The sequence below is a fragment of the Magallana gigas genome, chromosome 7 (genome assembly GCF_963853765.1).
Source record: "Magallana gigas chromosome 7, xbMagGiga1.1, whole genome shotgun sequence".
Lineage (NCBI taxonomy): Eukaryota > Metazoa > Mollusca > Bivalvia > Ostreida > Ostreidae > Magallana > Magallana gigas.
In genome coordinates this window covers 3765141-3829657 of record NC_088859.1, presented here as the reverse complement: position 1 = coordinate 3829657, position 64517 = coordinate 3765141, and the positions used below count along the sequence as shown (strand labels likewise).

At 35.8% G+C, this 64517-nt stretch overlaps 8 protein-coding genes across 14 annotated transcripts in view; 5 read left to right on the top strand and 3 right to left on the bottom strand.

The window, feature by feature from the left end:
* Nucleotides 1-4395: 4395 nt before the first annotated feature.
* LOC105335253 (protein SMIM7 homolog) lies at nucleotides 4396-5751 on the top strand. The gene is made up of 5 exons (XM_011439061.4): nucleotides 4396-4512; nucleotides 4683-4724; nucleotides 4853-4902; nucleotides 5413-5503; nucleotides 5611-5751. The coding sequence occupies exons 1-5, from the start codon at nucleotides 4487-4489 to the stop codon at nucleotides 5624-5626; spliced, it is 225 nt and encodes a 74-aa protein (XP_011437363.2). The 5' UTR covers nucleotides 4396-4486; the 3' UTR covers nucleotides 5627-5751.
* Nucleotides 5752-5784: 33 nt separating this feature from the next.
* LOC105335254 (choline transporter-like protein 1) lies at nucleotides 5785-14651 on the bottom strand. Of its 2 annotated transcripts, none has more exons than XM_066067761.1 (20): nucleotides 14506-14651; nucleotides 13637-13744; nucleotides 10862-11004; nucleotides 10429-10665; nucleotides 9852-9963; nucleotides 9683-9746; nucleotides 9494-9602; nucleotides 8850-8970; nucleotides 8683-8730; nucleotides 8372-8443; nucleotides 8205-8271; nucleotides 8045-8106; nucleotides 7824-7930; nucleotides 7681-7734; nucleotides 7502-7588; nucleotides 7310-7425; nucleotides 6906-7072; nucleotides 6243-6335; nucleotides 6071-6163; nucleotides 5785-5929 (listed from the first exon to the last, which is right to left on the bottom strand). In XM_066067761.1, the coding sequence occupies exons 1-20, from the start codon at nucleotides 14545-14547 to the stop codon at nucleotides 5843-5845; spliced, it is 1989 nt and encodes a 662-aa protein (XP_065923833.1). In that variant the 5' UTR covers nucleotides 14548-14651; the 3' UTR covers nucleotides 5785-5842. The 2 variants fall into 2 exon arrangements, with proteins under 2 accessions (XP_065923833.1, XP_065923831.1); XM_066067759.1 differs by having other exon boundaries at nucleotides 14491-14644.
* Nucleotides 14652-14733: 82 nt separating this feature from the next.
* On the top strand, nucleotides 14734-25214 carry LOC105335255 (post-GPI attachment to proteins factor 6). Of its 3 annotated transcripts, XM_066067758.1 has the most exons (13): nucleotides 14734-14860; nucleotides 15546-15714; nucleotides 16016-16223; nucleotides 16515-16654; nucleotides 16920-17191; nucleotides 17329-17714; nucleotides 18037-18242; nucleotides 18533-18675; nucleotides 19022-19200; nucleotides 19918-20184; nucleotides 20571-20790; nucleotides 21517-21545; nucleotides 24661-25214. In XM_066067758.1, exons 1-12 carry the CDS (start codon nucleotides 14761-14763, stop codon nucleotides 21540-21542), a joined length of 2316 nt encoding a protein of 771 aa, XP_065923830.1. In that variant the 5' UTR covers nucleotides 14734-14760; the 3' UTR covers nucleotides 21543-21545; nucleotides 24661-25214. The 3 variants fall into 3 exon arrangements, with proteins under 3 accessions (XP_065923830.1, XP_011437366.4, XP_065923829.1); XM_011439064.4 differs by lacking the exon at nucleotides 21517-21545; XM_066067757.1 differs by lacking the exons at nucleotides 21517-21545; nucleotides 24661-25214 and adding an exon at nucleotides 22276-24327.
* A 1128-nt stretch (nucleotides 25215-26342) lies between these two features.
* Nucleotides 26343-32665, bottom strand: LOC105342281 (cingulin). Its single transcript, XM_034455567.2, has 11 exons — nucleotides 32518-32665; nucleotides 32311-32362; nucleotides 31912-32075; nucleotides 30492-30573; nucleotides 29864-30032; nucleotides 29626-29693; nucleotides 29367-29431; nucleotides 28942-29024; nucleotides 28100-28260; nucleotides 27829-27963; nucleotides 26343-26525 (listed from the first exon to the last, which is right to left on the bottom strand). The coding sequence occupies exons 1-11, from the start codon at nucleotides 32581-32583 to the stop codon at nucleotides 26467-26469; spliced, it is 1104 nt and encodes a 367-aa protein (XP_034311458.2). The 5' UTR covers nucleotides 32584-32665; the 3' UTR covers nucleotides 26343-26466.
* A 2837-nt stretch (nucleotides 32666-35502) lies between these two features.
* On the top strand, nucleotides 35503-40156 carry LOC105335252 (uncharacterized). Of its 2 annotated transcripts, none has more exons than XM_011439059.4 (2): nucleotides 35503-35827; nucleotides 37859-40156. In XM_011439059.4, exon 2 carries the CDS (start codon nucleotides 37862-37864, stop codon nucleotides 39194-39196), a length of 1335 nt encoding a protein of 444 aa, XP_011437361.3. In that variant the 5' UTR covers nucleotides 35503-35827; nucleotides 37859-37861; the 3' UTR covers nucleotides 39197-40156. The 2 variants fall into 2 exon arrangements, with proteins under 2 accessions (XP_011437361.3, XP_065922204.1); XM_066066132.1 differs by lacking the exon at nucleotides 35503-35827 and adding an exon at nucleotides 36483-36638.
* Nucleotides 40157-44331: 4175 nt separating this feature from the next.
* Nucleotides 44332-48918, top strand: LOC105335251 (serine/threonine-protein kinase STK11). Its single transcript, XM_011439057.4, has 9 exons — nucleotides 44332-44787; nucleotides 45745-45828; nucleotides 46001-46090; nucleotides 46272-46404; nucleotides 46555-46691; nucleotides 46798-46925; nucleotides 47354-47411; nucleotides 47520-47740; nucleotides 48175-48918. The coding sequence occupies exons 1-9, from the start codon at nucleotides 44462-44464 to the stop codon at nucleotides 48261-48263; spliced, it is 1266 nt and encodes a 421-aa protein (XP_011437359.1). The 5' UTR covers nucleotides 44332-44461; the 3' UTR covers nucleotides 48264-48918.
* A 456-nt stretch (nucleotides 48919-49374) lies between these two features.
* On the bottom strand, nucleotides 49375-53200 carry LOC105335249 (asparagine synthetase domain-containing protein 1). Its single transcript, XM_011439056.4, has 13 exons — nucleotides 53050-53200; nucleotides 52697-52900; nucleotides 52362-52484; nucleotides 51933-52052; nucleotides 51220-51839; nucleotides 51061-51132; nucleotides 50887-50986; nucleotides 50724-50758; nucleotides 50476-50620; nucleotides 50331-50398; nucleotides 50151-50234; nucleotides 49947-50037; nucleotides 49375-49753 (listed from the first exon to the last, which is right to left on the bottom strand). The coding sequence occupies exons 1-13, from the start codon at nucleotides 53089-53091 to the stop codon at nucleotides 49565-49567; spliced, it is 1893 nt and encodes a 630-aa protein (XP_011437358.3). The 5' UTR covers nucleotides 53092-53200; the 3' UTR covers nucleotides 49375-49564.
* A 4629-nt stretch (nucleotides 53201-57829) lies between these two features.
* The window catches only part of LOC105335248 (serine/threonine-protein phosphatase 6 regulatory ankyrin repeat subunit B), a 21509-nt gene continuing 14821 nt past the window's right edge, over nucleotides 57830-64517 (top strand). The window contains exons 1-2 of one of the 3 annotated variants that reach the window (XM_066067066.1): nucleotides 57830-58756; nucleotides 61166-61267. In XM_066067066.1, coding sequence (XP_065923138.1) covers nucleotides 58463-58756; nucleotides 61166-61267 — 396 coding nt within the window. In that variant the 5' untranslated portion in view covers nucleotides 57830-58462. Of the gene's footprint in view, nucleotides 58757-61165; nucleotides 61268-61467; nucleotides 61519-61766; nucleotides 61780-64517 lie in introns of those variants that run through there. The other 2 variants (XM_066067068.1, XM_066067069.1) reach the window with 2 other exon arrangements.

The following is a 64517-nucleotide window of genomic DNA, read 5'->3' as shown; positions in this document are numbered from 1 at the left end:
CATAATTAATTACAATTTTTCATATTTTAATTGGAAAAACTGTCGTATGCTTTCATTTAACTTGCACTATTTGAAGCACGCGGAGGGATAAACCGAAAGTAATCTTTTGAACGTCATAACAGAAAGTTGTCAAACATCATTTTTTAAGCTAATATAATGCGAGAAAAATAATCATTCATTATATACTCGTGTGGGATAGTGAAATTCCACCTCGGGGCCAAGATTCACGGTCTAGGACTCGGCAAAGCCTCGTCCTAGACAGTGAATCTTGTCCCCTCGGTGGAATTTCACTATCCCACACTCGTAATAATGAATGATTCTATTAGTCACCGTCTGCTGAAATGTCTCCATTACCCGTGTTGTTTAATTAATTATGCCACTAATGATCGTAGCCCAAAAGGACAGTTTTTTACTTTTACTTTAATGTTCCGGGCAGTGTCTCAAGTTAACATACGTGTGAAATTGGATATGAGAAGAAATTTATAATAAGAAATTTAAGAACTTAAGACATTTCATTTGTAAGTATGCTCTGTAAAGCGGCTCTAAACTACATAGAATAATAGATCGGTATAAACATATGCTCTGTGCAGGATAATGCACCTGGTTGTAATACTGAATGCACCCACTTTAAAACAGGTTCTTCACCATTTTCAAATCCAAGGTGTGTGTTTTATCTTTTTCATTCAATTTATCATTACTCATGACATCGACCCCTTTTCCTTTAGAACATAGATAGTAAGTTGAAACAAGTGCGGAATATTGATCATAACACCAGCCATTCTTCCATGTGATGATGGACGTGACAACGCTCCGACACACGCAGTTCAGATTCCTGACCATCGCCGGTCTTAGTAGATTAAACTGTTGGCATGTTAAATTTACATGCACGTGCATTTTTTCTTTATGTAGTCGTATAGCTGTCCTTAACATGTATATCGAAACGTGTATTTGTGGGCAAACTTAATTCATGAAACAAAAAGCCATTTATTCTATGCTTCCAATCTGCGCTCAACAAAATATATAACGACTAATGACTTGGCTATATCATATTAATACAGATGAAGCAAGTTAAGAGAAATGGTTTAATATCCATTATAAATTTCATGTTCATACTAAGGAATCTTCCATTAGACGTCTCCAACGTAAAATCTTTTGTATTGAAACAACCCAGAAATGTCAATACCATAAACAAATTATAGACATAGATGAAATTAGTGAGAATATTTCATTTATCAATATACCATAAAACAAGACCAAAAAAAAATATACCATAAAAAATTTTATAGATAAAATCAGCGAGAAAATTTTTTCGTAAAATATTTTTATTCCTTTTAATGTACTTGCTTTTATGTTAAATTAACTGCATCATTTTGTGCTTTAAACTCAATTTTGCATGTAATAGGTGCATTTTATTTTTTCTCATTTATTTTATAGTCAATAAGAAATATATTCAAAGAAAAAATGAGAGTTTCACTTTCTCCATAATTATATTGCTTCTCAACTGCAAAACTGAGACGCCACTTTAGAACAGTTCTTTGATACATTAAATGGTCATTGTTGAAGCCTTATCTCGCTCTGACATCTTCGATTGAAGTTTGAACAATCAATACACAAACACAATCAATATATATATTGCCTCCATTTAAAACTTCTCCCGGCGAGAGTGCGATTTAAAAAGCTATTTAAAGAGACCATCGGGTTTGGTATTCCGTAAAGCAGATTTTAAGAACCTAACTACACACATGCTGTACAAACAATAGAACATGATGGAAGGTAACGAGATAACGCAGAATGTGGACCCAAAGAAGGCCCTGTGTAAAGACTGTGCCCAGACCTTCCCGACCATGTCTTGTTACAATGAGGGCAAGAACTTCCTGTGTCCCGTGTGTTCCGGCTTCCTGGTCGTGGGACGCCGTTTGGAGTCACCCACTAACGATGGAAGGGTTTCCCCAGACAGTAAGATAACCCGATCACGGACCTTTGTGCCTAGATCAAACAGTCCTTTCAGACTTCAGAGAGGGGCAACAATGATTCCGAAGCCGATAAGCAAACCTAAAAGAACAAATCTGACTAAAAACTTCCAACGCGCCAAAACGTTTGCAGAAGGTACTAACATCCAGTCACGTGACACAGAGAGCGGTTTCTTGCCTGATGCTAAGACTTCAAACGTCAAGTTAAAATCTCACTTTAGATGTCGGGAATTCGGTGGCTGTATCAATTCTATTTGGCCCGTTTCTCCTCTCCATTCCTGGATCGTCATAAAGAACTCTGAAGTGGCTTTGTACGACAGAAAGGGGGGTCTACAACACAAGGTGACAGGGATACACCAAAACATCACCGACCTGGCGTTAGACTCGGAAAGGAACATGTACTTAGTGTGCTTTAAAGAAAGACTGGTTCTAAAAGTGACACTGAAAACCGGCGTGAAAATCTCGGTCTTTGCTCAAATGACGATGACCCACCCTACCGAGATAAGTACCTCCCCACGTGACCATGTGATCGTGGCCGGGGTGGGGGTCACCTCTGTTCGGTATGTACCGGGTATAGGTAGGGAGTACGGCGTGTTCATCTACGATACTCACGGGAAAATGCTCAGGAAAATTTTACGGACGAAGCAGGAGTTCCAGTACCCTCTGTACGTCGGCGTGAACAAGCATGAAGAGATAGCCGTCGGTGACTACCTACTGAAAAAAGTCGTTCTGATGTCCATAGAGGGGCGGGAGATCTCCTCCTTTGATGGATCCACCACTTTCTCGCGCCCCTTTATACCGAAAGGGTTGTGTTTTGACCAGTTGGGCAATGTGGTTGTAGCGAACTGGGATGGGAATGTGTGTATCTTGTTGAGGGATGAGGGTTTCTCCTCAGTGGGTCTGCGGTTCGACAAGCAGTTCTCCCCCTTGTCCCTAGCGGTGGATGAGGGAAATGAACTGTGGATCGGTCACAGAAAGGGTGGAAATGTGGAGGTTTATGAAGTGGATTATTCAAAACTGCGGGAAGAAAACGGGGAAAACCTAAAAGAGGGAAAAGACAAGGGTAATGCTAGTTGTGAAGAGTGCGATGTAGACAAGAAAGAGTCGCGGGTTAGTCCAACTATGACGATATACAAGAGTCCGAATGTGTTTGACATCCCGGTAAACACTCATAGAGAGGACGTGACAGTAAACAAAGACCAGGGGACTGGTGTATCAGACCAAGGAGATTACCAACAAACTGGTACTTAGCTAGTGTAACTCTCCTGCATAGATGGGCAGTACCGACATTGCTACCTCAAAATATCAAATACTTATTTAACGCTAGTCCCACGTTTCGCTGCCCTCCAAAAACACATCGGTTAGGGGCCCTTAGAGCTGCCAATTAGCAGATCAAACCAATTTATTGCTCTTTATTTTCTTTCCAAAACGTTTTTGTTCCATTACTAACACGCTATATTTGGTCCAAAGCGTTGAATCGTTGTGTAATATGTACACATATATATTTATCATACGTACATGTGTATGATGTACATTGTATATAAAAATCAGTTATTTCAATGTTTTCTCTCGTAATGAAAATTCTAGATGTACCCCCTCCCCTCTATCAATCAACGCAGGTTAAACATTATAGCTCTGATGTGTTTACAAGGAATTGCAATTGGAAAAATGAAAAGGTTTTTGTTATCATTTATAGTATTTTGGTGGCACTGTTTTCAGTCATTAAAGTTAACATGTACGTGTACGTCAGAGATGAAGAATACCCCATACAAGAAATGTTGAACAAAATCAATGTTTTCAACAAGTTTCACATCTTTTTGTTTGAGTATAGATAATTTTTTTAATAAACAAAAACAATAATCCATATGTAGCAGGTTTTAGCAACAATTTATGAAATTTAGTTACGCAAAAATGATTTATTCAAATTGATTTGACATTTTCTCTGTCATTTAGGGAGCAGCATTTGGTGAATGACGATGCGTCATGCGATACAAAAAAACCTCAAAGAAAGGCAACGTTGACGCATTTATATTTTAACCCAAAAATCTGTCTTTTGGTGATTCATACGGCTATGAAACTGGAAGTAGCAGATATTGCTTACAAAATATTGATAATTAACCTTTCTTTATCAATTCTTATATAATTTCATACCGCATAAATCACCAGAGAAAACAATTTACTGTTTATATTTACATCTCTTTTAAACCGTTTAAATTATTATTCAAACTGTAACTGTATTCAAGCCGTGAAGAAATTTAGATGATAAGATCTGATGAATCCGTCAAAAAGATGTTCATGAAAATAAGCTTCTAAAACGAATTGGTACTTTTTAAACATTTTAGATATAAAAGTTAAACAAAGTTGAAAAGACTCGTGACTGTGTTCAGTATCAATTTATCTGCATTACGGCATTTCAACACGAACATTTTTGCAAGTCGAAACAAGGGAAGAACGAGTGTTAACGAAATCGAATCATTTATCCTCGAGTTACTGGGAATGGAAATGACAACGTAAACATGATTTCAGACTTGATTTTATTTGGGTAAGTTTTCAGGCTATTAAGCTTTTATATTTGAAAAAAATATATATCAAATAAAACTTATGTTACGACGCTGTTTTGACTATAACTTTCAATAAGTATTGTTTACATTTAATGAATTGTAAATGGATGGTACACGCCAACTAAACACCAAAATCATTTTCTCTGTTTAGAACCTTGTTGGTGAATGCTGGTGCTATCTTGAACTTTAAACTGTAAGTACCTTTCAGTCCCTTTTTAACAATACAGTGCTATGTCCAGTCACTCTTTAAAATTGAGAAATGGTTGTTCTTTTGAGGACTTTCAACAGACTATATGAATTATAACCTTTTTTTTTTGCCAGGGTCAAAGCAAAGAATGACCAGTTCGAAGTGAATGCTGAACCAACCTTAGGTAGTTTATAAATTCTTTCATAAATTGTTGACTGGGGAAATGTGTGTCAATTGAATTGTACCTATAGTTCTCAACATTCGAGAACTTATGAATATCTCTATAGTTTACTAACAGTATTAAATTTAGGTGTCTGTGTTATTTTGTAAACACTCACTGGTACATACTGTGTACAGGCAAATATTCGCTCCCATTTTATTTTCCCCCCTTTGCCCTCGCTCTCATCTGGCCAAAATATAAGCTGAGCGAATTTCAAGGTATCAAATTATTTTTTTTTAAACAAAACCGTATCTTGGTGAATTCAAGACGGGGCAAAACTGTAGAAGGGCAAAAATTACTCGGAGCAAAAATAACCCTGTGTACAGTGTAAAGGTCATAGAGATGACATCTCATCTATTTCAAGATAATGCAACATGTAAATGAAATTCTAATTCAATTCTTGATTTGAAGTTTGTTCTTGATAAGTTTGACTATGATTTACAAGCAGTGTAAGTGTGAAGTTGTTGTTTTCAGGGGAGAAGGTTCGAGAGTTTTTACAGAGTCTGCGCTACTTCAGAATCTTCATAGGATTATGGAATATTTTCGTTATGTTTCTCATGCTAGTGTAAGTGCCCAGTTTTGCAACACTAGAGCATTTGATCTGAGATAAAATTATTATTTCTAGAAACAGTATTAAACTTTTAACTTGTTCTGTTTTTTCTTTCATTTCAGTTTCTTCGGTCACTGATTCACGCTGATGCTGCCTTATCCTCACCCTCATTGTAAACAGACCATTTATCCAACATTTCTGTTCATTATGTGAAGTTACTTTCATCACTTGTATAAAATATTTATTATAAAAGAATTGTTATATAAGACAAAAATGTTTGTTATTCCTGATTTATGTCCCTTGATTCCCTACGTTTACCCAAGAACTTCACTGTCTCAGTCCATTTTAAGATGGCTACACAGTTGCGAGATCTGTTTCCTCTTTTTTCTTTTTCTTTTGCTTGTCCATGTTCATTATTTTGCTTGTTTTCTGCATATAGTTCTATAAGGAAATTATGTATTAACATTTTATAACAGAATTGAAGTTTAAATGACTAGTGAAATTGTAAAGTCCCTATACTCAAAGGACTTATCCAAATTAATTTCAGTGTTTGCCACTGTAAGATCGGTGTTGTGATCTTACCAGTAGGTCTGTGCTCATATAGTAGGGCTTGTTGATTCCGTCATTTTCCTTACAATCCTCACAGAAACACAAGAAGATGGTATCAATTGTAATCTGGAGAGAAAGGGAAAAAGCAGGGAATATGGATCCAGTAAAATCTGTTGGTGAAATATCTTCATGAAATGTGACCTACCTCATACACTAGGAGGAAACAGTGGGAGATGGCATAGGCAAAGGCACAGCTGACAGTCAGAGGCACAAACACGAAATTTACATCCTCATGTCCCTTTGAATTGTTAAAGACTAATACCAGTAATCTCGTTGGGACGTTATTTTATTAAAACACAATGTTTATGATGTGACCAAAGTCATAGTCAAATGGCATCAGTTCAGGGTCATGTCTTAATTAAGACGTGAGCAAGGTGTGCGCCAAGTAAAGCTGTGTATAAGATGATATGACCTTAACAACATCAGCTGACATTGGCCCACAGTTATGACCCCCCCCCCCCATGACCTTAACAACATCAGCTGACATTGGCCCACAGTTATGACCCCCCCCCCCCCCCCCCCCGGTCAAGTTCAACTGTTGTGCGAAGTATGAGCTTCAGATGTTTGTTCTTTACAGAAGTTATGTGGATAGACACAGAAGTTGAACAGAAAACTAGAATAAAGGATAGAAAACCAGACATGACGATTTACTTGATATATGCCTCTAAAACTTCTTAAGTCATGTTTATTTTTTTATCACTTTTCGAAGGTAATTGTAGTTTATTTATTTGCACTTTTATTCTGTAATTAAAATTGACGTCGCACCTGCTAACACCCTGTACCTAGGCTGTGAACCGTTCAGACTGACCTGGAAGAATTCGTTGCCAACCACGAGGACGACAGCCATGGTGCTGAGTTTCCCGAGGAACAGGACAAAGTCTCCGATAGAGTTAATGGCCGCCACTCTTAAGGCGTTCTCCAGAATCAGCAGGAAGGCCTTCTTGGCCCCCGTACAGAATGAGTGACCGAAGATAGCTTTAGACATATCAAGAAAAATTGTACTTTTTTTGTGTAAATTGAAAGTATCAACATCTTGAGAGCGAAAATTCCGAACACATATTGCAAATTATCCCAAATAGTAAAGATAAACATTATGACATTTTCTTCTTTGATAAAATCTTTAAAGATAAACAAGAAGGGCGCCACGAAATGTTTATTCTCTGAAACAGTGTTTCTTTTGTTTTAAGTCAAGATTGGTTTTAATATACTTACCAATTTCAATGTACGCATTTCTGTTCAAATACGCGAGAAACTTCTCAAAACACCAGAGACAGCATTGTAACACCTTGAGAACGAAGTCCACCACGGGGCCACTCTTACCCCGCAACCTGGAAGTAAGGGCAGTGACGTGTCACAGCATCTACACTATGGTGGGGGAGAAACAGTTCAAAGGTGTAAGCTTACCTTGACTGGATGTAGGCCAGAATTAGTCTGGCCAGGCGCACTACTGCTATGATGAAGGACCCAAACGCTATTGACCCCATGTGGTATCTGCAACGAATAATTCTACCCCTTGTACTGCCCTGAAGTCGCTATGGATGTCTTTGTCAATGTTTTCAATGCGGAAGAAGCTATGTACCCACCTTATGATTCTCCAGATAGCCGTAGCGATAGGACACCCCATGGACGACTTGTCTCTGAAACAGATATTTCGAAACTAGAATATTGACATTCAATATTATTGAATTTGTTTATAAAGGGGATGAGATGATGGAGTCAGGCCTACCTTTTGAAATACCAGGTGGCTATGGCACTGGCTATGACAAAGTCTTGACACGCAACGATGAAAGCAGAAATCCACAAAAATCCAAAGATATGATACCACCGTACATACTACAAAAATCAAAACACAAGCTGAGCGCTAGATTAAACAAATCACTTCAAATATTCTAATTAATATAAGAAAATTGCATTAACGAATCACATGATTGGTCACGTGTGAATCACCTCCCATGATTTCTCCATCTCGTAGGAGACTGTCTGCGTCTGGTTGTTCACATTGGGCTGTCCTGTAAGACAGTTAAGAATTACTTCACATATGATCAACCATTATTTGAATGTCCATTAACTTGGGAGAAGCATCGTTTGTGCGACATCTCACACCTACCAGATGTCTCTATGTAGACCGCTATCAGCACCAGTCCTCCCACCGTTCCTACCAGTATCAACAGCGTCTAGTGAAAGGAACGGAGGAACATGAGACTGTGGCTTACAAACCGAATCAGTTCACAATCACATGAATGCTTTTGGCGGGAGTCCGCGACATATACTCACCCAGACAGGCTGTAGCAGCAGACACGGTACACACTTCAGGGCTTTCCCGGCTTCTTTGAAAAGTTGTACCACCTATATTGTATATTACAAGTTTCACACAGAGATTTCCTCTGTTTATGAATATGATTAAGTTGGGAGATAGTTCGATAGGAAGCCACTCCGCAAATTGGTATAGATAGTTTTAAATTCTCTGAATTATTAAACTTAAATGTAACATACATGTAAATGGCAATAAATAGTTAATAAGATGACTTGCACGACACAAATCCAGGCAACCCTTTACTACTCTTGTATAAAACACTTCCACTTACGAGCTGAATTCTCTTTCTCATGATGAGTAACACAAGAAGCAGCACTAACTGGAAAACAAAGAAGACGGCGTCATAATGTAGCTGTGGATCGGTGAGATGACAGACTTCCCTGTTATGCTAGAATGAATTTGTGGACACATGTTTTGTGACTTTAGATGGACAGTTACCGTGATGGCGCTGGTGACGGCGGCGTAGATCAACCAGGTCTGGGTTCTCTCCCTTTCTGCCTCTGTCTGCTCGTTCGCTGGGAGTCCTTTGTACCGCGCGTCAAACCGGTACCAACAGTACCTACAGGTAACAGAATATACCGTCCAATGTAGATTAGGTATCAACAAACCTAAGTATACAGAATAATAACCAACTACAGAGTGGATACTAACGGTAACTCAACAGAGCAATCACCAACTGCACAAAGCGGTACCAACTTTACCCCAACAAAGTAACCAAACACAAAACGGCCCAAACAGCACAACAAAATAACCAAACACAAAACGGCCCAAACAGCACAAAGTGGTACCAACTGTACCCCAACAAAATAACCAAACACAAAACGGCCCAAACAGCACAACAAAATAACCAAACACAAAACGGCCCAAACAGCACAAAGCGGTACCAACTGTACCCCAACAAAATAACCAAACACAAAATGGCCCAAACAGCACAAAGCGGTACCAACTGTACCCCAACAAAATAACCAAACACAAAACGGCCCAGTACCTCAAGAAGAACACCAAAGTATGGAGTGGCACTAACCGTACTCCAACAGAATAATAACCAAACAGCGAGTCAATGAGCTGACCCAGAGTCTCACCAGCTGTATCCGGAGGCTCCGATAGAGAATGCGATGACGGCGAAGATGAGCATCCAGATGATGACGGCGGCAAGGAGCCACATCAGCACCACCACCACCACCGAGGTCCCTACGGTCAGGCAATGCTATCAAGTCAGACAAGTCAAGGTCAACAATGGAGTCCGAATGTTTATAAAAGTTCCAACTTACCGAAGGCGATGGCGGCGAGGTATAGAATCTCCACCCACGTATTCTTCAGATCAGAGATGACTTTCTACAAGTTCAAGAGTACCGTTTCATCGTGGACGGAATGGATTCCAATGGCCCTATGTAAGTTTTAGAGAGATTAAACCCGTAACTGTTATAGTAGTGGTGTTACCTGGGTGAAGCTTCCCCCGGAGATACCGCTGAGGAGTGAGGTGAAGGACCCGGACATACCTTTGACCATCATCACCACTGAGTCGGGGATACAGCGCCAGAACACACTGGTGCTACAAGACACAAAAGATATAAAGAAATCCAAACGAGTCCCACCCTGTCGGGGATACAGCGCTAGGACACGGTGGTGCCACAAAACACAAAGGAAAATCTTGCATGTGTCCTATTGGTTAATTTGTGGTGATATCTTTTGTCAGATAAGTTAAAATGATTTTTTATCTTAAAGCTATTGGTTATTTCATTTGACTTGATATTTCGTGCTAGAATAACGTTGGTTTATCTTGTTTGATCGACAGTTTGAGTCCTAATAGTTATTTTAGTTTTATCCCTTTACCATATTTTGTAACATTGATTTGGATATCTTTTGAATCCACGAAATGACATACAAACTTCTGAGGCGAGTTCAATAGAGCAAGCGATCGCGAGCGCTCGCCAAACTTCCCTATACCCGCAACACAAATTTTGGCGAGCGATCGCGAGCGCTCGATCTGTTGAACACGCCTCTGGTTTACACATACTGCGGTTTGACGGGTTTAAGGCAGATGTCGTCATCACTGACGTAAGCTGACGTGTCATATCTACACAGACTGGTGTTGGTGCGAGCCATGTATGCGTCTACCTCCGCTGACGAAGACAGCGTCTCGTTTGGACAATGAGACAAGCAGACGACGATGTCAGGGTTACTAGAGAAGGAAGGGATGATGTGGGTTTTCAGTAACTCTGTATAGTAACCTGGATCTAGATGTAACGTTCTTCTGAAAAATTAAATTACGTTCATTTATGCATACTTAAGTCTACTGTATCACACTTCCTCAAGTATTTTGGCGTTTCCTTTGACGTAGAGACGATTTGACCAAGTCTAGATGTCTCGTGATGATGTTTGACCTTACCACAAAGTATTTACAAGATAAAAAGACGAGATTTTTGGTACATATATTGAAAATTTCTTACTTTTTCCCCGACATGTCCCGTCCTGAGAGGGGAACCCCCGGTATGGGCGTGTTCTTTCTGTCGCAGACGTTACCCCAGCTGTCCACACCGTACACCAGACGATACGGGTCACCCTGGGAAACCCCGCGGTACGCCACGTAAACCTGCCAAAGAATGAAGATTAACAGTAATTACAAGACATCTATCAATATTCTAGGTATGAAACTCTTGGAAATGTATTTCATGATCATTCCTAAAGACTCATTAATATTCCCGGAGGCTCAATTTTTGTGAATTTCGTGGGTACCTATTACCAGCGAATAAATATCCCCAACGAATTATGAAACGCAGTCTTCAAACAGAATATCCACGAACGTACATGACCTTTTAGAACCATTTTAATAAGACCTTGGACATTCGGTAGGACGTAATTATCTATTTCTTGCGTCAAAACAAGTTAAAAATGACGCTGGTTTCAAGTGAAATATACCAGATCGCATGGTTTTAGCTTAAAAGCCAGACAAATGTGTTGATTTCAAAGAGCTATGGCTGAGTGGCCAACAATGAAATAGACAGGCCTACGTCACTTTGCTGTTTGACAAAACTACCCAAAGTCCAACTTCTTGTTAAAATGGTTCTGAAAATTGACAATCCACGAATTTAAATGAAACTTCGTTCGGTCAATGTTCAATGTATAAAATGTTCTTTTTAATGTGATTTTCTTGTTTAGGTCGGAAGACGAGATCCTATCCGTTCGCGGTGTAGAAGAGAAATAAGACTCTCTGATCTCACTTCTACGGCGTGGCCGGATCGCCATTTTCTTTTACAAAAATGTTACATGTACAAACTTCATTACGAGAAAAAAATGTCGGTGACATTAGTGGACTTATTTCAAATAAACATTAGGTATGATTACAAAATGTTTATCTATCTTTTACGACATGAAATTTCACTTGGGAGTTTTCCAGTACTGAAATGATTTGAATACTGCTGAACCACCAGCAATTGTCTCTAATATAATTATTTATTTCGATGTGACCAAGACGCTTTCTTCTACATGTAATAACATGTGTTACTGGTAAATACACGGTGGGATAGTTTTAACATATATTTTGCGTCGAAAGGAACTTGCAAACAAGCTAGACCCCTTTCTTTGAAGCTATCGTTCTATTCTATAAATACCGTCTGAACTATCTGCGTTTTAAAGAGGTTCGTTCCTCTGTTTTTGGGTAGCCATTTTAGGCCACCTCTATTTTGGAAACAATGCATCATTTATTGATTCTACTCATAAATTCATGTTCTATAATGCCAATTAAACTATTTTAAATAAAATAGTAAAGGAAAAATTGCATATTTACAGAGTTTAGTATGGGACTATATTTTGTGGCGGAAGGTTTTTAAGAAGAAAATGAACATTTTTCATAACTCGGTTGATTTTGAGTACCATCACTTTAGCTTTCTTATTTTCAGTACAAACAAAATTTCCAGATAGTTTGTGCATTAGGATATCTTCATTTCGTTTTGAAAAACATATTTTTACAATTTTTTAATATTTCTATCGACACATATTGGCAAATTTAACTTATATTTCATAAAAGTTAAGGAAAAATGAATCCCAATTTTTGGCTAAAATTAGTTTATTTCATGCCATATCTCAATTTTTACATTATAGACCCATACTTTTGGCTTTATTTTCTGAAATTTGAAGATTTTTCTGACAAGTTTATCATAATTTGAGAAAAAGTTTGAGACTTTTAAACAATTTTATTTCATGTTGAATCGGTAATGGATAAAAACAGCGTTTTATCAGTGAAAAAAGGTCAAAATATCAATTAGGCAAAGAAATTGTAACATATTTCTTTATGATAATTTTAATTTCATTTATTTTAAATAGTTTAAATTTGATGCCATAGTTCATTTCGGTAATAAAATATTGAGAGAAAAGCAATTTATGCGCAATCTGCACATTGAGTGCAGAAAGGTCATATTAAATACACCCTAGCGCCAAATGAAGCATATAGGCCTAGACCTCAAAATTTTGTTTTAAATTTTGGTTAGGCTGTGTGTGTAGATTTTTAAAAAATACTTTAGAAAAAAAAACTTTAAGACTTTTTATCGCAGGATCCAACGTCCTTAACAGCATATTTTTTTGGTTTGATTTGCAGAGGAATTCCAATAACATATGCCTTATACAGAAAACAAGTCCTTTGGTTCAAATGTAGGTTTAATCATAAGAATACACCAATTTAAAGAAAAATCTCAATGTCATGTACATTATATCCGAGTTAACACACAGGGGCTAAGTCCGTTAAGACCACAAGATAGATTTTATTTGTGGATAAAGAAAAGACTCGCAAACAAAACGGGCTTAGACCCTGCGCCTTCACACAGCGGATTCGAGATGCTCATCATTCCCTGTTCTGACCACAAGCTAATTGTATCCATAGTTAAAATCTTAGAACCGTTTTAACAAGAGCTTGGACTTTTGTGTAGTTGTGTCAAACAGCAATGTGACGTAGGCCTGTCTATTTCATTGCTAGCCACTCAGCCATGGCTGTTTGAAATCAACAACAAATTTCTGGCTTTTTAGCTAAGACTACGCAATCGAGGCATATTTCGCTTGAAACCATGTCATTTTTAATTTGTTTTGACGCAAGAAAAAAGGAAGCTACGCGCAACTGAAAGTCCAAGGTCTTGTTAAAATGGTTCTAAGTTATTGATACGAAGGGACTCACAGTCATGCAAACCGGTTCCCAAGCTCAAGGGGCCTCTAATAACGTGACTGTGATAGCTTACCATTCCCCCCAGGTAGAGGATGAAGATAATGAGGAACAGCACGTCCCGGCATTGTCTGTCGGCGATAGGACCGTCCTGTAGCTCCGGCCAGTCCTCGTCCTCCTCTGTCTACAACATTATCACATCAACTGTAATTACTGTAGTCACTCCAGCACAGTGCGTGACTGTGGACTTACACATTTGGTGGGGTTTGTGACGTCAGAACTGATTCAAACAACCTTAATGATTTTTTACTCGGCACGGACACCCCAGATCGGGAAAAATGAAGGTACGTAAACCCAAACCCTATCCCACCCCTAAAAACATTCACTCAATATATTTTTGACAAGCCAGAAAAATATAACAAAATCATATTCCGTTTTTTTATTTTTTCTAATACGAAATTTGCACACTTCAATAAATTAAACATAAACTGCAATATGACAACAAGGGTAGGTGGGGTTTTTTTATATTTTAAACATACGCCTACTGTAGTTACTTCGTATATAACGTTATACCTCTTCATTTTCAAACTGAATAATGGAATGTTTTTTATTCTTTGATATTTGTATTATGATCACTGGAGCTTGAGTCGTGAAATATTCACTACTTTTTATACTTAGCGCATTATTTGAATACTTAGTATAATGACTGTTGATCTAATAGGTACGAAATATATTACTATCGTTTTAAATCATCATTTGTTCTATTCTAGCCTTACTCAAATGTGGCTACCTTTTATAATCGCTGACACAGGTCAAGATCTTGAAGGGCATCGAAAACAAAAACTGAGAAAACTGTATGCATGTCTATCGGTAAACTATTTTTTTTAGGTAAAGTTTATTGTAGCCACATGTTTTACGTATATATCTTACTTTAAGGGGTTTCACCTTTGTTGTTTTTGTTTTTCCACAACAGCTTGAGCAACCCATCTTTCGTTTCGTCGTAACGTCACATAATTAAAGTGACGTCATCGCATTAGAAATTGATTTCAAAAATGCTATCATATTCATTGTTAGTTATATACCGTTTAATCGTATGTTATTTGCAGGGTTTTTTGGGGGTATAAAAGGTTTAATTGTAAGAGCCGAGTCTATAATTCTTAAAATCAAACACTATACAAAGGATTATTATTATCGGGTTCGATGTGCTTCGGTAGCTTTTTGTTTACTTCCTGTTTTGCTATGAAAGGGAATTATGTTCTGATTGTGATTTTTCTTTTGTTTACCGTCGTATCATCTGAACGTAAGGTTATTTGTATGTTGTCTTGCTTTCTTTTACTGTTTTCATCGGTGGTACTATGAACAGTCGGCGAAATACTGAATAGGAAAAAAATCAAGTTCACTGAACATACTGTACCAATTACCATTCTATGAATTATAATATTTCGAAACATCTTAGATTCTCTTTCATATTCTTTACTAAATTGTACTGAATTAAGTGTTAATTTAATGTGTACTTATTTATTGTTCGGCCATAGCGATTAAATATATAGTTTCATTATAATATTGATTATTCCCTTACAAAAATGTCCTTTCGATTTTGCTTATTCTGGGAAATTTTTTCAAAGAGAAAATATAACTTTTTTGAAATAGAGCAATGAAAAAAACCTGTAAACAGATGCAATAACACAGGGAATTCATATCCAAGTCTTTGATCTATTGTTTTCATTATTGATTTTAATAAATTCCTAATTTATTACATTATCTCGACTCTCATAAGTATAATAAATATTCAGTACTTCTAGTTTTCATTGAGTGTGGAAATAATATTTTGAACATTCAAAGTGTAAATTCATTCTTTCTCCAACTGTGTAGGAAAAGCAGCTCATACAAATTTTTAATTGTTTATGAATCCCTAAGTACAGTGCTACACGTTAAACTACCTTAAGATGAAATATTTGATGGTTTATTTCTGTTGTTGATTACAGTGTACTCTAGTACTGTATCATGGACAGTGACAGTTCAGATGACCGACTACAAAGGCTACCAATCAGCGGGCCTTACGTCGGTCTACATTCCAGCCAATGCAGCTAGTGCTCTACTGGACATCAAAAGCTCCACCTCCGATCTCAACTGTCCTCATAAAACAGTCAATGTGTAAGTCTGAATTAATTCATCAACCAGACAAAGAGGCAAAATAATATAAAGATAGTGCAACAAGAACTCACTATGTCTGAGTATGTAATATGGTGTAATATAAAGAGCTCTTTACTATAATTCATGATGGAAGGGTCCCTGCTATGATTATGAACATGTGACTACTGCCTACTGGTACTGTCTAGTACATGTATATGTTATTACATCCTGCAGCACCCAACATCTTGTTGTTACACATCATGACATGTTGCTCATGCATCATACCGGTGTATAATTATTGATGGTACAATGACTGTTTTAGATATGTGCGACCGGGGGGATATCCTGTGGGAACGCCCTACAATGAGTCGTTTCCTGGAGACTTCCACCTCAGAAGGAATTTTGAACACCATGTTGTTTCAGTGACAAATAACCAGTCATCACTTTTAGTGCTGCAAGCTCCCCAGTCTGGACCATGGTTTATTGCTTCATTTTTGCCAAAGAAATCCAGTGAAAAAATCACACAGAAGGTAAATTTAAGAAAAAAAGATAATTAATCTTTTAAATTTATGGCTCCTTTTGAAGGTGTCAAAAAATATTTTAAGAACAAAGAGGTAAACATCATTTATTAATATTATTATACTGATGTTAAATCTGAACAGCATTGTAATCAACGCTCAAGAAATTGATCGAGATTTTATTCTTACGGGATGTTTATATATCTGTTCAAAAATTGTTAGAGGCACTTAAAGGAAATAAACTTTCATGAGAATATATTTCATTCCAAGAATATTTTCTTATGTGTTGTGTTTGTATGGTAGGGAGTGGATAAGAAGAAATGCGGGTACGCGCTAGGAGTCCGTGTCATCACCGCCGTCCAGGAAGACGTACAGGAAGTCCACACCAGGGGGCAGTCCAATATCAGGCTGGACGCGAGCGAGGGACTAAATAAAACCGTAAGGTGAGGAAACACAGTTTGTGAAGTCATGGCTGCTCAACTAGTCACAGTACAAAAAAATAACTTAGTACACATAATTGTAACAAACCACAAACATTTAGTGAACTTGCTATCTCATAGGATGGTGTCAATATATATATATGTACTTGTACATGTACATGTAATTCATGATTTCAGACTTTGATGCAATAACTTATTTTTCTGTTATCAATGTAGGGTTGAATTTAAAAAAACATAAAATGAAGCAGTCACAAACTGATTATTACAGATTCTGGCTTCCGGATAATACCTATGCTTATACAGCAGTGCTCAGTAACTGCTCTGTGGAGATGGACAACAAGACAAAAAATGTTTGCTCTGTACTGGTGGACGCATCAACTGGTACCCTACCCTCAGTAGACAACTTGACCACAAGCTGTTCAAATGACAGTGTGTGTGAGGCTGTGATTCCCTCCCCATTAATCACCAGCTGGAACTACCTTAGGTTTAGATACAAGGGAAATGGATCCATCACCTTCAAACTAAGCTTTGTTCCCAAATGTAAGTGGTCCACCTGCTTATTCAATTTAAATAGTTGTAAAGTTAAAAATCCTATTTTTTAAATGAGATCAACCTTCAATAGCATGTTTCCCATTACGCTCACTAATAATGATAGGCCAATCATGGTATTTTGACAGTTTGTCTACATAATAACATCTTCCAAATTGTGAGTCCCTCTGACCAGACTAAAAGACAGAGTCCGACAGACAGGATACAGGATACAGTGGAGCTGGCCGACAACAGTAGTCTTACCGCTAACACCAGTGCCACACCAGCTGTTGTAAACTCGAGTCTGACTCATGATAACGTCTGTATTCTGATCTCAAGCCTGGGGCGCTTCCAGGTCTCCAAAGATCTCTTCAAAGCTTACTTCTTCTTTCCAAACATCTTCATGAATCCAATACCAGCAAATGAAATCCTTGTGTCCGATGAATCTGTATTGATCACAGATCTTCACCTGGACTCTGACAAAGACATAGGTGGAACATTAAAGCTTACTCTCACAAATTTACTCCTCAAAAATGTAAGTATTGTACAGAAGATACTTAGTAATGAGCTTGAATGTTCTACTCATTTTTTTAACTAGTTTAAATGATTATTAGCCATACACCTGTAAATGGTTATTAGCCATACACCTGTAAATGGTTATTAGCCATACCCCTGTAAATGGTTATTAGCCATACACCTGTAAATGGTTATTAGCCATACACCTGTAAATGGTTATTAGCCATACACCTGTAAATGGTTATTAGCCATACTCTGTAGTCTGTAACTTCCAAACTGTTACTACATTATCCCTACCAAGACGCCAGAGCATGAGGTCACAGTTTACTTATCTTCTTCAGAATCCCTCCCAGGATTCATTGGTGTGGGCATGTCTCGTCAAGGGCTACCTCCCTCACCAGGAGACCATCAGAGAGTGTTCCCAGGGCCTCCCAGTGACCATCTTCTCCAATTCCACTGGCCCGGTCACCCGCTACATCCCCTACCCCGAGGCAGGGACTTGGTACCTGGCCCTCCACAGTCAGTGTTGGAACAGGACCTCCAATCAGTATGTATCTGTTAAATGTATGTCAATGTGAACATTTTCTTACCAGTAAAAACTGTTAAGGGAAAATAGTCTTAAATAAAATAGTTGTTACCATAGGAGTTTATGCTTCTACATGTTTAAATATGACTGGAGTCTCCTCTGAAACTAACACTTATTTATAAATCAAAATATATGTTGTAAGCATCACAGAGTAATCATGGATTGATAACAGTAGTTTTTATAACAAGTGTCTCTGTGATATTGGAATGCTTGTGTACTGGACGTTGATTCAGTTATGTCACCTTATTTAGGGTGGAGCCCTGTACCTTGTTGCCGGGGGTGAGTCTGGCCCTCAGCCTCACCGGCTGTGTGGACGGTCAGTGCGGGACGTTTGGTGCCTGTGAGGAGTACATTAGTGGGTCCCACATCTTTAGTACCTGTCAGTGTTACGCAGGTAAGTGGAGTTAGGGACACTTGCTTCATCTTATATATCACAGCTAGTGTACAGAAGTCACTGAGATGATTTAAACCAAGAGAACTTTATAACACTGCAAAATCAGATTAGTAGTATCATTACAAAAATACTTTGATATTATTCCTGATATTTAGTATCAAAACCCAAATTTTACTTCTTCTTATATGATACTATTAATGTTGAGGAGTGGGTATTATGAGGGAGGTGAAAAATTTGCATAGTACAAGATGAACTATTTTCAAAGATTTAAGTTGTAAAATGTTCAAGTAAGTGTATTAACTTTGATTATTTCATCAACATGATCAGCCTTGGTCTCTCTTTGTAGGCTGGGCTGGGTACGGATGCACCGATGGTAGTAATGCGGAGAGTAATGGGACCATTTTGATGGGGACACTCCTTCTGTCTCTCAGTAACTTGTTTTTTATACCCAGCATCTTCCTCGCTTTCTATCGTCGCTACTTCCTAGAGGGCCTGGTCTATTTTTTTACCATGTTTTTCTCAACAGTAAGTTACCAATGGAGAAATTATTATAGACATTGGTGTATCATAGTGTCATGCTGAATATAAAAAGGAATGCCATGGGTTTTTTTTACGAAAAATCATTTACTAAAGACTAATCTGATAAGACGGCTGGATGGTGGCGGCCATCTTTAGACTGAATTAATATCCTTGAGAAGAAGGGCTCAGTACAAAGAGCCAACTTTTCAAATATATGGATTTTTATCTTCTAAATGATAGTTTATAGCTTTAAAAAAGTCATATCTAAAAAGTTTTAGAAAATCTTATTATAGTAAAACTTGTTTAGTACGAACTCGGATATAGCGAAGTTTTATTAAGTCTCCAGTAAAATTCTTATCAAATCTTTACAAATTAAAAATTTCGCACTAACATTTAACATAATAGTTTGAATGAATTTATTTTCATATAAATTTTTCAATTTACAATCTGATTATTAAAGGTATCAAAGTAATGTTTTTTTTTATTTTAAGCCTCAATTAGCAAAAATTATAGTCTTGTGAAAGAAAATATGTATAATATAGTGAATTTGCTATAGTTATTATTACGAATCCGTTATACTGATATAGCAAAGTAATTCCATTAGTCCCTAGGACTTCGCTCTAACCGAGTTTTAGTGCAGTAATTTTACAAATTTGTTGACCACCCAACCTCCTTAAATTTGGTTACTGCCAAAAGTTATGCCAACATTTAACCTTTTTCCAGTTTTACCATGCCTGTGACTCCAGCAAAGGTCTCTACCAGTACTGTATGATGAAGTATGAAGTTCTCAGCTTCTGTGATTTCCTGGGCTCGTACCTTTCTTTCTGGGTCACGACCCTTGCCATGGCTCGTCTCCCAGAGAAGGCCCACGGTTTTCTGGTGACCCTGGGGATGCTGGGGCTTGCGGTGGGGATGATGTATGACAAACACTCCCTCTATGCGTTCCTGATTCCTATATGTCTGGGGATCATCATAATGATGGCTTCCTGGGTAAGTAATACTTGCACAACCTGTAGCTCCTTGGTAAAAGAGTCGTAGATAGTGTCTACTTTGACAAAGAATAATGTATGCTTCAAGCAAAATAAAAAATGTATTGCACTTTTGTGATGCTAACAAGTAGGTTTTTGTGAAAATTTAACTGCCTTTGTGTAAGGATAAAAATTATTCATGATATATTGTTTAAGTAGGAGAACAGTAGCAATGAATTTTGATTCTCAGATTATTAAGTGTATTACTGTTTATAGGTGGGTTTTTTTTTTTTTAATTTAACAGTAATGATTAATTTTGATTGGTAGATTATTAACTGTTTTATGTGGTTATTTTTTATAATATATAAGCCTTATCAGGAAACACTGATGATGAATGTTGATTCGCAGATTATGAAGTGTGTAAGGCGGCGACAATTGTACCCCTCCAAGCGCCGCTACCTCTTCTTCCTGTTGCCGGGTGTTATATGTGCGGCGATTGGTGTAGTCATCTTTGCCTTCCTGGAGACCGAGGAGAACTACCAGTATATACACAGTGTGTGGCACGCCCTGGTGGCGCTCTCCATCGTCTTCCTGCTCCCGCCGCGACAGAGAGCAGACAAAACAGAAGGTAGCAAACCTTTGATCAATCACTATGACCTGGAGCTGCTGTCTAGTTAGCTCCCTCTGTTTGTACATCTCAGGGACCTTTTGCTCAGTGCTTCTTATAATGGCCTGTGGCCAAGTAGATTAATAGAGGAAAGATGAAGGGTGAGTGAATGAGAGGAGGCTTCCGGGGAAAATACTCACAGCAATAACACACATGTAGTGCTTCCTGTGATAATGCGACTAATGTGGTCAAGTTTTTAATGAGGGAAGGTGGTCATGGCCATTTTAAAGTATTTTTCTACCTCCTAATGTAAAAGAGTAATTTAATAGAATGCAAGCAATTTTAACTGAACCAAGATGTCAGTTTTTGTAAGAGAATACATAGACTAGTGATCTCCCTAAACTTTTCTAATCTTTAAAAATATTCTACTTCAAATTCATTACCTTGCCTAAAGCACTACATTTACCATGGGTAGTAGACTTTCCTATTGTGTATCACAATTCAGGCACCAGATAAACTTACACATTTATAGAGAATTTATTCATTTTAATAATTAGACGTTGAACCAAAAATGTTGTCAAAATTGCACAGATTCTATCTAGTCAAAGTTAAAATGTTGTTTTCCTTGGTTTTGCTTAGAATTATTTTTACCATAAAGAAACATAAATTTTATCACTGAAATTTCTTAAGATGTGTAGATTTCATTCATTTTTAGTGTTTTTTTTTAATGACTAACATTTCTTTTAGGGGAGGCCTTGCTTAATATTGCATGAATTGTATGTACCTGATTGCAGTTTCAATTTCTGCTTGTGTAGTCCTATTAATCATAGTAAAACATATCAGTTGCTTAGTAATGCTACGTTTTCTTGTTTAGACATATTTTAAGCATGGTTGTATATATGTGTAGACATATATGAAGCATGACCATATATAGATAATTATATTTACCTAGCCAGCCATGTGTGAGTGCAGCAATTCAAGACCAGGTCTGGTTCTCTGTGTGGTTTTCAAAGATATACAATAGAAAGTATGTTAACCTGTAAAGCAAAGAATCCTTTCATCCACCATAGTACAGCTCTGTGATACCATTTTTAAACATTACCGTATATCTGGTAATTTTGCGATGATCTAATTTTCGCTTTTTTTTTACAACCTCTTGAAATCGCAAAATATTGAAAATGCAGAAATTATATCCTGTATTATTTTTTATAAGACACTTTAAAAATTGCAAAAAAGGACTGATGCAAATTAAAAATGCTGCATATTTTCCCAATTTTTGTAAATTTTGTGACACGTGAAAAAAACCCAGACATACGGTATCTATTAAGCACGTGTACATTACATGCTAAAAAGGGAGTTGTTACATGTATGTTACATTTACAAAACATGTCTAGCTATGTCAGTTAAACCTAAATTCCAAGAGGAAATCTCCCTCAAAAATAGTAACAGAACTGTTAAGATTCTCACTTCTTTACTGAGGTGTTATCTTCTTGTTTCACTTCTTAGATCAGGATACCATATCAACACTAACATCGGAGAGGGAAATGACTTGTAGTGTGGGGAATGATATTCAGTAGTGTCTGGCCCCATCCCTGGTGTGACCTTGCAGTAACATCACTAACATGGCATTATGTACCACTTCAACTAACCTGTCTTGTTGCTTTGTTTCACCCCGAGGATGTAGAGCATGCTAATAGAAGTCTTTCACAGTCTTTTTTTGACAACGTAGTAAAGTATTTAAATCATATCATTATTTGACTACTTTACATTCAGCATGGTTTGTTAATGTATCACTACTTCTGTTATTTAAACAAGGTTGATGTTTTTAACAGCTTAGTTTACTTAATCATGAAATATCAAATGCACCTTTTGTATCAGTGTTGTTAAAAAGCAGAACAGAAAATGGAATGGAAACAAAAAATCTGATAACAAGTGATATGACTTGACAGGGATTAAGAATCAAATAATGATGGGTATTTTATTATGAAATTTTCTCTGAGCTTGAATACATCACAGTAAATGTACATGCAATAATATAAACATGTATACAGACATGCGCCCTTACTCTGATTGCTAAATATCACATATCCAAACTTTTGAAAAAGTATAATCTCTGTAGCCACAAATGGCAAAGTTCTTTCACTTTGTTTTAAAAATCACTTTGCATCAGTGATCTTTGACAGCTGTGAACAAATTAAATAAAGTAGGGTACCAGTTTATAACTTTGGTTTTATTTGTTTTGTCAATTATGTAATGGTATTTTGACTTGCCATTCCATTTTCTGTTCTGTATTTTTGATAGTAACAACTAGGTACAGTTTCAGTCATATTTTGCCCTGTTTTAAAGGGATTTTTACAAATGTCACAAGCAATGGAAATATAGTATTTATTTACACAAGAATACCTAAAAAATAAATATCTATAAATAGTTACCTGATTAGACATTCAGAAGAGTATGTGACGTCATAGAAAATGCATTCCCTGTAATTTTTCTTTAACTTAGCAACCATGTCTTTTTTGTAGTAGTTTTTGAATTGAAAATTATGTTCTCAGCTGACACCCATGATGAAATTCAAATTATATCTTTATCATAAAATATAATTATTTTGTTGAGGGTGACAGCTGCAGACCCATTTTCCTCTCCAAAAAAAGTATGGGGAAAGTAACATTTTTCATCATTGTTTACTACAGAAATATGACATATTGTTGAAGTCAACTTTCCCTTTACAAACAGAATAAAAGTGCATAACTTGGTACTATGTACACACGTGTTCAGTGTGGTGTATGTGTATCAGTACTTTTACTGAGATTTCAACATCTTTTGAATTTCGAAAAAAAAAGAACTGTACCGTCTTCTTTGAAACTTTTGCACTAAAACTTGTTTGTTTAATATCATTTGTAGTAAGTTAATTATATGTTTTATATCTTTTAATTTTAATGGGGATATTTTGTTTTATCTTTGAAATATTTTTAGTACAAATCATAACTTTTTTTTGTAGTACAGTTGCGGTTGAATATATATATTTATGAACATATACAAAGGTGCATTTTTGAAGAATAATTGTATCAGTTTTTATGGCATTAAACGGACGTTGCTTTACCCTTTTATATGCTTTGTTTGAAGTGTGTTCCATGGTTGGCGTTTTATGCAGTATCTAGCTAGTTTTTGTCTGTCTAGTTTATATCACAGGCACCTGAATTGTTATCAACTAGTCACCAAATAAAACTGAAAATAGAAAAACACCAAACCCAATTTACATGTATATAGAAACATTTTTTTACATAATTATATGTATGCCATATATTGTCTTTTTAATATAAAGGGAAGGGATTTTCTGCTGATAGGCTATACTTAATGCAACTTACTTCAGGTGCTTGTAATGAGAGAGAGAGCGAGAGCGAGCGAGAGAGAATCGATAATGAAATCCAATGTTGATCACTGTACAAGCAGAAGGATAAGATTTACAACTACTATGATGATTCTTCTCACAAATATTATTAATTGTGCAATATTTAAGTTAGCCAATTTTAAAAACTGCAATAAAAGAATTAACATGGATTTTTGTTGAGTGTTAATTTTTAATGAAGAGTTGAATGCTGGAAATGCAAATGAAATTTTAGAATGTTTATGCATGTAGCCTCTTTTTTGAAGGTGGGGGGCTGACTACCAAAATCTTGACAAGCAAATAAAAAAAAGCCATTCCGTATTCTTGTGGTGGTGGGATGGGGATGAGTGCATAGCACCTAAAAGTTCTATTACAATAAAATATTGAGTTTCATTAAAAATGATTTTTAATTTACTAAGGTTTAAGCCTCCTCCTGGTGCTATGTGCCTGTTATTATAATAGATAAAATGTAGTAACAAAATTGAGGTTACTCTTATTCACGACAGGTTTTTGTACGCTCTACAAACCATTGGTGTCCTGTGCCTCTGATATCCATCTCCTGGAAAACAATTCCGAGGACAGTGACTCCGAGACGAGGGATTAATGAAGTGCTTGGTGGGCTCTGTTCCTAGGCACTGCAGCGTTGATTCACATGATAATAAAAATTAATAACCGTGGACAATTCTCATTATTGTGTCTCTAGCGGAACATTTTTAGCTGGAGTGTATGACCCATGTTAAAGATTCACAGCAGGAATTCATTGGTTGTTATTCAGACCCACATCATTCTCAGAGAATCTCAAATGTTTTCACAGCTCAGTTCGTATTTTATGCCATATCTTGTTTTTTCTTAAATTCAAATTAAAGCAGTATGGTTGTATGGAATCAAGTATCATTGCTTTGTTACTGCTTTGAACATTTTACTATTATTTTGTTTCAGTATTTTATTATGCGATGATAATTTTCATCTACCAGTTTATATGTGTATAAGTATTAAGATTTTATTGCTTTGCTTTCTTTGATGAATTTTAAATAAGTAATAAAATTTATCGTAAATCATACTAGTATGGATTTCAACTCTTTAATGATTTTCAGGGGTACTGAAGTACCGTAATCAGGAAAACACCTAGACAAGTGTATCCCAATTTGCAATATATACACATTTCACTGTAAGCTCAATTTCTGTCATTCCCTTTTAAATATGAAAAATTTCTTTAGAAAATAACATATCAATTTTTATTACCGGTACATATACTGGTACTGAATTTCCTTATTACCGGTATACATGTCAAAATTTACTGCAAGTTGAATTTGATCTGAAGAGTCATTGACTTAGCAGGCTTAATGAAGCCTAATCTAAGCACAGTCATCTATTCTCAAACTTTTGTACATTTGTGTAGATTATTTGTAAATAATTGAAGTTTTAAATAGTATGTAACTGGCCCTTGCGAGTTTGACTGGTGTCAACTCATTCATTGAACCAAGTTTCAAAATTCCACCATCCCAAGGGATTAAAATTACAGAAAATACAACATCAACAGACAGAAGCATGACTTCAGTTACATATAGGTGCAGAAAGTTATACATTGTAATACATAAATTATGTATCTGCATCAATTGTTGCAGGTCTGTAGCTCCCGGTCTGAAAAAGTTTGGATGGACGACCTGGGAGCTACAGTTCTGTTGGTATTAAAAAGTTGAAATTCATGGTGCACATTCATTGTGCTAGTTTGGGACTGATTAATCTTATTTCCCTACACATTCTGTACAACTATTTGATTCCGAAATATTCCTCTTTAGAAATACGAATAATCAGTCCCAAAGTACCGCAATTGTTTGTGCGCTGTAAATTGCAACTTTTTAACATGAAACTGCAGCTCCCAAGTCGTCCATACAAATTTACAAACCTGCAGCTACTGGACCAAAAGCTCCCCTCCTGTTCATTTTCCATACAATTTTCTCATATACTAATGTGGGAGTGAAAATTAATGGACTGATCAGCCTTTTGTGGTCAAACCCTTTCTGACCATTATGAACAAACAAAATAACTTTACTGATACATATACATGTACCGGTATACAAGTATTTATTGAATGATATTCAAGATTGAGGCACTACTAATAGTTGATATGTATTGCTGTAGCTGATATAAAGTAGCCCTCTCCCGATTTTTTTTTTTATTTGGGGGGGGAGGGGGGGATTAATCCTTAGTTATTAAAATTTGGAGAGGGGTACATTATTGCAGCTAGTATTGCTGGGGAAGGAATTCACAAGGCAAGAAAATGTCTACAAGTACAGTAAGCGGTGAAAGGGTCAGATTTCCAAAGGGTCATCATCACTTAGGTCAAGGTCAGACAAGTTCAGATCTTCATCTAAAAACAAGAACAACATGTATATGAATGAATGTGTAATATTTGACAGCTAATTAAGAATTATTCAATTTTACATGATTAATGGCTTAAATAATGCAAACAGGTGATGATAATATTATCAAATTATCAAATATAAATTCAGCAGACTGAGAATTAAAAATGACCATTAGTTTTGTGTACAATCCTCCTTGAGTTCTTTATGGATTTAATGGTAATAAAGTATTCATGGCATGCTACACATACATTATCCTTACCCGTACTACAGAATAATGCATTCTCTATTTGTAGTAAAATTTGCTAAACAACACTCTCTACCATTGATGACTTTAAATCAGTAACAAATAATGAAAGGAATATACCCTTCCTTGAATTTGTCTCAAATAAAACAGAATGCAACAACAAAATAGAACTAAAATGGCAAACAAAATCAACAAAAATGAAGCTTGCAAACCAATGAATGTCGGACACATTCCAGAACTTACCATCACTCATCTGTCATTGAACAAAAAATAATGGAGTCAACTTCCAATGTACAGAATTGTAAAACAGGCTCTTAAAAACAGAAATATTAAATCAATGGCAGTTGGCCATCTCTTCAAGGTGTCTAACCTAGTGCTGCTGATTTCAAACTTAAATCTATGGATCTCTTTATCTCCAACAACCATTGCTTCCTACCAGTAGCACATAGTAATATTGCTATACGGAATATCTGGATCCACAATCATGTCTAAATATGGATATACTACCTATTACTATTACTTGAGATACCCTTGCAAGAGATTTTCTCTTCAATCTTGTCTGAATACATACATAGATCTACCACCCCTATCAGTGTTTGAGAAACAAGTATCTTGATCCACAATACAATGTGCTTATATACTGTAAACCAACTTTTATTTGTGGGGACTTATTTTCGCAAATAACTGTCGATAAACTGGTTTGTGACACCTAACGTTGTCAACACGACGAGCCTTATCCAGAACCATGCTGTTTTAACAACCATACGACAAAAACTGGTGCGTGGCGTGAAATATTTGTGACGACGAGGCTCTCGCTAACCTCGCCAAACATTTTCGCACGCAAATAAAAGTTGGTGTACGGTATCTTCTACATAAATTGTCTTGCTTACGATATCTTGATCCATATCCTGTCTGAATACAGATCACACAATGGCTAAAGATCTCTAAACTCATCCTGGAATGGATACATTCCTCTTGCCTTTGACTGAGATTCCAATACAAATTTCTGTCTTTAGAACACCACATCCTCCCATGTTATAGATCTAGGAGTTCTAAATACAAACCTGAGTCTACTTCTGTAGAGCTGATCTTGACCCTTTGTGGATTAAACATTTCAAAGTCTGTGCTCTCATCGTCATCAGAAAGGCCAAGGTCGTCTAGATCCATCACACTGTTCACCGATTTCTCCGATTTATAACCTACAAGTCAAGGGGTCAATCAGAGGTCAAGCATATACTTAGATTTACTATGTAGCAATGACAAAATCAAACCAGGAGAAATTAAACTGGTTGATTAAGCTTAGAAAATATGAATGACATCAATCCGAAAGAGAACCTGTGAAATCATTATCGTAGAGCTGTGACGACTTGGCATTGATGTACAGGGGTGTGTTGACGCCGCTGTTTGACGTATAGCGCTGTTTGGGCGTGGCTGATCCACTTCCCAGCGAGTACTCCAGGTTATCTAGCTTATTCCTCAGTGTGGACACACTCGACCTACGGACACAGTCACAGTAGATATTAACACACTAGACCTACAGACACATGAACACACTAGACTTACAGACACACTAGACCTACAGACACATGGACACACTAGACTTACAGACACATGGACACACTAGACCTACAAACACATGAACATACTAGACTTACAGACACATGGACACACTAGGCCTACAAACACATGGACACACTAGACTTACAGACACATGGACACACTAGACCTACAAACACATGGACACACTAGACTTACAGACACATGGACACACTAGAACTACAGACACATGGACACACTAGACTTACAGACACATGAACACACTAGACATACAAACACATGGACACACTAGACTTACAGACACATGAACACACTAGACCTACAAACACATGGACACACTAGACTTACAGACACATGGACACACTAGACCTACAAACACATGGACACACTAGACTTACAGACACATGGACACACTAGACCTACAGACACATGGACACACCAGACCTACAGACACATGGACACACTCGACCTACAGACACATTGACACACTACACTTACAGACACATGGACACATCGACCTACAGACACAGTCACAGTGGATGTTGAGCCTGTCAGGTATTAGAGTACATATGTACTCATGCATTAAGAAGAGATCTGTGATGGGGCCTGTGTCCTCTTACCTTAGTTCCTGTATCTGGTACTGGTCCCTCACTCGACTCATTGTGTCAGTGGTGGAATTCAGAGAAGACGGCCGATTTAGCACCTACATATATACACATTTGTATATTAAAATTGAATATCATCAAAGGATATAGTGTATGACAAATATGATACTGTGGTTTCATCAATATTCGTTGAATACCAATTTTCATGGATTTCGTTGATAAGTTGATACACGAAATTAAATGTTCATTGAAGTGCATTTTCTATTAATATTTTGAACTGATAGGATCATAGGCCACGAATTTATGTATCCTTGAAACTGTGATTTTCACTTTATCCACGAAAATTGATGCCCTTGAATATTAATGAAACCACAGTACATTTTAACTACCAGTATATGAACAAATGAGAATCTATATCTATGTAAAAAAAATTCTCCAACCTTTTCATATTGAGGCACTCCTCTCTGGTTTTTAACAAAAGACGATACTTCATTTTCTATTTTTCCTAGAAATGAAATACAAAAAGGAGTATACAATTTTTTTCTTCCTGTGTCAACTATATTTAAGGATGCCTACTCAAAGTTTTATACATCAGTAAAGTATACCTCATTTTTACTTCAAGTAGAGTAGCTATTTTTTACTACATTTAAATACAACTCGATATCTGAATGATCCGTGCACTATCTTCCATCACCTTACCCATTCTAGATTTCAGGATGTCTATATCCCTTTTCATGAGGTCTAAGTCATCTTGTATATTGTTCTTCCTGCCAAATAAAGATAAATGCTGTAATACGACTCCATACAAGTTAAATTATCTTTAATTTCTTGGTATTGTAAATACATCCACAATGTGACTGCATATTGGACATTAAGGCCAGTAACGGGCGAGCTATGTAACCCTGGAGCCTCCCTCTGACCCCTCCCTCTGACTTACATGTCCCTGATGTCTCTGTGGACCGTGTTGTCTATGGCGTTTCTCTGGAGCTGGAGGTGTATACTGTTAATCTCGCTCTGTAAGTCCTGCCGAAGACGGTCAATTTTGTTTTCCACATCTCCTCCCCGATCGGGTTTGGGACTGTGTGTCCTCAGGTGATACAACTGATCTACAACACAAACACATAATGAAAATCACTGCCATTGCTTATAGATTACTCAAACAAGTAGCCAGACAGGTTCAATACACTATTTCATGCATTTTATAAACAGGATTATTTCTGCATTGCTTCAGTCAATTTATCAACAAAACTTCCTCAAACTGCTTTTTGACTATACAATGTTCTAAAATACGCCAGGCTTTATTACTTCTGGTATATTGGTATATTATGTATCCACCCTTATGATAATTTTGCAACCTTAGTTCCTTGGCATTTATTTACACATAAAAAAGCAGTTTAGGAAAACATTTATATGGAGCCACCATTTTCTATTGGTAGGTATTTTAAACCATATATGTATCATTTACTAGCTATGAGATGAAACATCTTTAAGATTATAACATTAAGCATTCAAAAATGTTGCAGCAAATTGCAAATGTTAACACAAAAAGGTCCCAGATTACACACCTCTGACATCCCTCATCTGTTCACTGTAGTTATTCCTGTCAGTTTCAAGCTTGTTTACCATCTGCATTAGCTGGTCAATCAGCTGAAAACAAGGCAAATTCAAAGAATAAATACACAGCATTTATGTAGACTTATTACTTGGAACCATTATGTTCTAATTCAAACTATCTCAAACGAACATAAAATATTTACAACCTTATTCAATCATAACAACACTGATTATGGGTAAGTGCTCCAAGACTAGCGCATTTATTCAATAAAATACATAGATACCGCGTTAATATATGTCGAATTCTTGGGACAAAACTCATTATCTGCAACAGAAATATTATAGCATTATGCATTTTATTAATATTTTGTGCAATCAAACCCAATACATGAATGATTATGTATAAGTGGGTGGGCGGGTGGGTGCAAAGCGTGTAAACAGCGCTAAGTCTTGAGCTCGAATAACTTAAAATCACAAAGCATACCAGTCATGCCCTAATAACTGGTCTAACCAGTATTACTACGCGTAAACCACCCTTAGTAACAAACTATAAATAGCAAACCACGTGCTCGATAAAACGTTGTTATATCTTTCAACCTGAATTAAATATATATATAATGTACGATGTATAATAATGATAATTTATATTTGGATTATTTTACATGAAAGAGTAAAATCAGACCCTTTGCTGTTCTCATTTAGATTGCTAAGCAAGGATCTGAATAAATGCCAACAGACAGTCAAATTTTTTTTTTGCTTGCTCTAGTAACCTTTTAAGTATATAAATATTCACTAGCAATTTAATGTGCCCTCCTTTATTTATTTGAAAGGGGGGAGCTATTATTCCAAAGGATCTTTATAAGGGTGATTCATCCCTGAAAACATTGAAAATATCAGATAGTAACCATTGCAGAGGCTACGTCATTTCAGTAAGCAATCTATGTGAGCGGATCAAAGGGTATGATTCAGAGCTGAACACCGCTAGTAAATAGGCACTGTCCACCATATTTCTCTTTCATCACTGTTATCCCTACAACACCTATATAAGGCAAAGACCGCTAAACATTTCAAAGTACTTTGCTTTAGAGGCCTCACCTGTGTTGATGTACATATAGCGTCGCCGTGTTACTAGGTCGCAATGAAATTATCAAATTTTACGCAATGTTTTCAAGCCAGGAGAATACTAACATCAAATAAATTGGTCAATGCATTATTTACAAACATAATATGCACATAGAATAAAAGATAAATGCATAAAATACAAAAACCACGAAGGAATACTACATGTCGGCCACGAGTTTCAGGTGTGCAATCGGGTGAAAAGAAATCGAAAGGTTTATATACCAGGTACTTGTGTGACATTGCCTATTAACAAGCGATGTTCAGCTTTAAAATTAATCATAGATGTACACTTGAATGTTTCGTGCTGACCTTGTTTTGTTGTTCCATCTTCTCCTGGAGCGAGTTGGCAAGCTGAGGCTGAGTGAGAGATGACTGGGTCAGGGCGGCTACCTGGGGGGTACTGGTCATCACGGGGACATAGCCTGACATGTCCAGCAGAGAGGAAGCTCGCCTCATTGGCAGAGAGCTGCTGACTGGGAAACAATCACAATCATTTATGGTATTAGTTACTTAACAATATCTTTATATATGACTTTGAAATAAACCTTTTTTTAATTCAAGATGTCGTTAGCAACTGCGACAGATCATATGCAGAAGGTCAACTTATTGAAAACACTATAGCCTAAATGGAGTACTGGCTAAATATAAAAGAAAAAAGTCATAATATATTTCGTGTTTCTTCCTATTGATAACAATAAGGATACTTACAACCCCTACTTGTTAAATCTAGATGTCCATGTCCAGGTGTGTAAAGCTTCCTCTGGAAAAAAAATATAAATATAATGGCCTGGGGCGTCAACATAAACAATGGAAATATTGAAGGCGATTCGGGTTAAGAGATTTAGGGCGATTGTTAGGAAAACGAAACAAATCACAAAATGCATCCAAAATATCTTAACAACATGCTTTACATACCCTAGCCTTTGACAAGTTTGACTCGGTTTCACGAAGAATAGAACAAAATTTGTTCTCCCAGTTCATATTTTCTGGGTTGCGAAGATTTTGTTTACAGCAGGTGGCGCTGTGTATATTTATCGATAAAATGAAAAATCCGATCGGCTAAGAAATATCCGGCAAATAGAAACGTAAAAAGATATAAAAAAAATAAATCTACAATTTATTGTTATTACTTTTTTTTTGCATTGTACACACAGCAATTGATGTTAAAAATTTCTTTTTTGTATCATTTTAGTACTTGAAGTTATCTACGTTTGAAAATGTCTTTATACACGTCAAATTCCAATGCTTAGTTATAAACTATATTTTTCATAAAATTAAAATGATAGATACAGACTATATATAGTCATATACATTCTAGCCACGCATTAGTACAATTGGGATAGTTAAGTATATTTTTATAGAGGGTATATTTGGATAAGAATTGTCAGGTGTCATCGATTGGAAGGGCCATTTTTTGATAACAATATCAGAAATATGTTTTAAACCAACTGGTTAGAATTTTTGTACATATGTAAGTTTTGAGAACTTGTATGAATTGTAACTTTTTTCCATTCCTTTTTTATGTGTTTGTACATAGGGCTGAGTTTTAATCTGCAATTTAAAAAAAGAATGCAATTTAAATGTTACAGAAGCGTATTCAAGAATTGGTGTAAAAATGTTGAATTTAATTATTTACACGCATCACTCCTATACTGAGAGTAAATATAAAGTTTGGGATTTTTAGTGGCTTTATTTTCATGCGTATGGTCAGACCCACCGGAATCTCTCAAGAAAGGTAGAGTAAGACCACAAGGAGAGGATGATCGAGTTGATAAACATCTTTACAGAAATAAAAAAGCTAGAAATTCTTCTACTCTCCATCTTTGTTCTCTTCAGCGCTGGTATCTTTAACGTACAAATAACAGCGATTAAAGGAGTTATCATAAGTATAGAATTTACAAAAATATGACAACGATTTAACATAGATCCATTGGGGTATATGTACTACGTTTTCCATGCAACGTAACAAACCATCCACTACTAAATGTTCACATTATTACATGTTTCTTGCATATGGGATGCAGTAAAGTGTTCGATAAGAAAGGTGTATTTAATGCTCTTTCCCATTTTTCGCCTACACCTGTGTTTGAACGGAAAGTGCCTGTTACTTAGTATGGATACAGATACCTGTCCCAATATGATTTCTAACCCTGGGTACTGATTTTATAATGGTGTCTGTAATCACTGATTTGTCATAAATTCAGGAAACCTGCATCGACAAATGAATAAATAAAACTCTGTGTATAAAGTCAGTTGGTATTTGATATTCTGAATCGTGATAACTTCCAGCGATATGCAATGTATTAGTGTAAATAGAGTATAGTGTTAACGAAGAGACCTGTTTATAATATATCGGACATTATTTATGACTGTATAAGATATTATATATATATATATGATAATTGCAAATTGCAAATTACTTGTATTAGGGTGAGAACCTAATAAGTTGCAAGAACTTTTGTTCGAACCCTTTGTATGTTATCTATACAATAAAATATGTTCAAACTAAACTGTATAAGAAAAGTCACTATTAATTGAAATGTTTGTCTAATTTCAGTATGAAGACCACTTAAACAAAAAATAATTTACATACCTTTAAGAACATAATTTTATAGTAAGATTTCTTCGGGTTAATTTAAGATGGTTCAAATAGTAAAAATATCCAACTTTTTATTGCATATTAACTATTTTCCTATAAACCCCTAACAAAACCTGAAGATTTTAATGATATCGTGTCAGACAATTAAGACTTTTTTTATCATGGTAATTGTGTGATTGTGATTTGCGTTTCTTGGAATATACTTCATATAAATGTTTTATTGATATATAATATTGAAAATGCCTTATGTTTGCGAAAACGCGAAATGGAGGCGAAATCGTATATTAAATGCGTTATACCTCTTTAGGTGACTTTACATTGTGTTTATAAACAAAACCCACAAGGCATGCTACCAAGCACTGTCCCATCCTTGATTTTACCTGAGTTATTTACCCAATGATTAATATTGACAACATACGAGCAAATTTTCTTTCGGGAATCTTTTTAGTAGTGATTTGTTATAGAGCAGCATTGTGCACACACATAGAGACTTCGGCATCCCAAATGTTGTCGTTCATATTTATTGTCCGGAGCGATAGCTTTACTGAAGTACTGTCACCTTTTTTAATGCATATTTTAGTTATAATTCATTTATTGCATTTCAGGGAACAAAAATTATTTCAATAAAGATGTCATCTGACAACAGGGTCATAATAAATAAATATGTTTTATTTTATATCATATATATATTTTTTTTTTCTGTCTTGTATTTTAACATTCTGCTCATATGACATGCAATGTCGACTTAAAAATTTCGTGGAAAGTAGAGAGTAATTCTCTCTACACACTCTATTTCAATTCAAAAAATTCATTTTACATTTGACATTACAACAATGCGTGTTTATAGATTTTATGCATTGAATGTTGTTTTCACATACATAGCAGGTGCTCTTTATGTAGATCAGGACTCCTACTCATATCATAATTTTAAGCATCGCTTCGAATAATCAGTAATGCCTTAACTAATAATGGTAGCAAAACTACACATCTCACATGCAGAACTTATGAAGGTGTAAAATATAAAGGTGTAATTTTATGCAAAAATTGCTGTTTTTACATCTCAGGAAATTCTGCTGTTGACCCCTGAGTGATTAAAACGACCCAGTTCAGACGAATTACTTTGCATTTACATCGAAAATGTACGGCCCACGTGTCTACGTCGGCACCATGCAATTGTCCATGGGTCGGTTAATGTCACCTATACTATAATCATTGTAATGGAGCCGCTTTATTGTTGAAATCAATAGGAACCCCTCGTATATTTTATGTTTTCTATCTCCCCCATTGATCAGCGCTATTGATTAGAGAGCCTGGTCGATTGCTTCACGGTCCAGTGATGATGGACCTACATACAGTCCCGGGATACACAAGTCAAGCTTCACACTTGGTGGCATACATCAGGAACGCCCTGTTTTCAACAAGAACGCGGTAGTTAATTCCACTAGAGTACCCATCGCTGAATGGACTGCCGTCGTCTAAATAATTCAGAACAAACCCTGGGTGCCATGCCTGAGTGACGCTGAATAAGATCCCAGTCGTGACGTTGGCATTTTTTCTGTTTATACAAGAATGTCTGCCTGAACATGGATCCATGTTTCTAAAATGGCGTGAATTTTCTGACTAAAGGTGCGTAGTTTTCTTTAAGGGTTGTTAATAGTGTTCAGATATTGTTGTTTGGGAACTACTTGGTCGGGTCCTGGGGGTAAGGGTCAGTGGATCGGGCGGTAAGTGCTCTGTGTGACACCACGCCCTGTCACCACCCGTACATTAATCTGAATGGGGGGGTGTTTTTAAACTGATTGATAAAACTGTTAAACTGTACATTATAGTTTCTACAGAATTTAAAACAAAAGACACGTTGACATTTTGGAAATAACTCACCTGTTCACCTGTCTCTTTCACGAAATTAGAATGGTATTAAACGGTATTTTGTCATTTTATTGGCGAGATTGGGGAGGGGATGTGTAAATTTATGTTGGATTTTTTTAAAATAGAAAAACGACAACGAGAAATTATATACAGTTTGTAAAGATAGTAAAGTTTTATAAGTTGTTTTTTCTTATTCAGTCTAACTTTGTATAAGTAGAATGGATGTACATATATCTAATAACCTGCTTTGTTCAAAATTGTTGTAACAAAAGCACAGTAATTTAAGACAGTAACAAGACCCTATTGCATAATGGTCCGACATAAAACTACTCGTAAAAAAAACCCTAAAAGTGGGATTTTTCAAGGAACTTGACAATTTGTACCTGCTATCGTTTGCTCCCATACCCTTTTTAAACCTCTTTGTAAAATCTGAAGTTAGGTAAATGTAATCAAACAAACCACGAAAGTTAAATCACGACCCGAGCACTCCATGGAATGGTGTCAGTGCAATCTACCCCCGGACAATTACGTCTGACCTTACCGATTTAATTAATCTTGCTTTATATAGGTAAGATACTTTGCTGAAAATCGTTTGATATATGTATCTGAACATGTAACAGGCAGTTTTTGGTGAAGTTAGAGTTTTCAGTAGCATTCTCATCGTTTGGGGTTTTTGTATCATTCTATCAGTCTAACAGTTCTAAATTGACCAATAACACCCTGATTTTACCACGTTTATGTACGAAAATGAGACCATTCTTGAGTCGCTATTCTATATTCTGAATAATGACACTGCCTGCAACTGTATTGATCCTGGAAAATAAAATCACCAGGGACTCATTTCGGTCACAAACAGGAATTGTTTAATTACATCTTTTAATCACACGCTTGAAAAATGTATATTGCCAACCAGGTGATATTTTTTCTTAATTAATAATACTAATATTGAACACTTTTTTCCGTATGTTTTTTTTTCTCTGAAGCTGAAAAAAATTCAGTCATATTTTTGTTGCTGGACAAAAATATCTTGGCGTTTAGACATAATATTTATCTGGCCATCCATCAGTATACGGGCTAGGCTTAACAACTTGCAGAGCCGACTTTTAAAAGTAGTCAGAACTTGTTTAATGTAAACTCTTATGGACGTTTATTTAAACATTGAGTAACGGCAAACAATTCACCTTACTTACTAAAGACCCAGTGCGTCATGAAATACACAGACATGGTTTTGCATATTGATATGCAGGTTTCATCTGTTTAAATCATTCAATTTCAAGTGTAAAAGTGCATACATTGGCACAAACTCTCTCTCTCTCTCTCTCTCTCTCTCTCTCTATCAATTATTCTGAATAATAAATTTCATCTTGTAAATTTTTTTCTTAGAAATAAAAAAAGTATATTTTTGACGGCGGACACCATGTATTCCAACAAGCAATGCAACTAAATCTAGTTGGATCTTTATTTCCAATAAACAAAAACGTACTGCTATATACCACGACTCTGGGAATACTGGCGCTTTAAACAGTTTACACTTGTAGAATTATGTATAGCGTCTAGTGCAACCAGTCGTAATAATACATTGTGTTTTTATTTAATTCCCACATTTAAAAACATAACCGTGGATCAACGGACAGCTTTTGTTAAATAGAACACACTCGCCATTGTATTAGCTAAGCCCCTTACACAAAAATTGACACACACTCTGCCCCTTGCGCAGTGTTCCTGGTCAGAATTCTGTTGGTGTAATTTGGGTGTTCAATACTAAAACTAACTTTTCGATGCTTTCAGATCATGATGGACAGAAAAGACAAACGGACCCATGTGATGGACGTATTTCCTGGGGAGGGGGAGCAGAAAGAGCAGAAAGTCCGGACACAGATCAAGAAGTTTGAGGAGAAAGCCCGTCTTAACTTTAACAAGAGCCGTCCCGCCCCCCAGCCCCCGGGCCGGTCATTCGCCCTCCCTAAGATCGGCAACTACCAGCCCAAGTCCTTGATACTATCTAACCACAAAAGTAAGGATGAAAATAAAACGGACTTCCAGAAACTAAATGACAAGGATGAACTTGTTGAAGAACCAAAGAAGTACATGATAATTGGTGATAAGGACACACCCATCACAATCCATCAATCATCGGATATCATAGACACGCCCCCAGAGAATGAGTTCTTCCCACGATTCGGCTCCGACAATCCAGTGTATGAACCGGAAGAAACACCCACCATCGCTGCTGAAAACGATTCAATGCTAGATTTCGAGAAAACTAGCAAAAACCCTCTGTTCGGGGAAAACGTAGACGATATTTTATCTCAACAGACTGAATCCGGTGACGTTGAAATGATAGACGAGATTTCAGTAATTGATACCAAACCCACACACAAGAAAAGACCGGCGCCCCCTCCCCCAGTTCTAGCCTCGCCAAAACTAGAGGCTGAGGAGGAATACCCCGCCCCGGACTACGAGCCCGAACCCGACTATGATGACGACGAAACGGCGAAAAAAGTCTATCCGCCATCACTCAACTCGAATGCACTGCGGCCACCAACGGAACGAGAGATGGAAGGGGACGACTTCTCCAAATATTTACACGACAGTGAGGACGAGGATTATTTCTCAGACCACACGTACACGTGGAGGAACAAGATCAAATATAAGCGGAAAAACCCGCCAAATCGTCCGGTGTCGCATCCCGGGAAAAAGAAAGACGGTCATTCGAAATCCAAACCAACTCAAGTGAAATCCTCCAGTCTGAATAAAGTCCCTGAAGAAGATATGGGACGGAGAACAATTCGTGACTTTAGTTATACTGATTGTAAAATTGGTTATGATGATAGAACAGTGAAAAGTACTACCGCTATGGGGCGCTACATGAAGCGCGGGAAAGACCGACTTCCGCTTCAGCAGGTAAGCACTGGATCATACGAGGACTTTCTCAGAAGTCGTTACAACGAGAATGGCAGCAACGGAAGCGCTGATAGTGGACACGAAACGGGGGACGATTTTGATGTGAACGCGGAATTATTCAGAAAGAGTCAACCCAAACAACTAAGAAACAATAAACAAACTATATGGGAGAAGTTGACCTGGCGATTTAAACGGAATTCCAGGGGCTATGCAATGACTTAATATTGAGATTCTATCATATATGGAGAATGCTGAATTGTTTTTTATTTTTTGAACACTTTTACTGTCAAAGTGTCAGTGCTATTTAGATCCCCCGTCGGATAACGTCGGATTGCCAGAACAAGGTTGCTTTATGTGATAATTCTTTTGAATATACATGTACCATGTTAAGATTCCTATAGTGCAGCTTTGAATTTTATCATGGTCATGATTTAGGTAAATTATTAGCGTGAAAAGAAATGGTATATTTACATTGTTCCCATGATGATGTTTTGAGGTCGTTAATATTTGTATGTTCACGTTTTACTGAGGTATACCATATAATCTACAAACAACTCTTTAAAATAAACCAACAACAAACAATTGCTTCAAAACGCAAGGTTAATAAATTTATTCAGATACAGGAACGCTATTCTTTGTGACATATGCCGGTTAATGAAACTTGTAAAACTGCTCGTTCTCTGTAAAACGTGCTGTACAGCCATCTTGAAATTCATTATTCATACTTGGTTCCGTTGTGATAGAAACTTTAATTTGTTACCATTGATAAGCTTACGAAAGTTAGTGTTTAGCGAGAGGGTGTTTTTATGTGCAATAATATTCAACCAATGATTCCAAGGTAACCACATTTATAATCTGCTATCACGTGACTCTCGTCCATTGACGACCTAGATGTTGTACCACTTGCGTATCTTGTTTTACATGTACATATAATTACATGACTGCATAATTCCTACTTTATGTTTTTGAAACACTATTGTACAAACATAGTTCGATGACAATGATTGTGTATATATAAGTAAACGTGTCTGACTGTAAACTAATATTTTTCGCAATAACTGCTGTATTGGTTTATCAAAGGGCCATAATTGTAAACAAACCGTGATATTTTGATACGATAAAGTCATATATAAAGTATATTTAAGATATTCCTTATAATAAAATATTGAATGGAAAATAAGAGACTTTTGTTGTTATATGATACTAGATTTCAATTATCAATATCAAATATATATCACCTTAGGATTTGATACCAACTTATTAGATTTAATGCAAATATTAATAATGACTATCTTTCATACATTGAGAGTTTTCATGTGACCACTATGGCCCAGAGGCCTCTGTTTATTTAATGCGCACGTACGTACATTCTGGCGGTTGATCTACCCACCTCTCCTCCAGGTTCCGTGGACCCATTGAGACACAAGAAGATAAAACATCTACAGGACATTTTAAAAATCTTAGAAGAGGAATCAATTGTCTCTGGTTTTACAAGTTCTAGCTACAGACTTCCAGGCTCTAGGATCATGAAGCAGTCTTAGAGTCTCTTGATTGAAAACATTGACAAAATTGAAATGCTTTTTAAAAAATGTCTTGAAATAACATTGTTCATTACAAATTTCAATCGTCATACGATCATTAATAATCATTTTATGACTGACTGAAATTTTTACTCAAGTCTGAAATTGTTTCATGATCCTGAGGCCTGAACAAAGTCGCCGTAACACTGCTAGACCATTGTAAAATGGTTACTGGTTCAAACTGTAAGTCACTCAACAACCTCCCCCCCCCAAAAAAAACAAAAAAACAAAAACAAAAACAACAAGCATTCTGAGAGTATTGCATAAGCAATACACGTCTCCTACCGGTTTGTATTATTATATGAAAACTTCGACGCATACATCTATTTCAAAACTATTATTGTATAAACGAGATGTTATACTTTAATCAGAGATAAAAGAACGGACGGACAGACAGACGGACTGACGGACGCAGAGGAAAGCTACAGCCCCCCCCCCCCCCCCCCCCCCCCGCGGTGAAACCGGCAGGAGACTAAAAAATAAACAAAATATAATGCTAAATAAAATGCTTACTTTGGTGATTCGTGCGGTATATGAAGGTAGCGACATTGAAGAAAAAATACATGACCCGCGTTAGTTAACCATTGGTTGCTTCCAGTTTGAGCCAGTAACCATTTCACATTGGTCTAGCAGTGCTATGGTGCGTCTTTTAAAGTTAAAATTAGGGTATAAAAATCATTTTAACGATAATCGAACTTACTAAATAAATGTACATTAACAGTAATTTAGTGAAATTTACTTACTTTTTAGAATAAATTCATTAATTAGTAAAAAAAGATGTAAATAAAAACAATAAAATGCTTTCTTTGATGATTCATGTGGGTTATTAAAGTAGTGATCACTGCAGAAAAAATCTAACGCGGTTAGATCTATTTTTTCTGCAATTTCGCCACCTTCTTATTCCGCATGAATCAGTAAAGAAAGCATTTTATTGTTTAATTGAATATGCTGATATAAGTCGTATGGTGGTTTATCTCTGCCCCTTGTGTGCAAGTTATTTTTCTATCAAATATGTCGACATGCAAGGTAAATTTGTTGACATGCAAGATAGTTATGTCAACTTGCAACGTAACTATGTTGACATGCAAGAAAATTGCAATCAAATAAGAATTATAAAAATCTCAAAATATCTCAAATATCGCTCACATGTGACATCCAGGATGCCAGACGCTACTTATTTATGTAGACAACTTATATATGTTAACATGACAGATAAATATGTTGACATGCGACTTAGTTACGTTGACATGCAAGATAAATATGTCGACATGCTACTTATTTATGTGGACATGCATCTAATTAATGTTGATATGTAACTTCTTTATGTCGACATGCAACTTATTTATGTCGACATGCTACTTACATGTAGTTTTATCAACATGCAAGATGAATATGCTGAAATGCAACATATTTATGTCTACATGCATCTTAGTTAAGTTCACATACAACTTATAAGTTGCATGTCAACATATTTATCTCGCATGTGAACTAAACTAAGTAGCATGTCAACATATTTATCTCGCATGTCAACATAACTAAGTTGCATGTTGACATAAGTAATTCTTATTGATTGCAATTTTCTTGCGTGTCAACATAGTTATCTTGCATGTCGACATATTTGGTCGAAAAATAACTTGCACACAAGGGCCAGAGTATGGTGGCATATCTCTGCCCCTTGTGTGCAAGTTATTTTTCTATCAAATGTGTCGACATGCAAGATAGTTATGTCAACATGCAACATATCTATGTTGCATGTCGACATAAATATGTTACATGTCAACATATGTATCTTGCATGATAACATAATTACGTTGCATGTCGACATAGATAAGTTGCATGTCAACATAAATATGTTGCATGTCAACATAAAGAAGTTGCATGTAAGCATAAATAAGTTGCATGTAAGCATAAATAAGTTGCATGTCAACATATTTATCTCGCATGTTAAAAGAAATAAGTTGCATGTCGACATAAATAAGTAGCATCTAGCATCATCTTGTATGTCACTTGTGGACGAAATTTTAGATATTTTGAGATATCATAATTTTTTTATTTCATAGCAATTTTCTTGCATGTCAACATAGTTACGTTGCAAGTTGCCATAACTATCTTGCATGTCAAAATATTTATCTTGCATGTCGACATATTTGATAGAAAAATAACTTGCACTCAAGGGGCAGAGATATGCCACCATACCAGAGATATGCCACCATAAAGTAGTATAAAGTGATCGTTTAAAGATAATGTGCCATACAATTAATAAAGTCATTATTAAGGTAAATAGTTTTTTCTTTACTACAAATGCTATTTTTTTTATAAAATTTCATTTAAAAATGTTTTAGAATATTGATGAGTCAATTGCAATTACTGGGGTCATGAACGCAACTGGGAATTAATAGGAGCAATATATTAATACAGCGAGAGTGTATACATGGCATAGTGTAAGACAACCAGAAATTTATGAGAGAATGAAAGGAATATGAAATAATGTTAAACAACAATATGGAGAACACTCAATAATCCCAACTGTAATATATTTTGTATCGGAAAACAAACTGAAATATCGCATAGCACCCTAACTCCGTCACTACCCTAACTCCGTCACTTTCGGGAAACTCCTCGCCGTTTGAAATCAAGTGCGACTATGACGTCATTTTTTGCATGTCAAAAATCTTCAATCAAATGTCAACAATTTACAACGGTTAAATTTAAGAATGTGTTCAAACATAACAAAATTACACCCTGTTCATTTTATGCAACAATAATTGCGTGAAATCAGCTAACACCTTTTTACGGGTGCACTAAAATAACGATATTTCTGAAATGCGGGCCTATTTGATTATTTACTGTGGTCAGTCATTTTAAGAGAGGTCAAGATGAAACATTTCACATGTAATTTATTTTTTATTACGGTTATTGATACATTTTTTTCAGTCCGCAATAGCGTTTATGCACTACACTGATGATAACGTCAAATCGCTCATGCCGTAATTTTTGCCTTATACAGGGTTACAGATATATACGGTAATTATAGAATTTGCTACATTTATTAAAAATGTAATAAATAAATAACATAATCATTAATATATTCATTATTGATATGATATATTTGAAACATATAAGGACAGAAATCAAATGACATCCATACATTCTGAAAAGGTCGTTGTGATTGTTGTTACAAGGACCATTTTTTTTTTATTCTGGCGATCATTTCACTTTGATGAAATGATATACAATTTAAATTGTTTACACCGATTTTACTTATTATAACTTGGTCTAGATACAAGTCGAGTTTAAACTAAATTGTTGATGTGTCTTCATTCCCTGGCGTATCATAGATCATGTGGGTGACGGAGTTAGGTTCATAAGTTATGATAGCACGTGTGATAAACGTCGTTTTCAGAGGGCTTATTTGAATTATATTAGGAATATTTTTGTTAATAATTTTATAAATTATAACGTTTCATGTTATATTTAGTGATTGCAAATGATAAAAACCGCAAAAAATAATTTGCAGAGAAACGCGGACTGTTTTCCGCTTATGGTGACGGAGTTTGGGTACTCGGGGATACATGTAAATTTGATGAACAAATGGTGTAATTTCATTAAACAAATTCCAAAATTATGGATGCCTGTATTTAATTGATTCTAAAACATAATTTAGATATTCAATTCATCAACTGTTATTTTTTAGAATTTTGTTTGTCATTATTAACTTAACTCACGTACATCGTTCAGTGCTCATTGTGTTTGGGGATGTTTGGCGTAATTAGCCCCTCTTTACGGAAGTGAGTCTCGCTTTGAGGATCAACTGTTATGGAGTCGGCGAATGTCTGCTGGAGCTAGCAATGCAACTTGTGATGTTTTTCATGGCGCAAAAACACGTTGATATCTCAATTATAGAACTATGGCAGGCCATGAAATGGTGCACAATGCCATGTACGCACCACACGAATACGATGCTGGAATTTCTTCAGTAGACCAAATAAGTTTTCTAAACGGAGAAGATGACATTCCAAGAATCACGCGAATCGACTCGGCGGAGGTTGTGTACAGAGCTCACAGAAGGGCCAAACTAGTGGGGAAATATTTAATGGGGGACATTTTAGGGGAGGGTTCATATGGAAAAGTTAAAGAAGCTCTAGATACAGAAACATTACAAAGACGTGCAATTAAAATAATCAAGAGGAGAAAACTGAGGAAAATAAACAACGGGGAGCAAAATGTGAAAAGGTAAACAAGGGTTGATGCTCATGGGGACCATAGGTATTAACACGTAATCAGACGACGAAATAAAGGTTAGGTATTAAAAATCAAACAGCAAGGCTAATTTGTTCATTTTTTATTGGTCATTTCTAATTTACTACTCATTTCACAATGAGATGATTTTCATTCTTTACACGAGTTCATTTGGAAAAGTAATGCTTATGTACCTTATGTCTGATTGCTCACAAACACTTCTTTTCATCTACAATAAGTAGAGTTTCTAAGGTTTTTTTTTAAGCAATACTGGCAAGGGGACAATTATCCAAAAATATGTGACAGGTTTTTTTTTGCATGCCAGAAAAACGTCAGAACAGGTGCCATTACGAAAACTAAACCTCCAACTGGAAGCGGCATTCTCATAATGGCAATGGTTCTGACGTTTTCCTGGCAAGTAAAATATCAAAATTGTTAAAAAAAAAAAAGCCAGGGAATTTCGGACTAGGGGACAATCGTATCAATTTTGCAGATTTGGATTATTTTAATCTTGTCCCAGTTTTAATTTTACTCTAATTTCTTAATTTATTTGGGGATGATCTTGTAACAACAACAAAATTATTAAAAATATTTGGTGTCCTGTTTGAGATCTTTTTACTAATCAAACATTGGCTATGCCAAACCGTCAAGAATCTTTGCCATGGGAAAAAAAATAAATATGTAAAGTTTCATCCTAAAAAGACGTATATAGATTAATGATTCAGATCTTAAGAAATGAACAATTTATTGTGTGATATATTGTTATGCCAATACATGTTTTTGTCAAATGTATTGAGTGTAGCTTCTTTCCAGAGTATTGGTATGGTAAGATGACTTAAAGATGTAGATAATGTATATACATGTATTACTTTATGAATGTTTAATTGTTTATCTTTTCTATTTCTTATAATATTTATCTTTAATTAAAAACATATATTGCTTTATTTGCAGAGAAATTCAACTTTTAAAGCGATTAAAGCACCGACACATCATTGATCTATCAGACCTGCTTGAAAATGAAGAAAAACAAAAAATGTATCCTTTTGCTCAGTTTGGAAATATCATTACAAATACAAATACCAGTATATGTACCATTACTGATGACATTATTGTTAAACGCTCCAACTTGCATGGGCAGAAGTTTTGAGCAATTGATAAGGTACCATATGATGAACTAAGACACCACTATCCTTAACAGTAAACTCAGGTATATGATCATGGAGTACTGTGTTGGAGAACTACAGGAATTATTGGAAGCTGCTCCTGATAAAAGATTTCCAATATTTCAGGCTCACAGGTATGATGCATGTCTAAATGTATTACAGGTCATACCTAATCCTCAGTCTGTTCAGAGTAATGACAATTTTATGATGCATAAATTTGCATATCATTGATTTTATTTGTTGTGACACTGTATATCAACAGTTAGATTTGTCAGATGATGATATCTAGTAAAGATGATCATTTTGTTGTATTAGGTACTTCAGACAGCTGGTTGAGGGATTGGAATATCTACACTCCCAGGGCATTGTTCACAAAGACATCAAGCCAGGCAACTTACTTTTATCAACAGAGGAAATTCTAAAAATAACTGACCTAGGTGTTGCAGAGGTATTTACAACTGATCTTGTTATCTATTGCATCATTGTGGGTGTTTGTTGTCTACATAGGTCTGATGTACTTTGTCAGGCTCTGATGATAATCTAGTCAGTTACCTGTCTCCCTCAATAAGCACCTAATGGTAGACCATTGACCTTTCAGGCCATCGATGCATTTGCGAGGGATGACACTTGCCACACCAGTCAGGGAACACCAGCATTCCAACCTCCCGAGATTGCCAATGGATTGGAGTCTTTCTCTGGTTTCAAAGTGGACATCTGGTCCAGCGGGGTCACCCTGTAAGTAGTGGACTCCAACTTGTCTTGTTGTCATTGAATTTTCTTTGTATTGACCAATGGCTATGTCCAGAAATTAGGTCACAACATTATATGTTTACCCGGATAGGTACAACATGACAACAGGTGTGTACCCGTTTGAAGGAGACAACATATTTAAATTATTTGAAAACATTGGCAAAGGTCAGTACCAGATTCCAGATGGAGTGGAGGACAATCTGAAAGACCTGCTCACAGGTAAGACTTACCTGTTCCTTTACCTTAACCTGATTTGTTAGGTCTGTTATGCACTATTGAACTCCAATCTTCACTGTTCAGTTATTAAAATATATCAATTGTCAATTATAAATGACAGTGTAAATTAGACCACTAAAGTTGTTGGAGGTGATTAGTACTAATGGTTATCAATTTTGGCTATTCATTACTTTTTGAAGATTTTGTATAGCTACATCTACTCTATAAATGCAATACAATAATGATATTTTGTGCAATCAACAACTTGTATTTGCTTACCTACATCAACTACCTGGGATGTTCCCAGGCTCTTACAATCAAGCTCAGATATGAAAATATTGATTTGTTCATCTTTTTCATCAAGATGCAGCTCATTTAATATCTCAATCTCAAAGGAATACTTTAACAATAAGTTTTGTTTTTACCACCAGGCATGCTACAGTATGAGGCAGCAAACAGAATAGCTTTAGAAGATATTAAGAAACATGAGTAAGTATAAAATGTACATAAATAGATAACAAAGTGCAAGTTGATTGCATTTCACACCAAATGAGGATCACAAGTGTTCCATGTCTGATTAGAAATCTGTTTTCTTAGTTGGGTGAGGAGGAAACACCCCGTGACTCCGGGGTTCGTGGCGTTTAAGCCGATTCAGGGACACGAGGACATGTTGCGAGGGTTCACAGTGATTCCATACCTGGAGGACCTCCACTTTCACAACAGTGAGGAGGAGGAGGACGAGGATTACGAGGACCATTACTACTCCAACATGATCAACACGCATCCTCATGCCGAGCCCGCTGTGGCTGGTGCTCAGAGTAAGTGGAGATCATGCAGCAAAATGTAGAGAAAAATAACAAGCAGCCAAAACTCACATCCTTGTTTCAATAGCATTGAATTAAACTAAACAGGTCCACACTCTGTTCTGATTGTGTTTTTACTTAAGGACAAAAAGACTTATCATGAAGACTTGGTGTTTGTACCGGTAACTTGCACTTTTGATATGAAGTGTATGTTTGTGCTATATACTTTGTACTTGTGCCTTGGTGAAATTGATGATTTTATTAGATTTTCTATGATGAAAAATATATGCAGCAGAAATATAACCATTATTATTAGATGGCAATATTAATTGACAATTTAAATGATGAAAAAAAGTAACACAAGAACCTTTTTTATGTTGGATCAATTTTTTCCTTATGAATACTTATGACAAAACTATAAGACTTATGGTAGATTTTTTGTTTTGCAGACTCAAACAATTGTGAATCACATGAAGCAGAGAAGAAAAAGAAGAGAAAGACTAAAAGTGGACTGTTAAGCTCCTGTCATCCCTCGTAAACATTACCAAGATATAACATAGACTCAGTGTGAGGGGTGGGGTTATCGCGGGGTGGTGCTTGGGGTTTCTGTGAGGGGTGGGGTTATTGCGGGGGTGGGGCTTGGGGTTTCTGTGTGGGGCGGGTCTCAGCTTTACTTCGTTAGTCTCAGTATAACCTCTGTGGGTTGAGGACCAGTTTTCTGTTGGTGCAGACTTTGTACATACAGAGGAACAGACTGTGATTTGTTTTTATTCTAGTAGTTAAGTTTGTATATCCATTCCATTGATGTCATGTCTGGAAGCCTCAATGAATCACTTGTACAGAACTCAAACAGTTTCTGACTTGTTATTTAAAGGCATCTTTTACACAGGATTTTATACTGAGTGAAAATCCTGTTCATATCTATGATATTTTTGTTATTCATAAAAGAAAAGGTGTACCGTGCAAGTAATGCTCATTTGGGAAAGTAACAAAAAAGAAGTGGTAATGCAGGATGAATATGAATATCTGAATAAAACTAATTTAAATTTAGAAATACATTTTATATATCATGAATCATATTATGTAAATCGTTCAATTAGTTGTGTTGTCACATGATTATGTTTTAAATTCTGTTAATAATCTTGCTATACTGAAAATTGAAAGTTGATAAACGTTATTCTACTAAAAACAAATTTCTGTTGCATACTTTTTAACAGCTATATTTTTGGCATGATTGATACATCACAAAAGCAACATCAGCATTTATTAATTATGAATCCTTTTATTGTTGTAATGATACATGAAACATGATGAGAGCATATAAAAAGCTGATGTACTTGTTGAGCTCTGATGGGCATAGATGCTGAAGGTTTGATTAATAGTGACATCACAATGCAATGTGCATCCCAGGGTATATATCTGACATTAAATAGTGGTGACAGTGCAGTGTGAATAAATTAACTCGTAATAAATCCCAGCACACCATTGATTGAAACTAAAATATCATTTTATAAAACTCTTTTATATAGGCTGCACATCAACACAGTTACAATAAGGCAGACCTAAACCAAGATTAACAATGATGTTGGCCAGGTTTTATTTCCTGGGTGTAGAAAACACCATGCACTGTAGAAATTAAAGACAACATAGAAGTTTATATCCTTTAATAACTTTCCCTACTGTATGGACTTGTGCCATTATCAACATCTTTGTGTGTAACACGTTGGTAGGAATTAATCCATTCCATGGTTATCGGCAATCACTGCACAGGAAGTTTACAGTTAGACACTGTCTGTTCTACTGTGGGATTAGTCACGTGGGGTTGTGCTGTGGGATTAGTCATGTGGGATCGGCCAGACGGGAACATTTCTCCGAGGCTTTCTCTTTATTGTTCTCAGTTTTTGCTATCCTTGATCCAAACTGAATGGCTCTCTTAGGAAACAAAGCTGACTTGATCAGGCCAAGCTTTACAGCACAGGCTCTCAGTAGAATCTTCTCCCCAAGACCCCGGGGGTAGCGCAAGTCCGCCTGTATTGAAATTATTGCAAGGATGCATCAGTTGGGCATTTTTGAGCTCATTATTATATATATCATTTATCATTATATTATTATTGTATACTAGAATGAGGTTTTCTAATAATTTTAAACAATTTCCATATCATTTTTCTATCCTCAATAAAACCTCATGTTGAGGTTTGGACAAGAATTATTCTTGTCCTACCTTGATGTGCACTGGAAGGGTTTGGAGATAAGACACCACATTCTCATCAAGAAATGGAAACCTGGCTTCCTTCCCATGGTCTGTTATAATTCTGTGAATTGACACAGTATTATAATTAATGTCTCAGATTGGATATATTTCATATATATACAGACATAAAACTTCTCCTATTTAGAGAGCTGTCCCTGTCACTTATGTGAATACCTGTCATCCCTTCCAAGGTTTCTGGCAGAAATTCTCTGAACCTCCATCTCCACCTCATCTATGAGGCCCTGCCAGCCAAGTTCTCTGAAAAGGAAAAAAATATTAAAATCCTAATAAAATCTCATTGATTGTTGTGTACACAAGAAGTACTTGGTATGTAAAATACAAGTGATGACTCACTCAAACTTTCCCCTGTGTCTGGAGTAGCCAGCAAACTGTTCGTCGGCCCCCATACCACACAGAATCACCTACAGACAATCAACTGTTAGGAGGGAATGTATGTTTAATCTAATGAACAAAGTGTCCTGAGAGAATCTAGCGGTACCTTTGAACTGCTTTTGTATGGCTTTCCAGCATGATCTCCATTACCCAGAATTCCTTCCCCTCGGGCGGCAAACCAAACAGCACAGCCAATACTGTCATCCAGCACAGTCTCCAAGGGATATACAAGATGGCGGATATGTTCGGATCTGCAAAACAGAATTGTAAAATGCATATGATGCAACAAAATAAATTGTCGAAAGAGCAAAGAAGCACATCATGATAGGAGTTTATAGAAGTTTTATACCTCACCTTTGTCTTTGTAATTCAGCAATGCTGATATTTACCTAATGGATGAAAACATAAATAGAATATAACAGTTACTGTAACTGGTACTTTGATTTGTATAATTTTATGATCAGCAAAATAATATAACAATTCTGTAAAATCCTAGGAACATGTTTATTGATATTACCATGACAAAGTTCCACTTCCTCTCGGGGTTCAGTTCCTGCAGAGCCAGAAGTCCTGTCTGTCGATCAGGTACATTCCACTTCTCTTCCTCATCGGGTTTTCTGCAAAATGATTAACAATGAGTTAGAATCCCTCCGTGGACACACATTTAAGTAAAGAGGAGGCACATGTGTACCTATTTTTTTGCTGAACATTCCTCTCAAAAGCAACATTGATCAGATCCACTGACTCATGGCTGGGAAGACACCTACAACAAAGACAAGTACCGGTAAAGAAATTTTTTATCAAAATCATTGAGAATTAAAATGAGTTTTGTTCTATCAAGGTCTCTTACTTGTCAACAAGTGCTGTTATAACTGCTGAGTCCACGCCTCCTGAGAAGAGAATTGCCACTTTGGATTGACCTGTAATCACTCCGTCCCCTGGTTGTTCCAGATTTTGGTCATGAGATAAATCTCTCTGTGCCTGAGGTTGTATTTGATCAGCTACAGAACTAGTTTCTACAGTCTGCTGAGTCGAGTTGTGGGGTGATGCATTGAGTTCACTGTCAAGTCTCTTAGTCTGAGCCCATATGACCTGGTTAAACACTCGCAGTGTGACACTCTGCAGCAGGATTTCGATGAGGTGATCGACGCAAGAATTGAACTGAGCATCCTGTAGCAAGTTACTTATCACTGAATTTGGACTCTCTGTCATGACCTTACAGGTATCAATATCTGGGAGACTTCTGTTTAAAGGTGGAATACATTTGGCAAGGTGAAGGTCAGAATGAAGACAGAACTGAACGTTACCGTCAATGCCCCCCACCAACCCAAGGTGAAGGTTGTCACTTGTTACCAAGTCCATTGTTCCTGGCCAGACTGCTTCAGACCAACTATACACTGTAATGTGTAAACAGTCAGTTTGTGTCAAAGTCACAGAATAAATCCCAATAGAAGGTACCTCAACCAACTCCTACAAAATTGAATGAAATTGTGGGTAAATTCATCATCTTATTAATTGGAGGGAAATAATTGTAAATATGTGTAAAACCTTATATAAACATACCTCTGTGTTTTGGCGTACTGATGTCAGAAGGAATGGGTCTGTTGATGATTGGGGAAGATGCCAACACAAGCTCCTTCTTCCAAAGAAGTCTCTTCCAAACCACAGTTTCTTCGTTTTTTCCTGAAAGTATGAACATGATACATGAATTTCATGTAAGCATTTTAATGTTTTTCATTTATTTTTCATCAGTAACATTAAGTAAAAACATATTAGTAAAATGTACAAGAAATTGTTATCTTTCCAGCAAAATTCATACAAAAAAAAAAATAAATGAATTTTAAATATGACAGAATTACTTACACAATTCTAAATGTATTTGAAATTTTTTTTCTTCAAGATATGGAAAAGTTCATAACATTTAAATTGATTTATGTTTATCAATTTATTTAAAAAAAACCCCATAGAAACCTATTTTAAGTGTTAAAATACCTGCCAGTAGATGAATGCCCATGGACCTTGTACACTGGACAAAGTTCCAAGAATGTGTTCCACATCTGACTTTTCTGACAATTTACTTAACAACAATGCTGTGTCATTTTCATTTGGACCAACCTTTTAAAATTTAAAAATTTAAACACTGAAAAGCACTAAATAAGCTTTCAAAGTACCATCATCCCTAATTTGAAAATAAAATCTTTTTAAAAAATTATGTTAATGACAAAAGGCATTACAAGTTTTTACTATCATTCATTCTAACACACTTAAGTTTTTGTGTTCATTCAGTAATTCATATTCATTCATGTGCTCACAATTTTAGATGTTACCTGTAAGCCTCCAAATATCTCTCCATTCCACTGGAGAAAATTTCCCGCTTTGTCCGTGGCGGGCTGCGGAGTTAAACATCCTCTCATATGTAGGACATGTCCAGTAAGGACTAAGTGTGTCTGAGGATCAATATCCACCGCAGCTTGAGAACTCGCATCCGGACCCCTGTTTTTTAGTCTGGAGCACGAGAAATCTAACTTGCCCTAATAATAAGATTGACAAGAATCACTTTAAAAAATGTCATAATATTGTAATCTGACACAGCACATGAATAAATCATTTTGCAACAGACATGTTACACCGATGGCTTTAAAATTCTTATATGAAAAACGAGTGTTGTCTTCAAATTTACCGGTTTCTGCCCTCGAAACAAAGCGCAACAAATTCCGCACATTATCGTGTAAAATTATCTCCTGGTGCTCGACGTAGACACGATTTTTCATCAACATTGCATGTTTCTTGCAACAACACAAAACAAGAAACACTAAGAATGAACTAATTTTAAAACCAAAACCTTTTCAAATGGGAACTATTCATTCCGAACTGTAGCGATTAGCCTCTCAGACGTGCAGACTGATGTGATATACTTGTTAATATGGTTTTCTTTTATAATCAGGTTTTAATCAAACTACGCATAACAATAAACTGAAGAATTATTTAAGATACTGTTAGACTCATATAAATTGATTTTTGTTTCATGTGGGACTACAGTACATTCGCTATCAACGGTATAGCATCCACGGTGTTGTCTTGTGCGTCGTTCCTTTTTTTTTTTAACCTTTATCTAGAACCACTAGACTAAATTCTTTTAATCTTGGCACAAATCATCCGGGAAACGGAAGGGATATGGTGAGATGGGGTAATGGGCACTAATGTACATCGATATGGTATTTTAGCAATCTTCTCCAAAACGCATGGGCACATGTAAGTATACTAGTAATAAAAACTCTTGCAAAAACTTCTTATAATATATAATGGTAGACGCAAGATTTTTCAAACCATATAGTACTCTCTGTGAGTTATTTAGAGACTGCATGTTGGTTAAAAGTTTTAACTAGAAATATAAGTTAAAAAATCATAGAGACAAAGATTTGATAACTAATTTGGAGGCAAAGAAATATTATAACTTTCATAATAAAGAAGTTTAAAGTTTGTTCATACCAAGAAAAAAAAGGACGGGGATTGGTAGAGAAATGAAAGTATAACTACAATGACATTTAACCCATGGTTTACCGGTATTTTACATAGTTTAATGAGTTTGATTTTAATTACGGAGACTTTTTTATAGAAATAAAAATAATTAAAAAAACACCCGAATAACTCCTTTCTCATTTATCAAAAGACAGGAAAGTATCAAAATTGGGATGTGCATTTATACAATTTTCAGTATAAATCATAGATATAGATAGAAAAAAGTTTTCTTCAATAAAATGATACAATTCGTTTAATTATAAGAAAATCCAAATACTTTTAGCATCTATTTAATACGTTGTCTAAGAGAGGCTGGAATTTATAATTAATGTATAGATAACTGATCCATACAATTCAAAATATAAAACTGAGCTTTAATTATAAACGTTAAATTGGAAGTTTGTTTTTAAGATTGCCACTTGTTCGTTTCCTTTTGAAAATAATGTCAATGCTTGTGTGAAATGTTTGAAGTCATTTTTACCCTCACGGATTCCCGAGGTAGTGCTTCAGCCGGTGATTTATCTGACACGATCAAACACTTCCCAACAAATACTGGGGGCTGGCGGGAAAGGTTTTGCACCGATTTCACTCCATCGATCTACCTGTCCTTGAATATAGTTAAAAATATCTCGAGATCAAAAGCGACCACTTTTATGCTGCATCTATTGCACTGATGTTCTGTTTCTAGGACTATCGATATTAAATCAAAGATATTTTTGTGGTAATTCTGGTAATACTTCTCCCACATGTATACCGTGTACTATAATTTAGTTCATTCTCAAGTACATTTATTGAATAGAAATTAACACCATACCTGTTTCAGGTGTGCCCAGGCAGGAATCGTGTATCTGTCACATTTTGGTCAACTTGACAAATATTTAAAAAAAAAAGATTTACAAATATTGTTTTTATCAACTGCAAATTAAATCTTACAATGTATATAAATACAATTTAAAGAATTATTTGAATTTCAGAAGTCTGAAGAACTCTATGGCGGTAGTTGTACTTTGGGATTGTTAAAATCTGCATGGCCAGACTCTAGTCGTAAATCACAAGAACTTCATCAGCAGTAATCTAATCTTATCATAAGGACCACGCCCTCAGCGTATTTCATTGTGAATTATAATTATTAAACAGTATTACACCTTTAACCAAAAATACCCACAAAACTAAACAAAATTATTTTTTTTTTTGAAAAATCAGCCAAATAAAACAGGAGGCACACAGTCCTTATAAAAAGGGCTCGGTGGTCGCGGCCATTTTGAAGAGGTTCGCTCCCCTTTTCTTGGGTAACTATTTTATGTCACCTCTTGTATAAAAGTTTTAGATTACTGGTACTTTAGCCTCCTAATTTTCAGCGCAGACTAAACTTCCATATAATTTGTGTATTACGGTATATTCATGTTGTTCTGAAAAACATTTTTGACCAGTATTTTGATATTTCTATCGACATATTTAGATATTTCTATCGACATATTTAGATATTTCTATCGACATATTTTGATATTTCTATCGACATATTTTGACATATTCAGCTTATATTCCACAGAAGTCAAGAAAAAATGTAACTCGAATTTTTGCCTAAAATTAGCTTATTTTAGGTCTTATTTAAATTTTTTGAGATGTGACCCCTACTTTTTTTAAACTTTATATGAGACATTAAATGTATGTCTATTTGTATGCAAAGTTTTGGAAAGATGACATTACTTGTTTTTTATTTGCGTTGTAATTTGATTACTCCAAAATTTTGTAACAATCTTTACATTTGCTGTTGTATTCATTATGTACTGGCATTTGAAGCCATCAGTAAAGTAAGAGTTATCAAACTCTGGTTAGGATATTACTTTTATAGCCCCTACATGTGTTCAACTTCATACTGTATTGAAATCATAACTAAACAATAGTTCAAACTATAAATATTTGTTTGATTTCATCAATGAATCAATTTCCATGCCAAATCTTAGCAAATATTTCAGGAAAATTATCATTTCCATTTGGGACCCCATATTTAAAAAAAAAAATTGCTTGTGACTTAGGTCACAAATAAAATAAATGAACATGTAAGGTCCTCATCTTTATATCCAAGATGTTTTTGGATGATTGACATTACTAGTATTTCAGGTGCCAACATCCTTAAGACTGTATTGAATTCGAACTCCTTTGGAAGAAGAGCTTTATATAAAAATATAGGAAATTATCAAAGTTTTATCAAATCATATCTTAAAATTTGATCGAAGGTTAATTCATTGACCACCCAGCCTCCTTGACGGTCACCTGAGTACCACAGTTCATTCACAGATCTGTCAGAGAATCTCTCAGGTACGTATTTAAGCTTCACTCTGAAGTCCAAACCTTAGCACTTTGGATCAGACAATCTGAAATAGGTTATGACCCCCGTTCCATGCCATCTGAAATCTCGCAACAGGATTCGATTCTGTGAAATCTATAATCATACATAATAATTTATCATAATCAATTAAAATATCTTTCTAAATATGCGTACGACCCCCCCCCCCCTTTTTTTTTTTTTTACAATATTCAACAACAGAAAACAACATTTACTCTATGACCTCCCCCCTTTTTTGGGGGAGCCAGAACCCCTCTGTCATGTTGTAAATTTTGAATTTACTGGGTGGGTGTAAACACAAAATATACAACATGACAGACCACTTGTAAATTTTGTATTTACACCCACCCAGTAAATTCAAAATTTATAACATGACACCTCTCTGTCATGAAATTTAAAATTTTTGCAGAGAGCTTTATGGTCTTTGTATGCAATTAGTTATCCTATTCTATTTTCTATTCTATGTCAGTAGAAGTAAAGAAGATTTTTAAACATTATATTCATTAACACTATATGACCACTTTGAACCCAACGTACAACCAGAGCCCCAGTCTTTGGGGTCATGAAATTAACATTTTTAGTAGAAGGCCTTACTGTCTTTCTACCGTTGTAACGTTAGTCATTATAAGTAAAAGTATTTTTAATATAATATACATAAATACTATGTATGACCATTTTGGACCCACCCTGCAGTCAGAGCCCTAAGTAACCTAAATGTAGGATTCATGGAACAACTTAACAATTTTGTTAGACGGCTTTATGGTATTTCAATATACCGGTACGTAGTCGTTTTCTATTCAGTGTCGGTAGAAGTAAAAAAAGATTTTAAAAACACTTCATAATAAACAATATCTTTATGTGACCATTTTGACCCCACTCTAGAGTCAAAACCCCTACCCCGGGGGACATGAAATTAAAAATTTTGCTAGAGGGTTGGAGAATTGGTCATGTAGTTTCCAAGACGAAGTTAGAAGTCTTCAATTGTTAAAGCACAATGCATGCCGCACCACGACGGACGACGATGGACGGAAACCAATTGCAATAGATCACATGAGTGACTCTTAACATGCATTGATTAGTTACCCTAATTAGAATTTATAGAAAATTTCAAAGCCTGATTATGATTTCAAATACCTTTAAGGCATTTTTGCTCTTTTTCTTCTTCCTAAAGAATTAATGGTGTTAAAATACGATTGTGCGAGGAATAAACCATAACCCTACATTAGTAATCTGCCGCTACTGTACGTGTTGCTATGTTTGTTTGTTTATTTTGAAAGTTTCATTTTTTTATAGACACATCTGTTTTCCTGTGTATATGGACCAAATCAATATAGACTAAACTCAAATGCCAGTCACAATCATTTCACTTTTTTCTCGTTTACATGATCATTGATTTAACGATATTGTCTCCTGTTAATGTCACATTGATTTATGATTGAACATAACGAATAACCAAAACAGATAGATAAATCATTTCTATAGAAACGTGTCAACATGATTTTCCGTCGCTTTCTCGACTCTAGATACCTTGTCACGTGACTCCCCCCAACTTCCGTACCCGCTAGTGTATTTTTTCATATTGATTAACTCTTTATCGTTTTAATTTCGCAGGCAGCAGTGCGATGCTCCGGAGAGGCAAGATAAATAAAGAGAATAATACAGAGCAGATAGCGTACCTGTGTTGCTGTCAAGCGCCCATTATAACGACGATAAAGGCTGCAGCAGGCGACATACCGCGGAGCATGAAGTTACAGCAAATCAAACCAAGCAAAAGTGTCAAATGAAAACAATCGACAAAATGCCATAGTCTTTGTATAACCAGTGATTTCTAGGACATGCTTCCTGAGTGTCGAAGACATTATACCACACCTGACTTCTCCGTGTCAAAACTACCGCGTAGTACGAATACACCACAGTTCTTGAACTGCGAGGGTGTTATTTAGAAAAAAAGTGAGTACAGTGAAAAATAACCCATAACAGTGCTAAAACTGAAAGCTGAGGGAAAAATCTCGATAAATCTCTTTAATTGCTGTGATTATTGAGCAGTTCTTTAATTAAGACAATACAAATAGGGTCTCGTTTTTCGAGAAGTTAGCTGTTGATTGAGAAACGCGACTCCATCTGAATCAATGTTCTCCACAGACTTTCGTCGATAATTCTAACTGACAGAAGAGAGAAAAACTCTCGACAAAACCCCCAGAATCCTAGGAATGTTACAACGGTAAAGATGGACAAAGCTAGCAATGCTGATAAATGGAGTGACCGGATGTCGATTTCAGGACTTCCGGTCGGCGAGAAAGAAAAACCGGACGAGAGCTCGGCGTCGAACAGCACCGTGTCCAGCGGGATCGGAAGTGGCGCGTCTTTAAAGAGCACGGAACTGGACGCGATGTCCGTGGGCTCCGGAACAGTGGGACTGGGAAAGGTTCTGTCCCTTAGTCTGAAGGGCGAGTGGATGCTACTGGAACAGGTGCTCCGTACTCTGGACAAAGGGAACCCGGATGTGTCCCAGAGAGAGGAGGTAAGGCATTGTTACAGCATATGGCAGCAGAACGCTTAACTTTGACGAATTCTCAATTACTAGTCAAAATAGAATAAGAAGATGAGATGAAATTGAAAAAACTAAAGGATCTCATTTTTCATGAATCGAGATGTCACATTTCTTGGATGAAAGTAAATATTCTCTGCAAGCCGAAAGCTCTGGTTTAATGTTATGGGAAAAATCGCAATAGCGACCAAATGATATAGAAGTAAAAGGCATGTTTCTATTGTTTTTGGAAGCATATTATTAATGATTAGGCTTGAAAAGTTTAAACTGCTCAAAATTCTATGATGTGCTGCGCTTTCCATTTTTGGATATACTAGTAATTTTAGAATATAAAAATCCACTCCCAAGTGGTCAGCAGTATATATTGTGGATGGCTTCAAATTATAATAGTTGTGATAACTGAAGAAAATCACTAGTTGTATGTTTTTGTGTCTTGGAAGTAAAAGTGTTCAGTTTTTATTTAATAAAAAGAGATCATGAAGATACATATTTCATCATGCCAGTGAATGTGACAATACAAAATAATTCAGGGAGGGTTTTCTCTTTAATATTAAAAAAATATATTATTAGACTAAATGAAGTAAATAAAAAAAATGTAAAAAAAAGAAATTTCCTTGAAATCAGCTTTAAAAAAAATGAAGAAATTTCCAAAAAATTATCATTAAACATCAAGACTGAATATAAACTGGAGGAAGAACATTAAGGGTTTTCTGTGTGTAGTGAAAATATTTTTCAGCTTTATACATTAATCAACATTAGTGTACATTATATATGTTGAGACCTTTTTTGATTTTTTTAAAATCAACAATGTTCACTATATTCCTGACCCTAGTATTAGTCGCTGTCTGTAGACATGTAGTCCCCTGGAGACCCGGCGCTTGTTTGGGAGTTAGGATTACGGAGTACAGAAATAGCACTGTATTGACAAACGTATCAATAATCTACGTGAACAATGTTAACAGTGTAACCGACACCTAATGAGGCGGACACCGTCCTAATGGCGGCTACAGTCAGAACAAGGCCGCGAATTACCCAGTGTCCTAATGGCGGCTACAGTCAGAACAAGGCCGCGAATTACCCAGTGTCCCAATGGCGCCTACAGTCAGAACAAGGCCGCGAATAACCCAGTGTCCCAATGGCGCCTACAGTCAGAACAAGGTCGCGAATACCCCAGTGTCCTAATGGCGCCTACAGTCAGAACAAGGCCGCGAATAACCCAGTGTCCTAATGGCGCCTACAGTCAGAACAAGGTCGCGAATACCCCAGTGTCCTAATGGCGCCTACAGTCAGAACAAGGCCACGAATAACCCAGTGTCCTAATGGCGCCTACAGTCAGAAGAAGGTCGCGAATAACCCACGAAATCAAATGTTCTTCGTCGTAAGATAAATGACATATATCAGACGTAACGAAGAGGGAAAAAATGAGAAAATGGCGTTACTAATCATCCCCGAGGAAATAACATAGTTCATGCTCAAAAGAGGTGTCACAGTAAAGACAACATGAAAACGGTGTATTACTATGAAGAGAAAACCGCACAGTTACTCCTAAATTAAAACGGCATTGTAACTACCTTTAAGAAAACGGCGTAGTTATTAACTGTAAAAATAATCGGAGAAAATGGCTCAATAACTATAGAAAAGGCGCCCAATAAAAACGGCGTAGTAGCGATTCAGTGAAGACAGTACACAGTCCTATGGGTGGTCCAAAACTTATGGTTCCTTTGGATACCGCTATGTAAAAACTTTGTTATTTTGACAAATAGTCAGTTTAATCAGTCGTACAATTATAACGGAGTACCTGTAGTGTCATTTAATGATAGTCCTCGTAAACACGCCAATCCTAAATTCATATTCACATTGATAAAACAGCAATTTTCTAAACATGTCAATCCAATACACAAACATCAAATGTTTAAATCATTAAGAAAATTTTATTGGAGAGGTCGAATAGTCATCAAATTGCCCTTAAGTTCCACTTAGAATTTTCGAAATGAAAATTTATTTTTTTATGATCCATTAACTATGTTCTCGGTAAAGAAAAACGAAAGAGTTGTTTAGCTTTAAAACTCAATTTGTTTGAAGATGTTTTTGAATTTCATACAAAACTCTTTATTTCCTAGAAGTTCAAACAGTATAAATGATATGACCTCCATTTCTTTCAAACAGTATAAATGATATTACCTCCATCTCTTTCAAACGGGAGAAATTGTTTCCCTAATAATGTAGATGGAAAAGATCTACACCCAGAGTTGCAACAAAGCTCAGGACAAACAGCCTGCAATGCCAAAATAGAACAGACAAAATTCTACATACATAGAGTTTATGATATTAAGATTAATGACGTATTGCCTTAATATTAATTGCAATAACCCTTTTTAACAGGAGAATGGGTTGTCCCCCTTGATGGTAGCCGTGCGGGAGAACAAGCTGGTCATTGCTGAGCGGCTGCTGGACCTCGGGGCAAATATAAACGACCGGGCCAATGTGAGTATACTTATACTGTACATGTATGGACCTCAGGGCAAAAATAAACGACCGGGAGAATATGAGTATACTTATACTGTACAAGTATGGACCTCGGGGCAAATACAGTGTATAAACGACCGGGCCAATATGAGTATACTTATACTGTACATGTATGGACCTCGGGGCAAATATAAACGACTGGGCCAATATGAGTATACTTATACTGTACATGTATGGACCTCGGGGCAAATATAAACGACCGGGCCAATGTAAGTATACTTATACCGTACATGTATGGACCTCATGGCAAAAATAAACGACAGGGTCAATGTGAGTATACTTATACTGTATATGTATGGACCTCAGGGCAAATAAAAACGACCGGGCCAATATGAGTATACTTATACCGTATATGTATGGACCTGAGGGCAAATAAAAACGACCGGGCCAATGAGGACACTTATGTTGTATATGTATGGACCTTATGGAAAAAATAAACGACCGGGTCATTTATAAACGACCGGGCCAATGTCAGTATACTTAAACTGTATGTGTATAGTAATCGGGGCAAATATAAACGACACATAACACTATATGTATGAACCTTGGGCAGACTACCTAGTCTACCTAGCAAATGTTGACTGGGTCTATTGTTGGAAGTCGCGCTAAGATATCAAATATTACTGACCAACATACAAAATACGGTACAAACGAATGACTGGACGACATGGCCAAATCACAAAAAGCGGGAAAATGTCTGTGATTGTTGAAACATTTCAAAGTTATGAGACCATATATTTAGATCAAAGTGTGTAGTCAGTGTTGCGTGTCATGATAGTAAATTTCTGCTTCTACAGTATGCTCTAAGTATTAATTCCAACTTGTTATTAGGGAGAATAGTGTGTGACACGATGTTAACATTATCGGCTACTGAGGATGTGTGGAGTCGTGACTGTGTTATCAAATAACTTTAAATATTTTATGTGTGTAACTCTATCCTGCATACAATTCTTTCTAAAGAATATGTAAATTGGAGAAGGGGAAAATAGGAAAATGAAATATGAAATGAAATATATAAGTTTCTAATTATCAGTTATTAAAAGTTAAAAGATTTTCAGTAGCTATATATGGATATGCAGATTATTTTATATTATACTACGTATGTATATAGTATTTTATATTGCGATTTATGTTAATATTTCAACAAAAAAAAGTTATGCCAATAAAACAAATACATTGTATATTGATGTAGGTAAATCATAGTAGCATCACAATGTAAGTCAATCCATTGCCACGAAGTAAAACTACATAAACAATGATAAACTTTGTTTTCAAAAAAGTAAATAAATAAACTATAAACAATTAAATCGATTTTATGAATTAACTCGAAGTAAAAATTAAAAAAAATCAAAAGTTGATAATCCGTTAAAGACTTTTAAAGTAACATACTTTATGCAAGTACATTTTAAATATTTTTTTTCTACATAAATAACAGTAACAGTTACTTTGTAAACTATAAACAAAATTAAAAAGATTACAGTCTCATTTTAGCACGATATAGAGACATGAGTCACACTAGTTAAACTTCAACAGACGGCCTATGTATGATTTAACAGAAATCGAATATATAATGTGCTGAGTATATATGAAATAAATATTGAAGAAAAAATTAATTACATGGAAACATAAGACATAATGTATGAAGATATTTAACGAATCGTTCAATTTATGTAACTAACAAAGAATAAACATTGCGTTGTTCCTCAGCAAATGCTCTAATGATTACTTATTATGCGCTGTATTGACATAGGCATAATTTTTTTCATTGATATTCAAACAATTATTAACGGGAATATGCCGACCGCTCTCTACATAGCAAACAAATCATATGATAAAAATACCAACTTTTAAAAAATCAATGTATCTAATGAAATTGAAAACCCATTAAAGCATTTTGAATCTAAATATAAAGTTATCAATCATGCTGTAGAAAATTTTTTGCAGATTCCTCTTGTGTTAATTTAACACAACATTAATAATTGATTGTAATCTTTAAATGTTTTGCCAACGTTTTAGAAATCAGCTTATTATAAACAAATAACTATATGTCAATTTAAAAATCAGTTAGAACTTAAGTATATATCTGTACAGGTAGAACTATGATATTTAACAGTCTATTAGGATAAATGATACATGTAGAACTATAATATAAAACAGCACAAATTATACTATGATATATAAGAGGACATGTAGAACTACAATTATAACATAACAGAACAGGTAAATCTATGATATATAACAATACAGGTAGAACTATGATATGTAACAAAACAGGTAGAACTACGATTATAACAGAATAGGTAAATCTATGATATATAACAATACAGGTAGAACTGTGATTTATAACAAAACAGGTAGAACTATGATTATAACAGAATAGGTAAATCTATGATATATTACAATACAGGTAGAACTGTGATTTATAACAAAACAGGTAGAACTATGATTATAACAGAATAGGTAAATCTATGATATATAACAATACAGGTAGAACTATGATATGTAACAAAACAGGTAGAACTATGATATATAACAATACAGGTAGAACAATGATAAATAACAATACAAGTAGAACTATGATATATAACAAAACGGGTAGAACCATGATATATAACAGTACAGGTAGAACATTGATATATAATGTTTTTAAATACAAGAAGAACTATGATATATAACAGTACATGTAGAACTACGATACCTGGTATTTCATAGCACACTTTCAGGTAAAACTATGATATGAAAAAGAACAGGTAGAACTATGCAATACAACAATACAGGTAGAACTATGATATATATAACAGTACCGATAGAACCATGATATATAACAATACAGGTAGAACTATGATATATAACAAAACAGGTAGAACTATGCAATATAACAGTACATATAGAACGATGATATTAAACCACAAATATAACTTTGATATATTACAGAATAAGCACAACTATAATGTGTAACATTAGATATAGATAAATGATATATTAAAACATCACTGTAAGAACTATGACATATAACAATTCAGGTAGAACTGTGATATATAACAGTACAGGTAACACTATGCTATATAACAATACAGGTAGGAATATGATTAATAACAATACAGGTAGAACTATGATATATAACAAAACGGGTAGAACCACGATATATAACAGTACAGGCAAAACAATGATTTATAACAGTATAGATAGAACCCTGATATGTAACAGT

What these genes read in the sequence shown, in the direction of transcription:
- LOC105335254 (XM_066067759.1), bottom strand. Translation starts at nt 14,547, where the DNA reads ATGGGTTGCTCAAGCTGTTGTGGAAAAACAAAAACAACAAAGGTGAAA. An exon ending in TCCTCTACCTGGGGGGAATG is followed by an intron (nt 11,005 to 13,636) that starts GTAAGCTATCAC and finishes ATTCTTTGGCAG; the next exon opens with GTTTACGTGGCGTACCGCGG. An exon ending in AAATGCGTACATTGAAATTG is followed by an intron (nt 7,073 to 7,309) that starts GTAAGTATATTA and finishes ATATGTCTAAAG; the next exon opens with CTATCTTCGGTCACTCATTC.
- LOC105335255 (XM_011439064.4), top strand. Translation starts at nt 14,761, where the DNA reads ATGTGCTTCGGTAGCTTTTTGTTTACTTCCTGTTTTGCTATGAAAGGG. An exon ending in GGACTAAATAAAACCGTAAG is followed by an intron (nt 16,655 to 16,919) that starts GTGAGGAAACAC and finishes TGATTATTACAG; the next exon opens with ATTCTGGCTTCCGGATAATA. An exon ending in TTACCATGTTTTTCTCAACA is followed by an intron (nt 19,201 to 19,917) that starts GTAAGTTACCAA and finishes ACCTTTTTCCAG; the next exon opens with TTTTACCATGCCTGTGACTC.
- LOC105335252 (XM_011439059.4), top strand. Translation starts at nt 37,862, where the DNA reads ATGATGGACAGAAAAGACAAACGGACCCATGTGATGGACGTATTTCCT.
- LOC105335251 (XM_011439057.4), top strand. Translation starts at nt 44,462, where the DNA reads ATGGCAGGCCATGAAATGGTGCACAATGCCATGTACGCACCACACGAA. An exon ending in TGGTCCAGCGGGGTCACCCT is followed by an intron (nt 46,692 to 46,797) that starts GTAAGTAGTGGA and finishes TTACCCGGATAG; the next exon opens with GTACAACATGACAACAGGTG. An exon ending in CGCTGTGGCTGGTGCTCAGA is followed by an intron (nt 47,741 to 48,174) that starts GTAAGTGGAGAT and finishes TTTGTTTTGCAG; the next exon opens with ACTCAAACAATTGTGAATCA.
- LOC105335249 (XM_011439056.4), bottom strand. Translation starts at nt 53,091, where the DNA reads ATGTGCGGAATTTGTTGCGCTTTGTTTCGAGGGCAGAAACCG. An exon ending in AGATATTTGGAGGCTTACAG is followed by an intron (nt 52,485 to 52,696) that starts GTAACATCTAAA and finishes AAATTTTAAAAG; the next exon opens with GTTGGTCCAAATGAAAATGA. An exon ending in GCTGAATTACAAAGACAAAG is followed by an intron (nt 50,621 to 50,723) that starts GTGAGGTATAAA and finishes TCTGTTTTGCAG; the next exon opens with ATCCGAACATATCCGCCATC.
- LOC105335253 (XM_011439061.4), top strand. Translation starts at nt 4,487, where the DNA reads ATGATTTCAGACTTGATTTTATTTGG. An exon ending in TCAGACTTGATTTTATTTGG is followed by an intron (nt 4,513 to 4,682) that starts GTAAGTTTTCAG and finishes TTCTCTGTTTAG; the next exon opens with AACCTTGTTGGTGAATGCTG. An exon ending in GCTATCTTGAACTTTAAACT is followed by an intron (nt 4,725 to 4,852) that starts GTAAGTACCTTT and finishes TTTTTTTGCCAG; the next exon opens with GGTCAAAGCAAAGAATGACC.
- LOC105342281 (XM_034455567.2), bottom strand. Translation starts at nt 32,583, where the DNA reads ATGAACTGGGAGAACAAATTTTGTTCTATTCTTCGTGAAACCGAGTCA. An exon ending in ACAGATGAGGGATGTCAGAG is followed by an intron (nt 30,033 to 30,491) that starts GTGTGTAATCTG and finishes TTTGTGTTGTAG; the next exon opens with ATCAGTTGTATCACCTGAGG. An exon ending in CATCCTGAAATCTAGAATGG is followed by an intron (nt 29,432 to 29,625) that starts GTAAGGTGATGG and finishes TTTCATTTCTAG; the next exon opens with GAAAAATAGAAAATGAAGTA.